The 60,948-nt window shown below is 44.1% G+C and overlaps 1 protein-coding gene and 1 pseudogene across 3 annotated transcripts; both read right to left on the bottom strand.

Moving 5' to 3' along the window:
* Positions 1-2,803, bottom strand: part of LOC115120298 (annexin A4-like) — a 25,692-nt pseudogene extending 22,889 nt beyond the window's left edge.
* Positions 2,804-11,517: 8,714 nt separating this feature from the next.
* Positions 11,518-53,016, bottom strand: LOC115144468 (ribosome-binding protein 1-like). Of its 3 annotated transcripts, XM_029685529.2 has the most exons (28): positions 52,792-53,016; positions 45,894-46,022; positions 45,576-45,674; positions 44,224-44,821; positions 39,223-39,374; positions 38,638-38,760; positions 37,672-37,824; positions 37,296-37,414; positions 36,676-36,829; positions 26,811-26,928; positions 26,375-26,556; positions 25,978-26,012; positions 25,801-25,888; positions 25,080-25,117; positions 24,871-24,982; positions 24,491-24,528; positions 23,754-23,844; positions 23,504-23,544; positions 23,155-23,290; positions 22,850-22,939; positions 22,484-22,576; positions 22,285-22,356; positions 20,848-20,919; positions 20,310-20,405; positions 20,073-20,165; positions 17,255-17,296; positions 16,885-17,100; positions 11,518-11,929 (listed from the first exon to the last, which is right to left on the bottom strand). In XM_029685529.2, the coding sequence occupies exons 2-28, from the start codon at positions 45,993-45,995 to the stop codon at positions 11,891-11,893; spliced, it is 3,192 nt and encodes a 1,063-aa protein (XP_029541389.2). In that variant the 5' UTR covers positions 45,996-46,022; positions 52,792-53,016; the 3' UTR covers positions 11,518-11,890. The 3 variants fall into 3 exon arrangements, with proteins under 3 accessions (XP_029541389.2, XP_029541388.2, XP_029541387.2); XM_029685528.2 differs by lacking the exon at positions 25,978-26,012 and having other exon boundaries at positions 23,504-23,541; positions 25,801-25,935; XM_029685527.2 differs by lacking the exon at positions 25,978-26,012 and having other exon boundaries at positions 25,801-25,935.
* Positions 53,017-60,948: the final 7,932 nt, after the last annotated feature.

Here is a 60,948-nt window from a genome sequence, read left to right on the forward strand (position 1 = left end):
TGTTGCTACCATGCTGTGTTGTCATGCGTTGCTGCCGTGTTATGTTGTCATGTTGTGTTGCTACCATGTGTTGTCATGTTGTGTTGCTACCATGCTGTGTTGTCATGTGTTGCTACCATGTGTTGTCATGTTGTGTTGCTACCATGCTGTGTTGTCATGTTGTGTTGCTACCATGCTGTGTTGTCATGTTGTGTTGCTACCATGCTGTGTTGTCATGCGTTGCTGCCGTGCTGTGTTGTCATGTTGTGTTGCTACCATGTTGTGTTGCTACCATGTGTTGTCATGTTGTGTTGCTTCCATGCTGTGTTGTCATGTTGTGTTGCTACCATGCTGTGTTGTCATGTTGTGTTGCTACCATGCTGTGTTGTCATGTTGTGTTGCTACCATGCTGTGTTGTCATGTTGTGTTGCTACCATGTTGTGTTGCTACCATGTGTTGTCATGTTGTGTTGCTACCATGTGTTGTCATGTTGTGTTGCTACCATGTGTTGTCATGTTGTGTTGCTACCATGTGTTGTCATGTTGTGTTGCTACCATGTGTTGCTACCATGTTGTGTTGCTACCATGTGTTGTCATGTTGTGTTGCTACCATGTTGTGTTGCTACCATGTGTTGTCATGTTGTGTTGCTACCATGTGTTGTCATGTTGTGTTGTGTTGCTACCATGCTGTGTTGTCATGCGTTGCTGCCGTGCTATGTTGTGGTCTTAAGTCTCTCTTTATGTACTGTTGTGTTGTCTATCTTGTTGTGGTGTGTGTTTTGTCCTATATTTTTATTTATTTAATTCATTTGTATTTTTAATCCCAGCCCCCGTCCCCGCAGGAGGCCTTTTGGTAGGCCGTCATTGTAAATAAGAATTTGTTCTTAACTGACTTGCCTAGTTAAATAAAGGTTTAAATAAAAATGACAATAATAACAAATCACACATTGAATATCTCTTTAAGCATGGTCAAGTTAATAATGATGTTGCGGATGATGTATTAAACCACCCAGATGCATCAAAGATGCAGGCGTCCTTCTGAACTGAGCTGCAGGACAGGAAGGAAACTGCTCAGGGATTTCACCATGAGGCCATTGGTCATTGTAAAACAGCTACAGAGTTCAATGTCTGTGATGGGAGAAAACTGAGGATGGATCAACATCGTAGTGACTCCACAAAAAATGAACCTAAATGACAGAGTAAAAAGAAGAAGAAAAATATACAGAAGAAAAATATTCCAAAACACATTTTTTCCCTCCTTTGGTGTGTGTGCTTTATTGCATTTATATTTGGGATATCGCTTTTCAAAAGTAAAAGTTAAATGGCCGGAGGACGTCTTTAACATAATGTTAAAACCTACTCTGAGCTGAGACACTCCTTGGACTGGTTAACCCAGACTGAGCAATTTAACAAGTAACATCCTACAGCACGCCCTCTCGCATCGTCACACATTCCAGCATCTCCATGGAATCTACCCTAAACATCGATTTATCGGAATAAACAGACCAGTACAGCCTAAAGCAAAGATTAAAGGTGCCGTTGCCCTGCTCTGTCATCGACTGACATATTTCTACAACATATGGGGCGTGTTCCTCTGCCCAGGCGTTGCTGATGCCTGACATATTTTACAACGCCTAGATTGGTATTTTACATACCATCTAACCACATTATACGTTAAAACAGTCTGTCGATGACATGGCACACAACAATTGGTTGACGCAAGCAACATCTGAGCAGGGTAACGCAACTACGACATGGTTATGGTGCTTTCACGACAACTGGGAACTTTCGGAGAAAAAAAACGGAAGGAAAGTCAGAGCTCTAGAAATATGCCCAAGTTTTGAATCCCCCCCACCCCAGAGTTCCCAGTTGTTTGAACACACTGAAGTGGGATATTTCCCGAGTTCCCAGTTGTGTTGAACGTGGCATCTGCTAATACCTAAAAATACCTATCCAGGCAGTTGTAAGATCTGTCAGGGTTCAGCAACGCCCCATTAGGACACTCATTGCTCCAGAACTAGTTTCGAACACAAGAAATTGATCCGTCAATAGGCTCATTTGATTTGAACGCTACAAAAGAACACCACAACGCTAGTAATTTCCTACTCCAGTAAAACAACGTAATTAAGGCTACATTATAAGTGCTACAATGTAACCTTCCAGCCAACCAGAATCGGTGGACTCACATGTTTCGTGTGTCCCTTTCACTGCTGAAAAAACATGAATAATAATATAATAATATATATATATATATACTAGGCTACACTGAAGCTGTTACATAATATTACAATCTAGCCTTCCAAGATGTCACATTGTAGCTAATTACACATCCTTGAATTTGAGACAAAATGGCAGTTTGAGATTAAAGTACTTTAGAACGTACTTAAAATCTGGTCGATCTGCCATTAATGCCATTAATGCAGGATAGTAATAATAAGAAAACTATTGTAGACTACTAAATTATAACAATTAAACAGTGACCAATAATAACTAAACCCAGGATCGTTCACAAATAAGAGCGATTTTAAATGGCGATTGTTAGATGTTGTAACGAGATGCGGATATGCGAACGGCTTCGGATACGCTATATAAATAAAGACGTTCAGAAGCTTAAACCTGCACACAATTCTAGGACATGTCGAGTTGGCTTAGATCTGTATAAAACCTAACATTGAAGAATTATAACCCTTTTCAAAGCAAAATAACTTGTGTCTTACTTGTTTCTGACGCTCGGGAATGTTGAAGGGAAGCGATTGAATCAGGAAGAGTTTAAAGATGGTTGCGCAGTGTAGTTGTGGGTGGGTTCTGTTCCTGATTTCAGCCTTGTTTCCACCAGAGGTTTCCACTGTGTTGGCAACAACCTTTGCATAGAACAAACAGTCAAGTCATTCGCTTTGAGTCAAATACAACAACAACAAGAAATGCTTTGAAAGGTTTATAGTCTAATCACAGTCTAGACATGAATCTGTATATAGTCTTCATTTTAATGTATGCCTATAGATGCCTTATGTTTCAGTGTTTTGAAATGTAAATTAATAAGTAGGCCTTGTAGTACAGAAATTGTCAGACACAGTTAGGTCTAATGACCTATGAATTGCATGTATTTTATTTGGGGATTTATAGAAACAAATATGGATATGTCGGTTCACACAGTGACTTAGATAGGTTAATTTAGAAGTAGCCTATTCAAGAAACAGAATACACCATCCTTAGCAAACAACACGTTTTAAGTTGTGATGTTCTACAGTATTGCATTGCAGTGAATGGAGTGGGCGGAGAACGGAGCCACAGGCGCTCCGTATTAAACCAGTTGGCCAGCACAAAATCAATTTAAATTATACAGACTCAGTATGAGTAACTCCAATAACACATGGTATTTATACATTTTATTGGTTAGTATATTTATTTAAATATACACACTAGCTTTTCAACATAACAGTATTTGTTAAAACGTATCATAAATGTACATCCAATTCCCACCGTGGTCAGTCCATGTCAAGCAAAGAGACAGGTGTTCTTAATGTTTTGTCTACTCAGTGTATATTCCCAAAGATTAGCATGTCTTTACAAGTGGAATTATGTTTTGAGGGCGGGAAAAAAATCTGTGATTGTGCTGCCAGCGTAATATCCTCCTGCAAGGAGAATGTTAAATGTCTGGTGTTGTCTTGGTTACCTCTGTACACATAACATTTTATTCGTCAAAAAACGCCAAATACAACAGGTTACACTTTACAGTGAAATGCTTACTTACAAGCCTTTAACCAACAAAGAAGTGTTAACTAAAAAAAAGAAGAAAATAAAAGTAACAAATAATTAAACAGCAGGAGTAACATAACAATAGAGAGGCTATATACAGGTGGTACCGGTACAGAGTCAATGTACAGAGTCAATGTGGAGGCTATATACAGGTGGTACCGGTACAGAGTCAATGTGGAGGTTATATACAGGTGGTACCGGTACAGAGTCAATGTGGAGGCTATATACAGGTGGTACCGGTACAGAGTCAATGTGGAGGCTATATACAGGTGGTACCGGTACAGAGTCAATGTGGAGGTTATATACAGGTGGTACCGGTACAGAGTCAATGTGGAGGCTATATACAGGGGGTACCGGTACAGAGTCAATGTGGAGGTTATATACAGGTGGTACCGGTACAGAGTCAATGTGGAGGCTATATACAGGGGGTACCGGTACAGAGTCAATGTGGAGGCTATATACAGGGGGTACCGGTACAGAGTCAATGTGGAGGCTATATACAGGGGGTACCGGTACAGAGTCAATGTGGAGGCTATATACAGGGGGTACCGGTACAGAGTCAATGTGGAGGTTATATACAGGGGTTACCGGTACAGAGTCAATGTGGAGGCTATATACAGGGGGTACCGGTACAGAGTCAATGTGGAGGCTATATACAGGGGGTACTGGTACAGAGTCAATGTGGAGGCTATATACAGGGGGTACCGGTACAGAGTCAATGTGGAGGCTATATACAGGGGTTACCAGTACAGAGTCAATGTGGAGGCTATATACAGGGGGTACCGGTACAGAGTCAATGTGGAGGCTATATACAGGGGGTACCGGTACAGAGTCAATGTGGAGGCTATATACAGGAGGTACCGGTACCGAGTCAATGTGGGGGATATATACAGGGGGTACCTGTACAGAGTCAATGTGGGGGATATATACAGGGTGTTACGGTACAGAGTCAATGTGGAGGCTATATACAGGGTATTACGGTACAGAGTCAATGTGGAGGCTATATACAGGGGGTACCGGTACAGAGTCAATGTGCGAGGGTACTGGATAGTCGAGGTAATTGAGGTAATATGCACATGTAGGTAGAGTTAAAGTGCCTATGCATAGATAATAAACAGAGAGTAGCAGCAGTGTAAAAAGAGGGGTCTGGGTAGCCCTTTGATAAGTGTGAGGGGAAAAATTATGTATTCACCTTATTTGTTGGATATGTAATAATAATTTACTAAACAACCAGTGAGATATTTCTGTTCTGCTAATGCTGAGTTTTATGGTGTCCACTATAGCTTCCTGCAGCTAGTCTGGATGTCGAGGACATGGATTTTACTAGAGATAAGAAGCTTGAAGCTGACAATAGAATGATTGTCTCGTGATAAAAAAAAATGAAACAGCCACATTCTATGATACATACTGTGCGTCTCCGGTCTGATTGAGCCTGCATTCCATAGACACTATATGGTGTATGTTTAGCCAGGATAGAAGAGTAGAACAAAGGCCTCAATGGTCCTTAGATATCCTGGCATCTGGGAAATTAGGCCAGGGTGGGGGGTTAAGATATAGAGTTCAGTGTGTCAAATCAGAGGGCCTGTTGTCCGGTCCTCTGGCAGTCTCTATGGGGGTGCCACAGGGTTCAATTCTTGGACCAACTCTCTTCTCTGTATACATCAATGATGTCGCTCTTGCTGCTGCTTCTCTGATCCACCTCTACGCAGACGACACCATTCTGTATACTTCTGGCCCTTCTTTGGACTCGGTGTTAACAACCCTCCAGACGAGCTTCAATGCCATACAACTCTCCTTCCATGGCCTCCAATTGCTCTTAAATACAAGTAAAACTAAATGCATGCTCTTCAACCGATCGCTGCCTGCACCTGCCCGCCTGTCCAGCATCACTACTCTGGAAGGTTCTGTCTTAGAATATGTGGACAACTACAAATACCTAGGTGTCTGGTTAGACTGTAAACTCTCCTTCCAGACCCATATCAAACATCTCCAATCCAAAGTTAAATATAGAATTGGCTTCCTATTTCGCAACAAAGCCTCCTTCACTCATGCTGCCAAACATACCCTTGTAAAACTGACCATCCTACCTGTCCTCGACTTCGGCGACGCCATTTACAAAATAGCCTCCAATACCCTACTCAACAAATTGGATACAGTCTATCACAGTGCCATCCGTTTTGTCACCAAAGCCCCATATACTACCCACCCCTGCGACCTGTATGCTCTCGTTGGCTGGCACTCGCTTCATACTCGTCGCCAAACCCACTGGCTCCAGGTCATCTATAAGACCCTGCTAGGTAAAGTCCCCCCTTATCTCACCTCGCTGGTCACCATAGCAGCACCCACCTGTAGCACGCGCTCCAGCAGGTATATCTCTCTGGTCACCCTCAAAACCAATTCTTCCTTTGGCCGCCTCGCCTTCCAGTTCTCTGCTGCCAATGACTGGAACGAACTGCAAAAATCTCTGAAACTGGAAACACTTATCCCCCTCACTAGCTTTAAGCACCAGCTGTCAGAGCAGCTCACAGATTACTGCACATGTACATAGCCCATCTAAAATTTAGCCCAAACAACTACCTCTCCCCCAACTGTATTTAATTATTTAGCTCCTCTGCACCCCCATTATTTCTATCTCTACTTTGCACATTCTTCCACTGCAAATCTACCATTCCAGTGTTTATTTTTTATTTTATTTTTTACTTGCTATATTGTAGGTACTTTGCCACCATGGCCTTTTTTTTGCCTTTACCTCCCTTATCTCACCTCATTTGCTCACATTGTATATAGACTTATTTTTCGACTATATTACTGACTGTATGTTTGTTTTACTCCACGTGTAACTCTGTGTTGTTGTATGTGTCGAACTGCTTTGCTTTATCTTGGCCAGGTCGCAATTGTAAATGAGAACTTGTTCTCAACTTGCCTACCTGGTTAAATAAAGGTGAAATAAAATAAATAAATAAAAGGTAACGCCAGGTGCAGATAGACAGGTTGAGCCCAAAGTGGCTTATAGTACCCCCCAATCTATATGTTAAGGGTGGAATCAAGCATTCTGGGTATTAGCTAAATAAACTGTGCATTGTCTGTAAAGGGAAGGCTCTCATCCTTTACATTAAATGTAAATGTAATCCTAACAGTCAGTCAAGACTGTTGGGCTGACGGTTTCATTATTACAATAATTAATCGATATTAAATAATGATTGTTTGAAGAAATGACCAAGTCCCTCTCAGCACTGAATGTCCACAATATTAGATGTTCGGGAGTCTTATGGCTTGGGGGTAGAAGCTGTTAAGAAGTCCTTTGGACCTAGACTTGGCGCTCCAGTACCGCATGCCATGCGGTAGCAGAGAGAACAATCTATGACTTGGGTGAAGTCTTTGACCATTTTTAGGGCCTTCCTCTGACGTACTGGTCCGTACACGCACTACCCTCTGTAGTGCCTTGCGGTCGGAGGCCGAGCAGTTGCCAGGCAGTGATACAGCCAGGATGCAACCCGTCAGGATGCTCTCGATGGTGCAGCTGTAGAACCTTATGAGGATCTGAGGACCCATGCTAAATGTTTTCAGTCTCCTGAGGGGGAATAGGCTTTGTCGTGCCCTCTTCACGACTGTCTTGGTATGCTTGGACCATGTTAGTTTGTTGATGATGTGGAGTCCAAGAAACTTGAAGCTCTCAACCTGCTCCACTACAGCCCCATCGATGAGAATGGGGGCATGCTCGGTCCTCCTTTTCCTGTAGTCCACAATCATCTACTTTGTCTTGATCACGTTGAGGGAGAGGTTGTTGTCCTTGCACCACACGGTCAGGTCTCTGACCTCCTCCCTATAGGCTGTCTCATCGTTGTTGGTGATCAGTCTGTTCCGATGACACAACAAACTTAATGATGGTGTTAGAGTCATGCCTGGCCATGCAGTCATGAGTGGACAGGGAGTACAAGAGGGGACTGAGCACGCTCCCCTGAGGGGCCACCGTGTTGAGGATCAGCGTAGCAGATGTATTGTTACCTACCCTTACCACCTGGGGGCAGTCCGTCAGGAAGTCCTGGATCCAGTTGCAGAGGGAGGTGTTTAATCCCAGGGACCTTAGCTTAGTGATGAGCTTTGAGGGCACTATGGTGTTGAACTCTGAGCTGTAGTCAATGAATAGCATTCTCACATTGGTGTTCCTTTTGTCCAGGCGGGAAAGGGCAATGTTGAGTGTAATAGAGATTGCATCATCTGTGGATCTGTTGAGGCGGTATGCAAATTGGAGTGGGTCTATGGATTCTGGGATAATGGTGTGGATGTGAGCCATGACCCGCCTTTCCAAGCACTTCATGGCTACAGACGTGAGTGCTACGAGTCAGTAGTCATTTAGCCAGTTTACCTTACGCTTCGATCACACCGACAGTCATTGCATTTTAGTACACCAGAATTACATTAATTTCCAATCAGCATTGTGTTGCAGGGGCAGTTGCAGTGCTTTCAGTTGGATTTTACCGAACATATGCGTCAAACTGTATGGCCAGACGGCAGAAGGTGAATGTTGAACTTTTGTAAAATACATATCCAGATGACGCTGCGTTATATTTTGCGCAGGAGTGCTGTCAATATGATTGAATCGTTAAAGATCTTGGGCGCAGGGACTACGGTGGTCTGCTTGAAACATGTTGGTATTACAGACTCAGTCAGGGACAGGTTGAAAATGTCAGTGACAAGACACTTGCCAGTTGGTCAGCGCATGCTCGGAGTACACGTCCTGGTATGTTGACCTGTTTAAAAGGGCTTACCCACATCGGCTATGGATAGCACCGATGGAGTCGGTGTAGTACGATTCTATCTTAGTCCTGTATTGATGCTATGCCTGTTTGATGGTTCGTTGGAGGGCATAGTGGGATTTCTTATAAGCTGCAGGGTTAGAGACCCGCTCCTTGAATGTGGCAGCTCTAGCCTTTAGCTCAGCCTTTAGCTCAGTGTGGATGTTGCCTGTAATCTATGGTTTCTGGTTGGGGTATGTACGTACGGTCACTGTGGGTACGATGTCATCGATGCACTTATTGATGAAGCCAGTGACTGATGTGGTGTACCCAATGCCATCGGAAGAATCCCGGAACATATTCCACTCTGTGCTCGCTAAACAGTCCTGTAGCTTAGCATCTGCTTCATCTGACCACCTTTTAATTGACCAAGTCACTGGTGCCTCCTGCTTTAATTTTTTACTTGTAAGCAGGAATCAGAAGGATATAATTATGGTCAGATTTGCTAAATGGAGGGTGAGGGAGAGCTTTGTATAGTTGGTCTGGAGTTTTTCCTCCTCAGGTTGCATGTGTAACATGCTGGTAGAAATGAGGTAAAACGGATTTAAGTTTCCCTGCATTAAAGTCCCCGGCCACTAAAGGGAGATTACCCACTCGCCGTCGGATCTTTACAAGGCACCCAGAACTTCGTCTCTGATATCGGTCTCTTTCTTCTGTGAATGAAGAGGGCCTTGTCGGGTGTCTGAAGTAAATCCTTCCAGTCCGACTTGTTAAATAAAAAGTATTCCTCCAGTATGGGGTGAGTAATCGCTGTCCTGATATCTAGAAGCTCTTTTTCGGTCATAAAACAAGGTGGCAGAAACATTATCAAAATCGGTCACATACACATGGTTAGCAGATGATAATGAGAGTGTAGCGAAATGCTTGTAGATGTATAAAATAAGGTACAAATAATGTGGAAAAAACACAATAGCACAATAGGTTAGGGGATCGTAGAACAGCAACCATCTCCTCCGGCACCATTACATATTATATAGCTTAAGTTATTTATTAATATCTAAACTGCATGGGTAGGCAAAGCCAATACTGAAGTGTAATTTCCCATTTTTAGCATCATGTGCTATTTGCTAACTTCAGGTTAGTGCCTCCCATGGAGTATATTATACAGAACACAAATATAAATTCAACAATTCAGCATGCAAATTACAAGCTTCCTCAAACTTGAGACATCTGCGGCATCGTGTTGTGTGATAAAACTGCCCTATAGTCCCAAGCACAAGGTGCACCTGTGTAATGATCATGCTGTTTAAAATCAGCTTCAAATTGAGAGACAAGCTTTTTGTGCCGCTGGAACATTTTGGGGGAACTTTTATTTCAGTTCATGAAACCAACACTATAATTTAGTTCAGTGTATAATAATCGAGGAGGGCGTGAAGCTGGCCCGCATGGCCACCACCCAGATTGGCAGTCTGCCCACACGCGAGCGCCTCACTGCATATCCTGGGTCCTGTTCAATAAGAAAACATTTTGAAACTGAGTGCTACCGGAGTAATCTGTCAAATTAAACATCTGCCCGGCCCTCTGGATTCTTTCGTATGTTTTCTACATTCCCAGTTTGTTACTCATGGGTGGGGGTGGGGTGGGTTGTCGCAGAATGCTTGGTCAACAAGTTAGCCAGCTAACTTTCCAAAACTGCTTTTAGTCTTAAGAAATCTCAACTTTAAAATTGAAAACAACTAATATACAAACTTTTTTTTAACCTGATAAAAACAGCCCACATATCACTTGACTATCAGTTAGCTGGGCCATGTAATAATCCTGCTATCTGGAACACATCCGTGGTTTGTTACATCAATCCTTGGTTTAAAAAAATAATCATCATCAACAACAGGTACAATCACGAGTCATATCACAATAGCTACATTGTAGTTTTATTCTTTATCAAATTCATAGATGTTATGTTGGCAGCCAACTACTGTATAACACAGTACTGAAGGAGGCACTCAACGTATTGCATCCGTCCTGTGTACCATAACTTTTCCCCCCATCATTCATCCAACCAGTTACAAAAGACACAAAGTTGCACCCTATCTTCTCTCTATATAGTACACTTCTTTTGACCAGGGCCCTTAAGGTTTCCCTATAGTGCTCTGGTCAAAAGTAGTGTTCAATATAGGAGAATAGGGTGCACAAAGTAATTGCACAGGTTGATGTACGTTTAACACAAAACAAAAACACGCACAATCGTTCTCCCTTTTAACACTGTGGACTCTGGGGAGGGAGATTTCATTGTGACTGTAAGGTAGCGTAGGTTAGCTCTAGTCCAGGGCGTTAGTGTGGTCAATATCGATACAGGGCATAGTGGAGTAACGCGCACTAATGCCCTGGACCAGAGCTAGTCTTATGTATAACTTCCGACATGGCCAGAATCGTTGATGAATGTATGTTGGTCTTCACTGTTCTGCTTGCAGCGTAGTATCTTTTTCTCCTCATCCGAGATCAACGTTCTGCTTGCAGCCGTAGTATCTTTTTTCTCCTCAATGCAGCAACCGATCAGTCGTTCCACGAAATGAGTGAGTTTTGCATCCCTTTGACATTTTCAGTATGAATCCTACACCCATATTGAATTTTAAAAGCCTGTTATAATGTCAATGAAACACCCTTTAGTAGACCACTTAGTAAATCTTTGTTGTATGAATAAGAATTGCTGAAGTGCTAAAACTCAGCATTTTCCACCACAAAACACCAGAAAATGCTCTTGTTCATACGACAAAAATGTACTCAGTGGTCTACTAAAACGGAGTTGGTTGAGCAAAACCCGTGATCCATATATAGACAGGTTAGGTATGGTTTCACACTTTCATTCTTCCCCCCTCAATTGCCCCTCCCTGTTGCACATAACAAGGTTCCAGTCCCCCGTCACAAAGGTTGATTTAAGATGAAAACAGTCCAAACCCCCGTCACAGTCAACTCTGTCACAGTCAACTCTGTCACAGTCAAACCCAGTTTACTTTATTTGGCACTTTGTTATTTATTTAACACCGAGATGGGAAAACATTTTTATTGTGTTGAACATGTTCTCTTTATGACAGAACGAAAGAAAAAATATCCCCCCCATCAAGTTACACATTTGATAAGGCACCGAATTGGTGGAACGACCCAGAAAGATTCTGAGCCGGTTTTCCCCAGACACATTAAGCCTAGTCCCTGGCTAACACGTTTCTTGAAGGGAGATTCTCCACTGAGCATGTATTTCAGTTCCGGAAGAGGTTTAAATCAGCGTCCGGGAAACTGGCCCTTTGATTTTTTTTAAATATTTTTTTATAGGAGTTGCAGCAATCAACTACTACAGTACAAGAACTAATAGTTTTGGAATGCATAACTATGATAATCATGTTTAAGTGTCACGTCTTCAGTCTCTTACACAGATGTTCCTTCCTTCAGTCCTGAACTCTCTTCCTGAAAGACAGAAACACAAATATTTACAACCACACCCAATCAGTTAATTCATCAAATCAATCATTGATGGACATGACAACAACAACAAAAATGTTTTAAAAAATAATTACATAACTAGGGCTGTGGCGGCCATGAAATTGTCAGACAGTGATTGTCAAACATAATTAACGGTTAATTACCATGAGGCATTTAAACACGTTTAGCATCTCCTGGCTTCCACGCACAGCCTACAAGCCACTGATGCAGACCTTTGGAATGTCTACATTTGAAAAAGTCTAATAAATCCATGTAATATAACCTACACAATACATCATTTATTTTAGACAGGTCTAAAGAAACATGATATGTGTGAGAAATAAATATTCCTAACAGTCTGGGACCGTTGTGGGATGCGATAGATCTCAAATTAATACAACAAATCACATGAAAAAAAAAAAAAACTGTTTAAAAGCAAAATGAGGCTGATGCAACAGATCAGAACGTTGAGCTTAAAATATTAGGCTATTTATTCACATTATAAGCACAGAAATGTGCACCTGACAGTAGGATATAAGCGCGAATGTTCCAGAATGCGATCAACTAGCGGGAAAACATGCCAGTTAGGCTCAACACCGAGTGTAAAGCGGGTTAATGTGCTTAACTTTTTAAAATAAAGTTATTTGGCTACTTTAGTTGTGCTACAAAGGCCTATGGGCTAGGCTACATGAGGTGTGCGACTATGATTTGAATAAGTTGCAAAAGTGATTGGCTAATATTGTCACCCATCAGACTATTCTTAAAGTTGTCTTCATATATACTAAAATCACACAGTGAATTTATTTTTATTTTTATGTGGAATGGACCATTATCATGCACCTGTATTGAAACAGGGGCAGCGGGAACAAAAGACACGTCATCTATGCACTGAAATAGCAACTGGAGGAGGCTTTTCCCCCATGTGTGGTTCATTTTCACCCCAGCCAGATTGCTTCTCTTTACGACAGGAGTATAGCCAATGTGCTTAATATTAGGACATTTGAGAAAGAAAGTATGCCTAGCCTATAGAAAGCTGATGGGATCCTCCTCTTATTAAGAAGCCATCACTTCTGTTCTCTCTCGCAATTTCTCTCGCTATAGAAATGTTACGCAACATGAGCTCTCATGACGAGTTAGATTTTCTAAAACATTTGCATTGATGTCAGAGTGATTAGAGGAACAATAGAGTGCCGACTACCAAGGCAACTATCAAGTTTGGTAGGCTACTAATGACCATCAGCAGCATCAGAGCTTGGAGAAGCCTAGTTACCGTCACGTGGAATTCGACTGCGGTCATGACTCATGACCGCCGTTGTGTAACAGCCCTACAACCACACCCATGCAGCAGTTAAACAGTATTAGGTGTAGTCATTCAAGCGAAGGTATTCCACTAAGCATACACATTCATTCAGAGCGACTTTCAGTACAGCGAGTGCATATTTTTAGTATGTTTCTGTGATCCCTGTGGGAATTGAACCCACAACCTTGGCGTAATAAAGCAGGGACGGATTGGCCTCATTAGAGCAGTCCTGTAGAGTGTTGTGGTTATTCTGCTCCAGAGTGAACTTTAAGAGCTGCTGGAGTTGTGGTGGCTGCTTGGCCCAGGTCTTTGTTTTGGTTTTTTTCACATCATTTGTAATTCATTTTGTACATAATGTTGCAGCTACCGTCTCTTATGAACGAATAGAGCTTCTGAACATCAGAACAGCGATTACACACCTCGAACTGGACAAAGATTTTCTATTTAACGTGTCTGACGCAAAGGGTATACTGCTTTGTCATGACAAGACCAAATCCCTGTCATCGGCGTGAAGAAAAAACAGAGGGCGGGGTGCCTTGTCAGAATTCGCTGACGACTAGCTAAATCACCACTACCCAACGTTCAATCATTGGAAAACAAAATTGGACAATCTATGATGAAGACTATCCAACCAACGTTCAATCATTGGAAAACAAATCGGACGATCTATGATGAAGACTATCCAACCAACGGGACATTGAAAACTGTAATAACTTGTGTTTCACAGAGACGGGGCTGAAAGACGACACGGATAACTTAGAGCTGGACTGGTTTCTCCGTGCATCGGCAGGGCACTTACATCTGGTAAGACGAGGGGATGTGTCCATCTGTCAAAACCTGCGGGTGCGCGATGTCTAATATTAAAGAAGTCTCGAGGTATTGCTTGCCTGAGGTAGAATACCTCATGATAAGCTGTAGACCACACTATCTACCAAGAGAGTTCTCGTCTATAATATTTGTAGCCATCTCTTTACCACCACAAACCGATGCTGCCACTAAGACCGCACTCAACGAGCTGTATAAGGCCATAAGCAAACAAGAAAAATGCTCAACCAGAAGCGGCGCTCCTAGTGGCTGGGGACTTTAATGCAGGCAAACTTAAATCAATTTGACCTCCTTTCTACCAGCATGTCACATGTGCAACCAGAAAAACAATTCCAGACAATTTTACACCACATAAAGAGATGCAAACAAAGCTCTCCCTCCATTTGGCAAATCTGACCATAATTCTATCCTCTTGATTCCGCGCGGCAAAACAGATTAAAGGCAAGCAACACTGATTCATGCACGAGTTCACCAGCTGTTTTGGATGACTGTGTGATAACGCTCTCGGTAGCTGATGTGAACAAAACCTTTAAAACAGGTCAATATTCACAAAGCCGCTGGGCCAGATAGATTACCAGGACGTGTACTCAAAGCATGGACGGACCATCTGGAAAGTGTCTTCACTGACATTTCAACCTCTCCCTGACCGAGTCTAATAGCTACATGTTTCAAACAGACTACCATAGTCCCTGTGCCCAAGAAGTTAACCTGCCTAAATGATTAGTGTCCCGTAGCACTCATATCGGTAGCCTTGAAGTGCTTTGAAACACTGGTCGTGGCTCACAACACCATCATGCTGTAAACCCTAGACCCACTCCAATTTGCATACCGCCCCCAACAGATGCAATCGCACTCCATACTACCCTTTCCCACCTGGACAAAAGGAACACCTATGTGAGAATGCTGTTCTTTGACTACAGCTCAGCGTTCAACACCATAGTGCCCACAAAGCTCATCACTAAGCTAAGGACCCTGGGACTAAACACCTCCCTCTGCAACTGGACCCTGGACTTCCTGACGGGCTGCCCCCAGGTGGTAAGGGTAGGTAACAAACACATCCGCCACACTGATCCTCAACACGGGGGCCTCTCAGGGGTGCGTGCTTAGTCCTCTCCTGTACCTCCTGTCCACTCACGACTACACGGACAGGCACGACTCCAACACCATCATTAAGTTTGCTAACGACAAACGTTGCAGTAGTCCTGATCACCGACAACGATAAGACAGCCTCCAGGGAGGAGGTCAGAGACCTGGCAGTGTGTTGCCAGGACAACAACTTCTCCCTCAATGTGAGAAAGACGAAGGAGATGATGGTGGATTATAGGAAAAGGAGGGCCGAACAGGCGCCCATCAACATCGAAGGGGCTGAGGTGGAGCGGGTCTAGAGTTACTTGGTGTCCACATCACCAAACTATCATAGTCCAAAAACACCAAGACAGTTGTGAAGAGGAGCACGATAACCAAGACAGTTGTGAAGAGGAGCACGTTGCATCACTGCCTGGTATGAAAACTGCTCTGCATTTGGTTAAATGTAAGGCGCTACAGAGGGTAATGCAAACGGCCCAGTACATCACTCGGGCCAAGCATCCTGCCATCCAGGACCTATATACTAGCCGGTGTCAGAGGAAGGACCTAAAAAATGTCAAAGACTCCATCCACCCTAGTCATAGACTGTTCTCTCTGCTACCGCACGGCAAGCGGTACCGGAGCACCAAGTCTAGGACCAAAAGGCTCCGTAACAGCTTCTACCCCCAAGACAAAAGACTGCTGAACAATTAACCAAAATGGCCACCCGGACTATTTACATTGACCCCCCACCCCCTGTTTTTACAAAGCTGCTACCCACTGTTTATTATTTATACATACCGTAATCTCCGGACTATAAGCCACTACTTTATTCCCACGCTTTTAACCTCGCGGTTTATACAATGACGCGGCTAATTTATGGATTTTTCCCGCTTTCACAAGATTCATGCCGCCAAAAAACTGAGCACCGTCACATAATGTGACGTAAGTCGAGCGCGCTCAAACTTCCCATCATTCTGATTACGGTAGTCATTTTGTCACCCTCATCATGGCAAAGACACGGAGAAATGCATATGATGCAGCTTTCAAGTTGAAGGCGATCGATCTGGCTGTTGGAAAAGGAAATAGAGCTGCTGACAGCGTGGAGCTTTGTCAAAAAATCCACTATCATCAACGGGTTTCGAAAGGCTGGACTGCTGCGTGTTGAAGAGGGCAGCGATCCAACATCGGATGAAGCAATTCTGAGGCTATTCAACTCCGACACCGAAGGAGATGACTTCAGTGGTTTCAGGGCACAGGAGGAGGAAGATAGTGACCAATGACTTTCTTGGTAGGCTACCGTTTACTGCTATTTTTTTTTTTTGTTACAAGCCGTGTTTAGTTTAAAAGCCTATTTATTTTTGTTACAAGCCGTGTTTCGTTTAAAGGCTGTGTAAAGTTAATTTGTTTTAATGTACCGGTAGGCACCTGCGGCTTAGACATGTGCAGCTTATTTATGTACAAAATACATATTTTTAAAAATTCAGTGGGTTTATATTCAGGTGCGCTTAATAGTCCAGAAATTACAGTAGTCATTTTCTCTCAACTAACCTGTGCCCCCGCACATCGACTCCCCCTGTATACAGCCTCGTTATTGTTGCCCTTTTATTCAGTAATTATTTTGCTTCAAACTGCATTGTTAAGGGCTTGTAAGTAAGTATTGTAAGGTTAAGGTTGTATTCAGTGCATGTGACAAATAAAATTGTATTTGATTTGAACATTCCGCTGAATGTGGCCCACGGTCATGTACCTTTAGCTGGGCTACGTCCTCTGTGTCAGCCTGTGGGGAGTCTCCTGCCTCTTTCAGAATGTCCAGCTGAGCCTGGAGTTCTACAGTCTTCTGAGCCTGGAGTTCTACAGTCTTCTGAGCCTGGAGTTCTACAGTCTTCTGAGCCTGGAGTTCTACAGTCTTCTGAGCCTGGAGTTCTACAGTCTTCTGAGCCTGGAGTTCTACAGTCTTCTGAGCCTGGGGGGGGGTCAAGATCACGTAAAATAAAAAAACACAAGTCAGTCAAATAACCAGTCACACAGACAGTCATACTGACAAGTCGCTGTCTAACTAAACAGTTTGTAAGCCAATGTCAAAGTTCTGCCGTCTTCCGATTGGCTGTTGCACGTACCTGTTCAAACTCCTCCGTGGTTTTACTCAACTGGGACTGGACCTTGAGACGCACAAAACATTAGGATATAATGCATTACACACAGTGTCAGAAGATGAAGAAGTGGCTGGACACAGATGTGTCCCCCCCTTGCCACAGACACAAATAGATAAAAGCATTAAAGAGCTTGTAATGACTTGCGCACCAGCAGACAGCCACCCACCCACACATGCAGACAGCCACCCACCCACGCAGACAGCCTTCCACGCAGGCAGACACCCACCCACGCAGGCACACACCCACGCAGGCACACACCACTCTGTGCCATGTCAATGCATCACTCCACACCAAGCAATAAGAAGCATCACTTAAAAAAATATAAAAAAATGGCTCTACAGTGGACAACTAAATCCAAGCAGTGAGTGATCATGCTTAGAATAGAGAGTGAGCCAAGCTGTGGTTCGGGCAGCTGATAGTCAACACACTGGGTGGTTAAAACAAACGCAGCTGCTGTGTACGGAGAGAACTGGACAGACTGGACACACCGCCTATAATAATACATTAATAACTACACCGACAAAGTCAAGACACTGGCCTCACAACATTCTTGAACTTGAGAAACAACCCAGGTTGACAGTGACACACCCAAGTCTGAAGCATAGGAATAACCATGTTGCTAGGCCGCTCTCGTGTGTTCGTTAGTTCGGCATATATCACACACACAGTATCAGTTAAAAGTTTGGGCACACCTACTCATGGGTTTCTTTATTTTTTTCTATTTTCTACATTGTAGAATAATAGTGAAGACATCGAAACTATGAAATAACCAATATAGAATCATGTTGTAACACACACACACACAAAAAGAAGAGTTAAAACAAAATACATTTTATATTTGGGATTCTTCAAAGTACCTACCCTTTGCTTTAATGACAGCTTTGCACACTCTTGGAATTCTGTCAACCAGCTTCACGAGGAATGATTTTCCAGTCTTGAAGGAGTTCCCACATATGCTGAGCACTTGTTGGCTGCTTTTCCTTCACTCTGCGGTCCAACTCATCCCAAACCATCTCCATTGGATTAAGATCGGGTGATGGTGGAGGCCAAGTCATCTGATGCAGCACTCAACCACTCTCTTTCTTGGATAAAACCATTTAACAGGATTTTTTTTTTTTTTTTTTTTAACCAAATAGGGCTATCTTCTGTATACCACCCCTACCTTATTCACAACAACTGATTGCCTCAAACGCATTAACATTAAGGAAAGAAAATCCACAAATGAACTAGGCACACCTGTTAATTGAAATGCATTCCAGGTGACTACCTCATGAAGCTGGTTGAGAGAACACCAAGTGTGCAAAAAGTTGTCAAGGCAACGGGTGGCTACTTTGAAGAATCTCAAATATAAAATACATTGAGTTACATATGGAATCATATAGTGTTATTTCATAGTTTTGATGTCTTCACTACTTTTCTACAATGTAGAAAATAGTAAAAATAAAGAAAAACCCTGGAATGAGTAGGTGTCCAAACATTCGACTGGTACTGTACACAAAACAAAAATCACACACACAGCCTTGTTTAGCTCTGTAGCTCCTCTAACAGCCGGTTGCTGCTGCTGGAGTGAAACACGTTTTTATAAGCCCAGCCCATTGCGCAACAAAACAGAGTTTATGGGCCAAAAAATTTTAACATTAAAAACAAATCTTTTTTTTTTAAAGGATCCCATGTTTTCTATTTCTACTATTTGTATTTTTCAAATCCAGATTGAAGTGCTCATCCTCATTTCACCCATTTTAATGGATAGGGAATACAGTAGGCAGGCTATCAGCGCATCACCCACCACCTTGCAATCTAAGCTGGAGACGGTGTGCATTTTGAAATCATATATTTAAATTGTTGGAAACCTGGGAGATTTAAAAAAAAACTTCATATGATGAGAAATGTCTCACCTTTTGCTAAAAAAGTCAAAAATCAAAAAAAAAGCATAGAAACGTGGAGGCAATTATTTGTATTTTATAAAGCCGTTGAAACCAGGATTTGTCTCCTCTTCTACTGGTTTTCATAATTAAGTTGAAGTTTTAAAGGCACCAGCCGGGTCATATTAACGACCCAGCCGGGTCATATTAACGACCCAGCCGGGTCATATTAACGACCCAGCCGGGTCATATTAACGAGGCAAGCCAGTTAAGAACAAATTCTTATTTTCAATGACGGCCTAGAAACAGTGGGTTAACTGTCTGTTCAGGGGCAGAACGACAGATTTTTACCTTGTCAGCTCGAGGTTTTGAACTTGCAACCTTCCGGTTACTAGTCCAACGCTCTAACCACTAGGCTACCCTGCCACCCAGTCTAGTTGTTGCATCTTTAGATTCCCCCTCCATGTTTTTTAACAGAGATGTTTTTTAAAATTATTTTTTATCTCAGTCACATGAAACCGCTAACATCGCAAGTTATTTTTCCCGAACAGTATTTTCCCACAAATGTCCTTTTCTTTGGCTGCTTCATTACAGTAGTTGTTATAGTTGTTATAGCCTTTTAGTTGTGTGGACGATAGGCTTGCTATTGTTTCACATTTCAATTAATCTCTTAATAAACATTTTAAAAGCCCATTCTGTGTATGCATGCATAATCATTTCTATTGGTCACATCATTTTTACAATTTGGAACAAAATGTAGCCGGCAGCAGAATTGACTGAAATGTTCATCCATTTCATAAACCTTCCTAATTAGACTGTTCTGATGACTATATTATTGTGGTGGCGACCAGTTTTCAGGACCCTCCAGCAGAGCAGACCGGCAGTAAAAGAATGCCCCATGACCTCCGATGCATCCTGACCTCGGGCTCCGATTGTCCGTTCTGTGCCCCGGCCTCAGGGACCGCCTTTTGGCTCTGAGCGTGCTCCGTCGCCTCACTCAGCTGACCTCTGACCTGGAACAGGAAGCTCCAGGGGTTAGGGACAAGAGGAAGAGAACTGGGATACACAAACTGATACACACACTAAGTTGACCTCAACAGGCGACCCGCTGATGTTCCGGTCAGGACCACAGGAAACAGGTGCGCACTCACACTTACCGTAGCCAGCTCTTCCCTGTGCGTCTGGGCCTGCGTCTGGGCCTGCGTCTGGGCCGACTCCAGCTGGCTCTGAGACTCTGACAGCAGCTTCTTCAACTGGAGAACAGACACACAGAACAGACAGACTCCGTAATGTATTACATTCTATGGTCACTCACTATCAGCCACACACACAAAACAGCCTTGTCATATCGGATTATGTTTTTCCAGTGTACCGGTGACCGTTTCTACTATATGAATGTTGATGTGTATAACTAGTGTACCCATCTATGGTCTATATAATAATACGTTTGGTGGGTGCCTGTATGTGTCCTATTTCACTCACACACACACACACAGGAAAATGTTTTTTTTTTTGCATATCCCAACACCCTGAGCGACACCATCGGAGAGTGGGGTTAGGGTCTGCCATCATCAACGGTGACCCTGGAGCAATTAGGGTTAAGTGCCTTGCTCAAGTTCACATTGACATAATTTCCACCTGGTCGGCTCGGGGATTTGGACAAGCTGCCGGGCCGTAACGAATGTAGATGTGTACCTGTGCCATTTCCTCCTCCGTCTCAGACTGTTTCTCCAACTGGGCTTCCAGAAGCATCACCTGCTCCTTCAGCTGCAGAGAGAGAGAAAGAGTGAGGAGTCCATTACTAAAAAACAGCATCAGTCACTACACCAGACCTGATAATAAAACATCCAGACAGTCACTACACCAGACCTGATAATAAAACATCCAGACAGTCACTACACCAGACCTGATACTAAAACATCCAGACAGTCATCACACCAGACCTGATAATAAAACATCCAGACAGTCACTACACCAGACCTGATAATAAAACATCCAGACAGTCACTACACCAGACCTGATAATTAAACATCCATCAGACAGTCACTACACCAGACCTGATACTAAAACATCCAGACAGTCACTACACCAGACCTGATAATTAAACATCCATCAGACAGTCACTACACCAGACCTGATACTAAAACATCCAGACAGTCACTACACCAGACCTGATAATTAAACATCCATCAGACAGTCACTACACCAGACCTGATAATTAAACACCCATCAGACAGTCACTACACCAGACCTGATAATTAAACACCCATCAGACAGTCACTACACCAGACCTGATAATTAAACACCCATCAGATAGTCACTACACCAGACCTGATAATTAAACATCCATCAGACAGTCACTACACCAGACCTGATAATTAAACATCCATCAGACAGTCACTACACCAGACCTGATAATTAAACACCCATCAGATAGTCACTACACCAGACCTGATAATTAAACATCCATCAGACAGTCACTACACCAGACCTGATAATTAAACATCCATCAGACAGTCACTACACCAGACCTGATAATTAAACACCCATCAGACAGTCACTACATCAGACCTGATAATTAAAAATCCAGACAGTCACTACACCAGACCTGATAATTAAACATCCAGACAGTCACTACACCAGACCTGATAATTAAACATCCAGACAGTCACTACACCAGACCTGATAATTAAACATCCAGACAGTCACTACACCAGACCTGATACTAAAACATCCAGACAGTCACTACACCAGACCTGATAATTAAACATCCATCAGACAGTCACTACACCAGACCTGATAATAAAACATCCAGACAGTCACTACACCAGACCTGATAATTAAACATCCATCAGACAGTCACTACACCAGACCTGATAATAAAACATCCAGACAGTCGCTACACCAGACCTGATAATTAAACATCCATCAGACAGTCACTACACCAGACCTGATACTAAAACATCCAGACAGTCACTACACCAGACCTGATAATAAAACATCCAGACAGTCACTACACCAGACCTGATAATAAAACATCCAGACAGTCGCTACACCAGACCTGATAATAAACATATCACACCAAGCATTATGATAAACCCCTTCAGGTGAACATGAATTAATTTATTAAACCTGTTCTATGCTTTGGTTTCCTGTCTTCAAGCTCTCTGCAGTCTCCTCCAGAGCATGCACTTGTTCCAGGGCCTAGTGTGAGTAGAAAGGGTGTGGTTTAGAACAGGGCCACAGACGGAGACAATTCTACAGCCATGCCCAATGATTACAGAAGAGAGGAGATATAAAAAATGTTAAAATTTAAACACTGCTACTTCACCTTCTTCAACTGGTCCTCAGAGTCGGCCATCTTGGACTTCCACACCAGCTCCTCCCCCTCAACACACTTCTGAAGGTTCGTCAGCATTCCTTCCTGTGGTTGGAGAAAGATCCATGACTTGGAGACCACAACTCGCTCTCTCACACGTGTGTTTTTATGCAAGGAGGAGGTTTTGTTTCACATCTTTATCGATGCAGGCGTTGGGGGATAAGTTCAGCACATCTATTTCCCATCCACACCTCGGTCTCTCTCAAACACGCTATTGTCTTTATTTGTAAAAAAGGCTGTAGGCCCAATTTCTAGTTTATTTAGAGATGCGGGTGACTGTAGACGAATTGGGCATGTTGTATCATTGTAAGTCCTTACCGTTTCAGCCAGGATTGTCCTGTACTGGTCACACTGTGCCTGCAGTGTCCCGTGGTTGTCCTCTGCCTCCTTCAGTTTCTCCAACAGCTCCTGGAGTCAAAACACCACAGACAGAATCAATAAGAAAGTCAATGGACTTTTGATTAAAAATGTTATATTTGTCTTCGGTGGTCTGGTTTACAGGTAAAGGGTAAAAACCAGACACTACACAGACTGCATTATACATTGTTAACATATTACATAACCATAACGTCTGTCAGACCAGACCAATCAATCAATAATAATTTATTATGGCTCAGTCTTACCGGAAGCTCTGTGCTCGGCTGGGACTCTTGGCTCTGCTGGACCTGAGCGAGGATCTCCTGTACCTTCTGTGATTGGTCCCTGGCTTCCATTAGCTCCTCTCGTAGTGATTTCATCATGGCTTCTCTCTCTGCCAGACTAATGAAGAACCAAAGGGACAGAAACAGTTTAGTTTCCTTTTTCTATAGAAGAGCCAGAAACCCATATTGCTTCATTTGTATTGTTTCACTGTAAAGTGTGTATAGCCATTTTGAAGAGACTTTGAATCGCGTTTGTTTCTGATATTCCATAAAAGGAAAGAAACATTTCAAAATAATAAGTGTGTTTGGTGATGAGCAACGTTCCACGTACCTGGTTTGTAGCGAGGCCAGTTCTGCTGTGTTGTGTGACTGCTGAAACAACAAAACAGATCCTTCACTGATACAGACCACGTTGCTAGACAAGCAAGGAAACTATAGCCTGGTCACCAGATCGGTTTGTGCCGTCTTGCCAAAATCCTAATGGTCATTGTCATACCGAACGCCAATAGGAGTTGGCTATACAGCACAAACAGGCCTGGGACCAGGCTAATGTGACTGTAGGAGAGGAAAGGGGAACGTACAATGGTGCTGCTCTGGGCCTGTTCAGATTGTTCTTTGAGTTGAATCCCTTCCTCTTCTAGTGTTACTTCCTGGCTCTCACTCTTCTCCAGACTGGATGGAAGAGCACATGGTTAACCAGCGTTAGACAATGGAGTGTTTTACTGTAATACAGATGTATGGAATTGATAGTTTTTGTTTTGTAGAGTTGTGCGCAAGACATAGGACTAGAACTACTATAACTGACAGTCCTATTCGAGTCACTGTTCTGTCCCCTGGTCAATGTATTACTGTGAAACAAGGCAATGTTCTGTCCCCTGGTCAATGTATTACTGTGAAACAAGTCAATGTTCTGTCCCCTGGTCAATGTATTACTGTGAAACAAGGCAATGTTCTGTCCCCTGGTCAATGTATTACTGTGAAACAAGGCAATGTTCTGTCCCCTGGTCAATGTATTACTGTGAAACAAGTCAATGTTCTGTCCCCTGGTCAATGTATTACTGTGAAACAAGTCAATGTTCTGTCCCCTGGTCAATGTTCTGTCCCCTGGTCAATGTATTACTGTGAAACAAGGCAATGTTCTGTCCCCTGGTCAATGTTCTGTCCCCTGGTCAATGTTCTGTCCCCTGGTCAATCCATTTCCCTGGAACAAGCCAATGTTCTGTCCCCTGGTGAATCCATTTCCCTGGAACAAGCCAATGTTCTGTCCCCTGGTGAATCTATTAATGTGGAACAAGCCATCAATAAAATGATAACATACCCATTGAGTAGCTGATCAGACTCTCCTGAGACATCAGCCTGGTAAAAAAAAAAAAAATCTATATTAAGATGACTTTATTGGTCTGCTTTATCCCAAACCCTCTGGAAAAAAAAAACACACACACACGTTGGAGCAAGGGACTGCCACACTGGGCGCCATGGATCAGTTGTGGTGGGAAGGTAAAGTGCCTTGCTCAAGGGCATAACGGCAGGCAAAGGCATCTAGGATTTGATATAGGCAACCCGTTGGTTGCCAGATATATATTTTTGTTGCAGACTCACTTCTCTAACCACTAGGCTATATGTCAACCCAAGTTAACCACGAGAACATGTCAATATTCATAATGGAAATAAACTGTTGTGTAAATATAGAAATGGTACCGATTTTAGCGCAAAACTTTGGGGCGCTACGGGAGAGTTTAGTAGTTGTTCCATCTCTTCTTTAAGCCGTTTCAGTTCTTCCTGAAGGGACACCACCAGGCATCTGTCCTCACTAAAATAAAAGAGATACATATGAGAATGTTCCGGTACGTAATCAAACGGATGATTTTAAACAGGTAGAGGGGGGAGGGGACGACTACTAGACGTACCTGTTAGGTGCCTGCTCGGTCTCAGCTGTAATGACCTCCTGTCGCAACAGAGTGAGAAGATCATAAGAAAGACCAAATCTATAGTTTTCTCAATACCCTTCTTTGGAAACAAGAGGGCTCTTTCCAATGGATACAATTCTGCCTAGACATGTCTAAATAAATACATGTAAATATTCTAAACAGCTAGCGACTCGAGAGAAATGTCCGATTCCGCTAGCGACTCGAGAGAAATGTCCGATTCCGCTAGCGACTCGAGAGAAATGTCCGATTCCGCTAGCGACTCGAGAGAAATGTCCGATTCCGCTAGCGACTCGAGAGAAATGTCCGATTCCGCTAGCGACTCGAGAGAAATATCCGATTCCGCTAGCGACTTCGAGAGAAATGTCCGATTCCGCTAGCGACTCAATAGAGAAATAACCGATTCCGCTAGTGACTCGAGAGAAATATCTGATTCCGCTAGCGACTCAATAGAGAAATAACCGATTCCGCTAGCGACTCAATAGAGAAATAACAGATTCCGCTAGTGACTCGAGAGAAATATCCGATTCCGCTAGCGACTCAATAGAGAAATAACCGATTCCGCTAGCGACTCAATAGAGAAATAACCGATTCAGCTAGTGACTCAATAGAGAAATAACCGATTCCGCTAGCCAAAGTTCATGGCCATCCCACTAGCACAGTGACAACAGAACAGAGACGGTCTGAGAGTTGAGATACATACGGTAGTCATCGCTGCCTCCTGTTTCATTTCTTTGAGCTGCTTCAGCTCCTCTTGGAGTGACGCCAGCTGAACGTCTCGGTCTTGAAGACTAGAAGAGAAATGATTGGTGTTGTTGAGAAAAGACCAACTCCACATCTATATAGAGAGAGAATTATGGAGGGACAGATCAGAAAGTACCTGATCTTTAGCCGTTCCAACTCAGTGGAGTTATCCTACAACACATAAACAAACATCTTTAGAAGTGGATCAAGAAGAACAGTGGATAACATGGTTTCCACCTCCACGCCATCTCGGGACAAGATAATGCTTACTAGCCCCAGAGAGGTTTGGAAACAGACACTCCACACTTGGGGATTACTTCCTGCAAATACTTTGAATGAATTTGCCACTCTCCCATTGACGGTGCTCCGAGTCTTCATCGTGGATGTTTACAGGAAGTAAATGCATGTTGAGTCTATGGGTTTTAAAACTCTCTGGCACTACTAAGGACTGGCTCGCGCAGTGTGCAAGTGCTGGTTGGGAGCAGTCTAGGCTCCTACCTAAACGATAATATCATATTAATCTAATAACTCACCTCCAAGTCCTCATTCTCGTCTCTGTTCTGGCTGGCCTCGAGAAGTACATTAATGGATCCCACCTGGTCCTCCAGCTGTCCCTTCTCCAGCTCAGCCTGCTCCAGCTGGGCTGTGAGGGCCTCCAGCTGGGCCCCACGTTCCTTCAGATCATCCTCTACACTGCCCAGATGGACCTGGAGATCTATGAACATTGTTTTTAATCAATAGTCAAAAAATACCTTATTTCACCTGCAATTTTAAAGAATAAAATACATGTAGGCAGTGAAAAATAAACGTGACTATAGGTGCTCTGATTTGTTATTAAGTCATCCCAAATACATTAAGGTCGAACTTGAGGTAAGTTTCAGCACGAGTTTACATGGACTTCAATGGAGCACTTTCGTTTCATGTCCCGTTAGTCCACTGGAATTTGAAGAAACGTGAATAATACTCTACCTGAAAGGGTGGTAGCATCCTGCTGGGCTTTCTCCAGGGTCCTCTGAGAACTCCTCAGCTCCTCACTGACCTCCTCCAGCCTCCTCTGCAGCTCCTGTTCACTCTCGGCATGAGTGGCCTGATCGACATAGATAGTATTCTGTAATACCCTGAGCATGCTGTCACATCCATCCATCTTATGCCATTTAGCTGAACACTAGATCCAAAGCAACTTAGTCACGCGTGAATAAATTTTTACACATGGGTGGTCCCATTGGGAATTGAATCAACGACCCTTGGCGTTGCCGATCTGTACCGACTGGGCCTCTACTTATTATGGTCTCGCTACTGTATCTGCATGGCCTGCCTGATTATGGAAGGAGGGTGCACACCTTACTCACCAACAGAGGGCAGCAGAGGATAAATACAATATCTCTACTACATTGTCCAGCTACAGAGTTAATAGGAACTATAAAACTGACGAGCAAAAGAGAGCGAGCGCAAAACAGATGGATAAGGATACAGGCATGGCGTAAAGGGTATGGAGTGTATAAATTCACTGATAGGCTCTTTAATTACATAACATTCTGATGATAAACTTCAGGGCTGGTACAAGAAGAGATCATAGTTAAAATGATTAAATATTAAGTCTTGACCATCAAGTAAAAGACTCCACACATTATGATAAACAGCATTCCATTAGGATGTAGCTAATGTACCCATGATAAACAGCATTCCATTAGGATGTAGCTAATGTACCCATGATAAACAGCATTCCATTAGGATGTAGCTAATGTACCCATGATAAACAGCATTCCATTAGGATGTAGCTAATGTACCCACGATAAACAGCATTCCACTAGGATGTAGCTAATGTACCCACGATAAACAGCATTCCACTAGGATGTAGCTAATGTACCCATGATAAACAGCATTCCATTAGGATGTAGCTAATGTACCCATGATAAACAGCATTCCATTAGGATGTAGCTAATGTACCCATGATAAACAGCATTCCATTAGGATGTAGCTAATGTACCCATGATAAACAGCATTCCACTAGGATGTAGCTAATGTACCCATGATAAACAGCATTCCATTAGGATGTAGCTAATGTACCCATGATAAACAGCATTCCATTAGGATGTAGCTAATGTACCCATGATAAACAGCATTCCATTAGGATGTAGCTAATGTACCCATGATAAACAGCATTCCATTAGGAAGCTAATGTACCCATGATAAACAGCATTCCACTAGGATGTAGCTAATGTACCCATGATAAACAGCATTCCATTAGGATGTAGCTAATGTACCCATGATAAACAGCATTCCACTAGGATGTAGCTAATGTACCCATGATAAACATCATTCCATTAGGATGTAGCTAATGTACCCATGATAAACAGCATTCCAGCATTACCCATGATAAACAGCATTCCACTAGGATGTAGCTAATGTACCCATGATAAACAATTCCAGCTAATGTACCCATGATAAACAGCATTCCACTAGGATGTAGCTAATGTACCCATGATAAACATCATTCCATTAGGATGTAGCTAATGTACCCATGATAAACAGCATTCCACTAGGATGTAGCTAATGTACCCATGATAAACAGCATTCCATTAGGAAGCTAATGTACCCATGATAAACAGCATTCCACTAGGATGTAGCTAATGTACCCATGATAAACAGCATTCCATTAGGATGTAGCTAATGTACCCATGATAAACAGCATTCCACTAGGATGTAGCTAATGTACCCATGATAAACAACATTCCATTAGGATGTAGCTAATGTACCCATGATAAACAGCATTCCACTAGGATGTAGTTAATGTACCCATGATAAACAACATTCCATTAGGATGTAGCTAATGTACCCATGATAAACAGCATTCCACTAGGATGTAGCTAATGTACCCATGATAAACAGCATTCCATTTGTAGCCATGATAAACAGGATGTAGCTAATGTACCCATGATAAACAGCATTCCATTAGGATGTAGCTAATGTACCCATGATAAACAGCATTCCACTAGGATGTAGCTAATGTACCCATGATAAACATCATTCCATTAGGATGTAGCTAATGTACCCATGATAAACAGCATTCCACTAGGATGTAGCTAATGTACCCATGATAAACAGCATTCCATTAGGATGTAGCTAATGTACCCATGATAAACAGCATTCCACTAGGATGTAGCTAATGTACCCATGATAAACAGCATTCCATTAGGATGTAGCTAATGTACCCATGATAAACAGCATTCCACTAGGATGTAGCTAATGTACCCATGATGATTCCATTAAAGCTAATGTACCCATTAAACAGCATTCCACTAGGATGTAGTTAATGTACCCATGATAAACAACATTCCATTAGGATGTAGCTAATGTACCCATGATAAACAGCATTCCACTAGGATGTAGCTAATGTACCCATGATAAACAGCATTCCATTAGGATGTAGCTAATGTACCCATGATAAACAGCATTCCACTAGGATGTAGCTAATGTACCCATGATAAACAGCATTCCATTAGGATGTAGCTAATGTACCCATGATAAACAGCATTCCACTAGGATGTAGCTAATGTACCCATGATAAACAGCATTCCATTAGGATGTAGCTAATGTACCCATGATAAACAGCATTCCACTAGGATGTAGCTAATGTACCCATGATAAACAGCATTCCACTAGGATGTAGCTAATGTACCCATGATAAACAGCATTCCACTAGGATGTAGCTAATGTACCCATGATAAACAGCATTCCATTAGGATGTAGCTAATATACCCATGATAAACAGCATTCCACTAGGATGTAGCTAATGTACCCATGATAAACAGCATTCCATTAGGATGTAGCTAATGTACCCATGATAAACAGCATTCCACTAGGATGTAGCTAATGTACCCATGATAAACAACATTTCATTAGGATGTAGCTAATGTACCCATGATAAACAGCATTCCATTAGGATGTAGCTAATGTACCCATGATAAACAGCATTCCACTAGGATGTAGCTAATGTACCCATGATAAACAGCATTCCATTAGGATGTAGCTAATGTACCCATGATAAACAGCATTTCATTAGGATGTAGCTAATGTACTAAACACAGTTGGGTTGGATGGATCCCATAATAAACAGCATTTCATTAGGACAGGGGAGGGCAAACCTTTTGGCTTCAAGGCCACATTGGGGGGCTGCATTTTTTTTTAGGGGACCAATTGTTAAAATCAATATGCGGGAGCCTCCAGAGTGGCGCAGCGGTCTACGGACCCAGGCTTGAGGCATCACTACAGACCTAGGTTCGATCCCAGGCTGTGTCACAGCTGGCCATGATTGGGAGACCCATGAGGCGGCGCACAATTGGCCCAGCGTCATCTAGGTTAGGAGAGGGTTTGGCAGGACGGGATTTCCTTGTTCCATTGCGCACTAGCAACTCCTGTTGCTGGCCGGGGGCAGTGACACAGCCTGGGGTCGCCAGGTGCACAGTGTTTCCTCTGACACATTGTTGCGGCTGGCTTCCGGGTTAAGCGGGCATTGTGTCAAGAAGCAGTGCTGCTTGGCTGGGTCGTGTTTGAGGACGCACAGCTCTCGACCGTCGCCTCTGCCGAGTCCATACTGGAGTTGCAGCGATAGGACAAGACTAACTACCAATTGGATACCACAAAATTGGGGAGATTATATATATATATATATTTTTTTATGTATCGGGGGCCGGATACAGCCCGTGGGCTATACTTTTCTCCCCCTTACATTAGGATGTAGCTTATGTACTAAACACAGCTGGGTGTGCTAGCGTTTTAAACTGCTGGTCAGCCTTAATAATAAGGGAGTCAATTTCACGCGATATGTATTTAATTCAAAATAAAATAAATCGTGAACGTGAAATAATGGATGTTGAAATCAAAAAACAAATAATTGAAGGCAAAATGTATAGAATTCTAAACTAAAATAAGACATCAAAAGATTGCGGCGAAGAACATGGCTGACTTCTTACATTCTCCCAAACAATTGTGCAATTTTGTTCGTTTTTTGGGGTAACTTATTATTATAATTTTTTTTACTTATTGTGTACATAATGTTGCTGCTACCGTCTCTTATGACCAAAAGGAACTTCTGGACATCAGAACCACGATTACTCACCACGGACTGGAAGAAACGTTCCTTTAACGAGGCCGACGAGAAGGATATCCTGCTTTCACTGAACAGGCTTAGAGCCACGCCTTTTGAGTGAAGAAAAGACTCAGATCGGGCAGCCTTTGAGAATCCGTAGGCGAGCGAAGAAAATGCAGACCCAGAAGCGCGCTCCTAGTGGCCAGGGACCTTAATTTAAGGGGGGGGGGGGGTCCTAGACCACCTTTACTCCACACACTGGAGGAAAGCAATACTGAAGCAAGCAACACTGAAGCATGCACGAGAGCACCAGCTGTTCTGGATGACTGTGTGATCACTCTCTCCGTAGCCGATGTGAACAAAACCTTTAAAAACAGGTCAACATTCAAAGCCACTGGGCCAGACGGATTACCAGAATGTGTACTCCAAGCATGCGCAGACCAACTGTCAAGTGTCTTCACTGACATTTCAACCTCTCCCTGACCGAGTCTAATACCTACATGTTTCAAACAGACTACCTTAGGCCCTGTATCCAAGAAAGTGTCGGTAACCTTCCTAAATGATTAGTGCCCCGTAGCACTCACGTCGGTAGCCATGAAGTGCTTTGAAAAGGCTGGTCATGGCTCACATCAACAGCATCCTCCCGGACAACCTAGATCCACTCCAATTTGCATCCCACCCCAACAGATCCACAGATGATGCAATCTCAAATCGCACTCCACACTGCCCTTTCTCACCTGGACAAAAGGAACACCGGTGTGAGAATGACGTTCATTGACTACAGCTCAATGATGAGACAGCCTATAGGTGGTCAGAGAACTGGCAGTGTGGTGCCAGGACAACAACCTCTCCCTCAATGTGAGCAAGACAAAGGAGCTGATCGTAGACTACAGGAAAAGGTGGGCCGAACAGGCCCCCGTTAACATCGACATTTGGCATGGGTCCCCAGATCCTCAAAAGGTTCTACAGCTGCACCAGAGAGCATCCTGACCGGTTGCATCACAGCCTGGTATGACAACTGCTCAGCCTCTGACCGTAAGGCGCTACAGAGGGTAGTGCGTACAGCCCAGTACATCACTGTGGCCAGGCTTCCTGCCATCCAGGACCTACAGTTGAGGTCAGAAGATTACAGACACCTTAGCCAAATACATTTAAACTCAGTTTTCCACAATTCCTGACATTTAATCCTAGTAAAAATTCCCTGTCTTGGGTCAGTTAGGATCACCACTTTATTTTGAGAATGTGAAAAGTCAGAATAATAGTAGAGAATTATTTGTTTCAGCTGTTATTTCTTTCATCATATTCCCAGTGGGTCAGAAGTTTACATACACTCAATTAGTATTTAATAGCATTGCCTTTAAATTGTTTAACTTGGGTCAAACATTTCTGGTAGCCTTCAACAAGCTTCCCTCAATAAGTTGGGTGAATTTTGGCCCATTCCTCCTGACAGAGCTGGTGTAACGGAGTCAGGTTTATAGGCCTCCTTGCTTGCACACGCTTTTTCAGTTCTGCCCACAAATTCTCTATAGGATTGAGGTCAGGGCTTTGTGATGGCCACTCCAATACCTGGACTTCGTTCTCCTTAAGCCATTTTGACACAACTTTGGAAGTATGCTTGGGGTCATTGTCCATTTGGATAACCTATTTGCAACCAAGCTTTAACTTCCTGACTGATGTCTTGAGATGTGGATATATTGAAGCAACAATGTTCCTGCCTCATGATGCCATCTATTTTGTGAAGTGCACCAGTCCCTCCCGCAGCAAAGCACCCCCACAATATGATGCGGCCACCCCCGTGCTTCACGGTTGGGATGGTGTACTTCGGCTTGCAAGCCTCCCCCTTTTTCCTCCAAACATAATGGTCATTATGGCCAAACAATTCTATTTTTGTTTCATCAGACAGGACTGCTCTCCAAAAAGTACAATCTTTATCCCCATGTGCAGTTGCAAACTGTAGTCTGGCTTTTTTTTTAATGGCGATTTTGGAGCAGTGGCTTCTTCCTTGCTGAGCGGCCTTTCAGTTTATGTCGATATAGGACTTGTTTTACTGTGGATATAGATACTTTTGTACCGGTTTCCTCCAGCATCTTCACAAGGTCCTTTGCTGTTGTTCTGGGATTGATTTGCACTTTTCTCACCAAAGTACGTTCATCTCTAGGAGACAGAATGAGTCTCCTTCCTGAACGGTATGACGGCTGCGTGGTCCCATGGTGTTTATACTTGCGTATTATTGTTTGTACAGATGAACGTGGTACCTTCAGGCGTTTGGAAATTGCTCCCAAGGATGAACCAGACTTGGAGGTCTACAATTTTTTTTTCCTGAGGTCTTGGATGATTTTTGATTTTCTCATAATGTCAAGCTGAGGCACTAAGTTTGAAGGTAGGCCTTGAAGTACATCCACAGGTACACCTCCAATTGACTCAAATTATGTCAATTAGCCTATCAGAAGCTTCTAAAGCCATGACATCCTTTTCTGGAATTTTCCAAGCTGTTGAAAGGCACAGTCAACTTAGTGTATGTAAACTTCTGACCCACTGGAATCGTGATACATTGAATTATAAGTTAAATAATCTGTCTGTAAACAAATTGTTAGAAAAATGACTTGTGTCATGCAAAGTAGATGTCCTAACCGACTTGCCAAAACTAAAGCTTGTTAACAAGAAATTTGCAGAGTGGTTGAAAAACAAGTTAATGACCCCAACCTAAGTGTATGTAAACTTCCGACTTCAACTGTTTATACTAGGCGGTGCCAGAGGAAAGCCCATAAAATTGTCAGAGACTCCAGTCACCCAAGTTAGACTGTTTTCTCTAATGCACAGCAAGCGGTACCGGAGCGCCAAGTCTAAGACAAAGTCTCAACAGCTTCTACCCCCCCGTACACTGCTGCTACTCTGTTAATCTATGTACACTGACTCGGTACAGGTGTCCCCTGTACACCCCCACACTGACTCGGTACAGGTGTCCCCTGTACACCCCCACACTGGTACAGGTGTCCCCTGTACACCCCCACACTGACTCGGTACAGGTGTCCCTGTACACCCCACACTGTCTCGGTACAGGTGTCCCCTGTACACCCCCACACTGTCTCGGTACAGGTGTCCCTGTACACCCCCACACTGACTCGGTACAGGTGTCCCCTGTACACCCCACACTGACTCGGTACAGGTGTCCCCTGTACACCCCACACTGTCTCGGTACAGGTGTCCCCTGTACACCCCCACACTGACTCGGTACAGGTGTCCCCTGTACACCCCCACACTGACTCGGTACAGGTGTCCCCTGTACACCCCCACTGACTCGGTACAGGTGTCCCCTGTACACCCCCACACTGACTCTGTACAGGTGTCCCCTGTACACCCCCACACTGACTCGGTACAGGTGTCCCCTGTACACCCCCACACTGACTCGGTACAGGTGTCCCCTGTACACCCCCACACTGACTCGGTACAGGTGTCCCCTGTACACCCCCACACTGACTCGGTACAGGTGTCCCCTGTACACCCCCACACTGACTCGGTACAGGTGTCCCCTGTACATAGTCTCGTTATTGTTATTCTGTTACTTTTTATTATATTTAAATATTTGTCTTATTTACCAAGTAGACTATAGAGGAGTTTAGAGGGAGGCGAAGACAATGAGTCTCCATTGGTCCGTTAGTTTAGGAGTGACGGTTTGGCTTAAGCCAATCAATGATTTGATGCGTCACTGGCCCTGACCCTTCTAACTACGTAGGTAAACACATGAATTACCTGTTGCACAGCGGTTGCGGCAGGTGTTGGTAACTGGTTCGCCATGTGGCGCGCAACGGTGACGTCAGACCGTCTACTTAAGTAGGCTATAGAAAGAAAAAAAAACCTGTCTATCATGTTCATTGATTGGGTTAAGACGAACCGTCACTCCAAAACTAGCGGACCAATGGAGACTCATTGTGTACTCCTCCCTCTAAAGCCCGCCCTCCACAGAAAAATTAGGCTAAAACTCTCAATCGAAAGGACTAGCAGTGAAAGCTAAAGGTATTACATGCAGGCAAGAGCGTAGGCAAAATGTATTCAATAGGATTGGTTTTTACATTCGTTTTCAAATGTTTTTAAAAAATAATTTGACAGCAGAGTTTTGCTCTCGCTTGAAAAGACTTGGGGTTTTGCTCTCGCTTGAAAAGACTTGGGGTTTTGCTCTCGCTTGAAAAGACTTGGGGTTTTGCTCTCGCTTGAAAAGACTTGGGGTTTTGCTCTCGCTTGAAAAGACTTGGGGTTTTGCTCTCGCTTGAAAAGACTTGGGGTTTTGCTCTCGCTTGAAAAGACTTGGGGTTTTGCTCTCGCTTAAAAAGACTTGGGGTTTTGCTCTCGCTTGAAAAGACTTGGGGTTTTGCTCTCGCTTGAAAAGACTTGGGGTTTTGCTCTCGCTTAAAAAGACTTGGGGTTTTGCTCTCGCTTAAAAAGACTTGGGGTTTTGCTCTCGCTTAAAAGACTTGGGGTTTTGCTCTCGCTTAAAAAGACTTGGGGTTTTGCTCTCGCTAAAAAGACTTGGGGTTTTGCTCTCGCTTAAAAAAGACTTGGGGTTTTGCTCTCGCCAAAAAAGACTTGGGGTTTTGCTCTTAAAAAGACTTGGGGTTTTGCTCTCGCTTGAAAAGACTTGGGGTTTTGCTCTCGCTTGAAAAGACTTGGGGTTTTGCTCTCGCTTGAAAAGACTTGGGGTTTGCTCTCGCTTGAAAAGACTTGGGGTTTTGCTCTCGCTTAAAAGACTTGGGGTTTTGCTCTCGCTTGAAAAGACTTGGGGTTTTGCTCTCGCTTGAAAAGACTTGGGGTTTTGCTCTCGCTTAAAAAGACTTGGGGTTTTGCTCTCGCTTAAAAAGACTTGGGGTTTTGCTCTCGCTTGAAAAGACTTGGGGTTTTGCTCTCGCTTGAAAAGACTTGGGGTTTTGCTCTCGCTTAAAAAGACTTGGGGTTTTGCTCTCGCTTAAAAAGACTTGGGGTTTTGCTCTCGCTTAAAAAGACTTGGGGTTTTGCTCTCGCTTAAAAAGACTTGGGGTTTTGCTTTTTGAAGTCTTATTTTTTTGTTTACAATTCTCTACATTTTGCTTTCAATCGTTTGGTTTTTGATTTCAACAGCCATTATTTCACCAGTCCTCAAAAAATATACGTTTAGATTCTCAACTATATTTTTTTATGCTCACGATTATTTTTTTTATTTTGAATTCAATACATATGGTGTAAAATTGACCCCATATAGTAACCATAGTAGATTCCATATAGCAGACAGTCTGATGTACAGTATACATAGTTAGACTAGATGGCGGCCATTTTGCAGACAGCATATGCAGAATGGAGTACTGCTTTGCTTGGGCACGTAGCACACATTCCATCTGGTGCCGAGAGAGAAAAGCATTCCCTTACAGCCAGCAGACAGCCCCATTATTGTGTGGTTGCATTCTAGTCCAACACACAGCTCTGTGATTACAAACCCATCTGAGATCCAGCCCCCATCACTGGCGCTTTACAGTGGTGAAGGGGACCAATAGATATGGGTTTAGAGGGAGGAACCAGCCAGTTGATAAGGGTTAAGAGACAGATACCTTTGATGACACTATGATGATAAAATGAGTGTGTGTGGGGGGGGCAGCCAGTACGTAAGGCCAAGCAAGGCTCTCAGCAAACTGGCAGCCTCCAGCCCACTCTCCAGATGTAGTCATCATTCTGACCGTGTGTGTGTGTGTGTGTGTGTGTGTGTGCGCGCTCCAATCTTACCTGTAGTGAAGACAATTGTTTCTCTACAGAAGACACCTTAGCCTCCAGTCCAGTCCTGATGACCTCATCAGTCTGAAGGCTCACACTCTTCTCCCCCAGCTCCTTGGTCAGTTTGGCACAATCCTGTCTCAGCTTGGCCAGCTCTGCATTCTGTCTGAGGAGAGACATTTACATTTGAGTCCTCTAGCAGATGCTCTTATCCAGATCAACTTACAGTTAAATGTATTCATCTAAAATATATCTAGAGGAAACCACCACACAGTTGTAGCAAGTACATTTTCCCTCAACGTAGTTATCACCAAAATCAATGATATTAGGAAAAGACAAGTCCGGGTATTGTTTTGTTTTTCACGCTGTGGGCTTCACAGTAGAACCTCACGCCGCAGTAGAACCTCACGCCACAGTAGAACCTAGACCATAATGTATTTGATCTGCAGTTCCATTTGCACTGTCAAAACACCAGATTATGGTTTATTCTCAAAATGTTTTCTTCTTAGTGGAAAATACTAAAACGTTTAGGGGCTGGGACAAAGAAGAGGAGGAGCCACCTATTTGCTGCCTGGCTGACGGCCTAGTTCAGGGGTTAGGGTTCAGGGGTTAGGGTAGAAGCAGAGACCTACTTGCTCTCTGCCTGGCTTGTGGCCTGGTTCAGGGCATCTCTGAGAATAGAGTTCTCCTGCTGCAGACGAGCCAGCTGGGCCGTGGGACCAGACTCCAACTGCTCCTGAAGACTGAGGACCTGAGAGGGGATTTAACAATTTGACTTCGTTTTTGAATGCTCTGGCAATCTTTGCATAAATCATTTAAATCCAATAAAGCACATTTAATTCAATTGAGAGAAAGTCAAAGGCCGACAGGGACAGAGGCCAGGGACAGGGACAGAGGCCGACAGGGACAGAGGCCGACAGGGACAGAGGCCGACAGGGACAGAGGCCGACAGGGACAGACTGTCTTGGTCGGAGGCCTGTATTCTACTATGCTCATGTACATTAGTACCTTGGCGTTGAGTTTCTGTGTCTGGGCTACGTGGTCCTGGTAGGAGGCCTGCATACGAGCCTGGAGGGCGATCATCTCCTGCTCCCTGGATGAGAGCTGGGAACTCAGCCTGGTCTCCACACTGGCCACCTTGGACTTCTCAGCAGAGAGCTCCTATAGCGAGCAGAGAGCAACACACACACACCACACCATCAGACAGCTCCTAGAGAGACCGGGAGCTCCAATAGCGAGCAGAGAGCGACACACACACCACACCATCAAACAGCTCCTAGAGAGACCGGGAGCTCCAATAGCGAGCAGAGAGCGACACACACACCACACCATCAAACAGCTCCTAGAGAGACCGGGAGCTCCTAGAGCGAGCAGAGAGCGACACACACACACACCACACCATCAGACAGCTCCTAGAGAGACAGGGAGCTCCTAGAGCGACCTAGAGAAAGACCGAGGTAAACAATGGTCCAACACATTCATGTATGTAACACTAATGTATGTGGTTAATAAGTGGTCTTTGAGAGATATTCTCAACGTGTGTTTTACATTTGTGTGCGTCTGTTACCCTGCTGAGTTCTCAGAATCTGTTCTTGGCTATTGTGGTGTCCTCTTGCTCAGTGTGTGTGTATAATATATATATATATATGTGTGTGTGTGTGTAATATATATATATATATATGTGTGTGTGTGTGTAATATATATATATATATATGTGTGTGTGTGTGTAATATATATATATATATATGTGTGTGTGTGTGTAATATATATATATATGTGTGTGTGTGTAATATATATATATATGTGTGTGTGTGTGTGTGTGTGTGTGTGTCTGTATATATGTGTGTGTGTGTGTCTGTATATATGTGTGTGTGTGTGTCTGTATATATGTGTGTGTCTGTATATATGTGTGTGTGTGTGTCTGTATATATACACGTGTGTGTGTGTGTCTGTATATATGTGTGTGTGTGTTACCCTGCTGAGTTCCCGGAGTTTGTTTTTGGCTGCAGAGGCATCCTCCTGCTGAGTAGCGAGCTGTTTCTGATTCTCCTCCAACTGTTTCTTCATCACAGCCACTGGGTCGCCCTTCTGAGTAGCCTGATTACCACACACACACACACCATAAACATCAGCATCTGTAGTGTGTCTGAGTCTGACCCCCCCCCCCCCCCATGCATTTAAACAGTATTTTAGTCATTTAGCAGACGCTCTTATCCAGAGCGACTAACAGGAGCAACTAGGGTTAAATGCCTTACTCAAGGGTACAGACAGATTTTTAATCTAGTCGGCTCATGGATTCGAACCAGCAACCTTTCGGTTATTGTCCCAATGCTCTTAACTGTTAGGCTACCTGCCACCGACAATGTGGGTCTGTCACCACCACTCACAGTGGTTAGTCCCGTCCTAAGCCACCCTCGCTCCAACCCCTTCAAATTACGTCTCCGAGTCCCAATCGGATTGTACCATGTGCCCTGACGAATTCCCTACCCGCCACGCCTGACATTATTCCCCCCCCCTTCAACCCCACAGTGGTATCTCCCACCCCACCCAAGGTCCTACCACGTGCCAGGTGTCTTGTCTGATGCCAGCCTTGTCAGAGAGGATCTCTAGGAGGCGCTGGGCCTCTCCCTGACTGAAGACCATACTGCTAACGGTCGAGACCAGGGCCTTGTAGGGCAGGAACAGGGGGGAATCCAGACCAGAGTCCAACACTACAGAGCGAGAGAGCGCAAAAGAGAGAAAAGGGGGGGGGGGGAGAAAAAGAGAAAAAAGGGGACAAATGTTCTTACAAGTCAGCTGCTATAGCTAAGGAGAGGGAAACATGATCACATACCATTACACCAATGAAAACACACAGTACGTAGTCAAACATCTAAGACAGACCTGACATAAAACACATCATTCCCCATTTCCCTCCTGGGAAAAGCTCTCACCAATGTGTCCGTGGTAAGGTGAGGGGTGAAAGGTCATGTGGAATAATCCTACTGTCTTCGATAGGTCTGCCTTCGTTAAGAGTTTGGGTTCTCACACTGCCGGCAGACTAGAGCTGGGTTAGTAACAGGTGAGGGAACTTCCTGCATGCTAAGTAACAGGGGAGGGAACTTCCTGCACTTCCTGCAGGCTAAGTAACAGGGGAGGGAACTTCCTGCACTTCCTGCAGGCTAAGTAACAGGGGAGAGAACTTCCTGCACTTCCTGCAGGCTAAGTAACAGGGGAGGGAACTTCCTGCACTTCCTGCAGGCTAAGTAACAGGGGAGGGAACTTCCTGCACTTCCTGCAGGCTAAGTAACAGGGGAGGAACTTCCTGCACTTCCTGCAGGCTAAGTAACAGGGGAGGGAACTTCCTGCACTTCCTGCAGGCTAAGTAACAGGGGAGGGAACTTCCTGCACTTCCTGCAGGCTAAGTAACAGGGGAGAGAACTTCCTGCAGACTAAGTAACAGGGGAGAGAACTTCCTGCAGACTAAGTAACAGGGGAGAGAACTTCCTGCAGACTAAGTAACAGGGGAGGGAACTTCCTGCACTGCCTGCAGACTAAGTAACAGGGGAGAGAACTTCCTGCACTGCCTGCAGACTAAGTAACAGGGGAGAGAACTTCCTGCAGACTAAGTAACAGGGGAGAGAACTTCCTGCAGACTAAGTAACAGGGGAGAGAACTTCCTGCAGACTAAGTAAGAGGGGAGAGAACTTCCTGCAGACTAAGTAACAGGGGAGGGAACTGCCTGCAGACTAAGTAACAGGGGAGAGAACTTCCTGCAGACTAAGTAACAGGGGAGGGAACTTCCTGCAGACTAAGTAACAGGGGAGGGAACTTCCTGCAGACTAAGTAACAGGGGAGGGAACTTCCTGCAGACTAAGTAACAGGGGAGGGAACTTCCTGCAGACTAAGTAACAGGGGAGGGAACTTCCTGCAGACTAAGTAACAAGGGAGGGAACTTCCTGCAGACTAAGTAACAAGGGAGGGAACTTCCTGCAGACTAAGTAACAGGGGAGGGAACTTCCTGCAGACTAAGTAACAGGGGAGGGAACTTCCTGCAGACTAAGTAACAAGGGAGGGAACTTCCTGCAGACTAAGTAACAGGGGAGGGAACTTCCTGCAGGCTAGATCTGCGTTAGGCAGTAGACACAATTACTGTATAATCTCGTAATAACAATTATGGATGAAGATCGTCCTTAAAATAAATTAACTATCATAACTGTTTATAAAAAGAAAAGAGCTGGCTGAAGACGGGTCGGCCGTGCATTCAAGCAGTTGACCTGTTTCCGGGGTAACAAGGACTCTTTACAACGTGATGAAACTGACTTTGTTGCTCCTTGCTGACACATGCAAGGTGTTGCAGCAAACGAGTCTTTGGTTACCTAGGCAACACCTCCCTCCCGGCAACAGCACCGTATCCACTCAAGGATTATAAGTTTGATCTATGCCATTTGTCTCATCAATAACCGTCATCCATAATTCCATTGCCTTCACAGCCCTAGGTATTTTATTCAGTTTGACTGATGTTTTACAGAACTAAGTTGTCTCTGTGGAATGTTAAAGATAAAAGGCCATAAATGAAAGGCAAAACATGTGTGATAGTAAATGTCTAATAAGCTTATTATGGTCTGCCTAATCGAAAGCATGGCGCCGAACAATATGGCTGACGTTTCACATTCTCCCAACCAATTGTGAAATAAAAAAATAAAAAATGTTTGCGTTGTGTAACTTGTGCTCAGTGACGCGAGCCTACCAGACGAGCTAGATGCCTTTTATGCTCACTTCGAGGCAAGCAACACTGAAGCATGCATGAGCGCACCAGCTGTTCTGGATGGCTGTGTGATAACGCTCTCAGTAGCCGATGTGAACAAAACCTTTAAAACAGGTCAACATTCAAAGCCGCTGGGCCTGACAGATTACCAGGACGTGTACTCAAAGCACGCGCGGACCAACTGTCAAGTGTCTTCACTGACATTTTCAACCTCTTCCTGACCGAGTCCGTAATACCTACATGTGCCCAAGGAAGCGAAGGTAACCTGCCTAAATGATTACCGTCCCATGGCACTCACGTCGGTAGCCATGAAGTGCTTTGAAAGGCTGGTCAGGGCTCACATCAACAGCATCCCGGACACCCTAGACCCACTCCAATTCGCATACCGCCCCAACAGATGACACAATCTCAATCGCACTGCTACCGCACGGCAAGCGGTACTGGAGTGCCAAGTCTAGGACCAAAAGGCTCCTCAACAGCTTCTACCCCCAAGCCATAAGACTGTTGAACAATTCATAAAAATCGCTACCGGACAATTTACATTGACCCTCCCCCCTCATGCACACTTCTGCTACTCGCTGTATGTTTGTTACCTATGCATAGTCACTTCGCCCCCACCTACATGTACAGATTACCTCAACTAGCCTGTACCCCCGCACACTGCCTCGGTACCGGTTCCCCCTGTATATAACCTCGTTATTCTTATTGTGTTACTTTTTATTATTACTTTCTATTTTAGCCAACTTGGTAAATATTTTCTTCTTCTTGAACTGCACTGTTAAGGGCTTGTTTTTCAGCATTTCACTGTAAAGTCTACAATTGGTATATTCGGCGCGTGTGGCAAATAAAGTTTGATTTGATCTGAAGGATGTGGGTAAACTCCCAAACTCCCATGGCGGGGGTAGGAACTGGGCAGCTGTACCCCAGGCTGAGTGGTCGTTGAGGTAGAGTGGCACCAGACAGATACAGCCCTCTGGAAACCAGAGAAACAGCCTACTATCTGGGTTACTGAGAGGCTGTGTCAACTGACAACGGGGCCAGTGCTGTGCACAAGGGCGCACACACACACACCTCAGACAGTTTGTCATCGTTGCAGTAGTGGCCCATTAACACTGAGGATTTACCCCAGTGCTTTAGCCAAAAGGCTTAAACTTTTCGGTTTCCATCTACATGGGCGATGGCTCCAGCGGACCAGAAGGGTATACTACAAAACAGGATCAATGAGTTAGCCAGCTAACTTTGATGAAGCCAGAAATAAACTGTTGATTTTCAGTTTCATTAAGAAATCTAAACTTAGATGTGTTTTTTTTTTGGTTGTTCAGTCAATTAGACCACGCCCATTTCAAGCTGATATATTTCTACAAAAATAAAAGGTTATTTCAGAATATTTAGAGAAATTGTTCTATAACCCTCTTCTTTTACATAACAATGGCTAACTGAATTGATCCTGCTTTGTTCTAGAACCCTCTGCTTTTACATAACAATGGCTAACTGAATTGATCCTGCTTTGTTCTAGAACCCTCTGCTTTTACATAACAATGGCTAACTGAATTGATCCTGCTTTGTTCTAGAACCCTCTGCTTTTACATAACAATGGCTAATTGAATTGATCCTGCTTTGTTCTAGAACCCTCTGCTTTTACATAACAATGGCTAACTGAATTGATCCTTCTTTGTTCTAGAACCCTCTGCTGTTACATAACAATGGCTAACTGAATTGTAGCGTCTCACAAAGTAACCGCCTTGAATGACAGAGTTGGCTCTGCTCGTCACAAGTCCATTAGTGTCCTGATGGAAAGACAATCCCGCCATAGCTGACGATAACATAAAACACTGATGACACCCTGGTGTGGGGGTAAGTCTAGAAGGAAAAGCCCCATAGGAGGAGTACTAATGTTAATGTTATGTTAAAATGAGTACTACAGTAGTGCTTGTGTTATGGCTAAAGTAGTTCCTGCCTAGACGACCATGCTCATCCGTTCAAACAAAGAGATATTTTGTAACATCCTGGCTAGCAGTTACCTCAATCCCGGTGTCCATCTGACTGACTGTCCGTATGTCACACAACATGACCCAAAGGAAGAATGGTATCTTGAATTGTACAACTTACAGACAGAGCCTGAACAGACAGCGCCTGAACAGACAGCGCCTGAACAGACAGCGCCTGAACAGACAGAGCCTGAACAGACAGAGCCTGAACAGACAGAGCCTGAACAGACAGAGCCTGAACAGACCATTTTTAATTTGTATTTATTTGTATTTTACCCTGATTTTACCAGGTAAGTTGACTGAGAACACATTCTCATTTACAGCAACGACCTGGGGAATAGTTACAGGGGAGAGGAGGGGGATGAATGAGCCAATTGTAAGTTGGGGATGATTAGGTGGTCATGATGGTATGAAGGCCAGGTTGGGAACATAGCCAGGACACCGGGGTTAACACCCCTACTCTTATGATAAGTGCCATGGGATCGTTTAGTGACCAACGAGTCAGGACACCCGTTTAACATCCAATCCGAAAGACATTTGCAACTTTCTCATTTCCAGACTAAACTATATTTTTTTATTTACTATACATGAAGGCTTTAAACAATTATACCGTTCGAACCACCCAGTTTATAATCCAGGATAAACATTAACAATTTAGAGTAAATAAACAATATTTCATTTCCAATCCATTCCAAAAATTCAATAAATATTTATCTTAATCCAATACTAGTTAGAAATGGAACCTACACATGCTGTTGTGCTGCTCTACTTATCGGACATAATAACTAGGATGTAAAATGATTGAAAATAGGCAAACTTCCTTACCAGACTCAGTCTTCTTCTTGGAGGACGCCTTCTTCTTGGAAAGGTCATGTGCTTTGGTCTCCTGAGCCTTGGCTGCAGTCCTCTGGGAGCCCACCGGGGGCACTGCCATCACAGGGACCTCCTTGGTGACAGCCTCCAGGACTGGGGCAGGCTTGGAGGGGGCCATGGGGGCTGCTGCGGCAGGGGCGGGCTTGGAGGGGGCCATGGGGGCTGCTGCGGCAGGGGCGGGCTTGGAGGGGGCCATGGGGGCTGGGGTGGGCTTGGAGGGGGCCATGGGGGCTGGGGCAGGAGCAGCCAGGGCTGGCTCAACCTTAGCCATCGTCTTCTTCTCTTTCTTCTTCTTCTTTGGAGCAGGGGAGGCCTCTACAGCAGGGGGAGCTGGAGCAGGGGTTGGTTCAGAAGCAGGGGTAGAGGTAGGTTCAGGGGCAGGTTTGGGAGCAGGGGTTGGTTCAGGAGCAGGGGTAGGCTTAGGGGCAGGTTTGGGGGCAGAAACTGGTTCTGGAGCTAGTTCAGGCTCGGCCACTGTGATATCCTCTAGGTCTAATTCTGGAAGCTTCCCATTGGGTTCCTTCTTACCCCGGTTCTTCTTTTCAGACGCCTTAATGATAATAAGAATAGATTTCATTTAGAACATGTTTTATACAAATCACAATGTGCTACAGTATGTGTACTCAAACACAGATGTTCATACCGTCATACAGTTTCTGTAGCATACTGGGGTACAAGGTATTACCGAAAGTGCACACAAGAGGCGCTACTTCTTAAAAAAACACATTAAAAAGTAGATCTTCACACACCAGGGGGTTGAATGTCTCTGCTGTAACCAAGAAGATTGATATTGACATCTAGCCACCTTAGCTAGGCAAAGTTAGCAAAACAAGTACACAGTCCTGAGCTGAAGATCATTAATTTGACACATCATTGACTTTTAGTGTTATAAGCAGTGGTGTAGTGTGAACCCCAGCAGCCACAAGGAGGTGCTATTGACACAATTGAGCGGTTGGACTTCAGATCGGTGATCAACAGTAATGAGTCATTTACATTGGAGCTGCCGAACTTGCTTCTACATTATTTATTTATTTTGACCTTTTTTGGAAATATGGACCGGAAGTAAAAGCAGTAAATAAAAATAGACGCTCTGCGAAACTCAATATTTGTGGAGTAAAAAAACCAAACATATTTTGACATTAACACTTGCAGAGCAGTCTAGTGGGAGTTTGAATTTGGCACTTCCTGGGTGTTAGAGCAGGCATGTCATACTCCTCGTCGACGTCTCTAACACACAGATACTGGGGCAACACACACAGAGCTAGAGTAACATTTAGGTAGAGGTTCATTTGATCTCATCTTACCTTCTCCTTCTTCTTGTCCTTCTTGGTCAGCTGTCCCAGCGGCGCAGTCTTACCCTGCTCTCTGCGCTGCTTGGCCAAGGCCTCCTCATAGGAGGTCTCCTTCACGGAGAAGGAGACAACATAACGGTTCACATTTAGACATTATCACCCCAACAACGTGGCTCAGTTGGTAGAGAATGGTGCTTGCAATGTTGTGGGTTCCATTCCCACTGGGACCACCCATAAAAATAAAATGATGCATGCATGAATAAGTCACTTTGGATAAAGCGTAGGCTAAAATGGCATACATTATTACATTAACAACAACAGTTAGGCTACCTTCATGGAGAAGGTGGAGACCAGAACGATACCGAGGGCTGAGATGACCATGAAGCCTCCAAATACCATGATGCCTAGCGTCTGAGGGTCATATAGATCCATGATGACCACTATGACAGGTTAGCTGTCCTGTTGGATGGATGGAGGAGAAAAACACAATTGTATTTAACCTTTATTTAACCAGTGGCCTTGTGGTTAGTGTGTCCACCCTGAGATTGGAAGGTTGGGGGGTTCGATCTCTGGTCGAGTTATACCAAAGACTCTAAAAAGAAATGTTTGCAAATATATTACAAATAGAAAACAGAAATACCTTATGTAATTAAGTATTCAGACCCTTTGCTACGAGACTCTAAATTGAGCTCAGGTGGAGCATCACGCTGTGTTTTTCAGTAGCAGGGACTGGGAGACAAGTCAGGATGGAGGGAAAGATGAACAGAGCAAAGTACAGAGAGATCCTTGATGAAAACCTGCTCCAAGAGCGCTCAGGATCTCAGACTGGGGTGAAGGTTCACCTTCCAACAGGACAACGACCCTAAGCACACAGCCAAGACAACGCAGGAGTGGCTTCGGGACGAGTCTCTGAATGTCCTTGAGTGGCCCAGCCAGAGCCCGGACGAACCTCGAGCGAACATCTCTGGAGAGACCTGAAAATAGCTGTGCAGCGACGTTCCCCATCAAACCTGACAAAGCTTGAGAAGATCTGTAGAGAAGAATGTTATAAACTCCCCAAATACAGGTGTGCCAAGCTTGTAGAGTAATACCCAAGACTCAGGGCTGTAATCACTGCCAAAGGTGCTTAAACAAAGTACTGAGTAAAGGGTCTGAATACCAACAAATCAGCCAGGCTAGACAATCTGGTACAGGTACAACCCCAAATACGTAAGCACGAGCACCATCATAGATATCATCCTAACCAACTTGCCCTCCAAATACACCTCTGCTGTCTTCAACCAAGATCTCAGCGATCACTGCCTCATTGCCTGCATCCATAACGGGTCTGCGGTCAAACGACCACCTCTCATCACTGTCAAACGCTCCCTGAAACACTTCAGCGTGAAGGCCTTTCTAATCAACCTGGCCCGGGTATCCTGGAAGGATATTGACCTCATGCCGTCAGTAGAGGATGCCTGGTTATTCTTTAAAAAGTGCCTTCCTCACCATCTTAATTAGGCATGCCCCATAAAAATAGAAATTTGAACCAGGAACAGATATAGCTCTTGGTTCACTCTAGACCTAACTGCCCTTGAACAGCAAAAAAAAACATCCTGTGGCGTTCTGCAATAGCATCGAATAGACCCCGTGATATGCAACTGTTCAGGGAAGTTGGGAACCAATACACACAAGCAGTTAGGAAAGCTAAGGCTAGCATTTTCAAACAGAACTTTGCATCCTGTAGCACAAACTCAAAAACGTTCTTGGACACAACAGTCCATGGAGAATCAGAACACCTCCTCCCAGCTGCCCACTGCACCGGGGCTAAGAAACACTGTCACCACCGATAAATCCACGATATTTCAGAATTACAATAAGCATTTTTCTAAGGCGGGCCATGCTTTCCACCTGGCTACCGCTACACTGGTCAAATTTCCTGCACCCCCCACAGCAACTCACCCAAGCCTCCCCATTTCTCCTGCACCTAAAACCAAATAGCTGATGTTCTGAAAGAGCTGCAAAATCTGGACCCCTACAAAATCATCCGGGCTAGACAATCTGGACCCTTTCTTTCTAAAATTATCAGCTGCAATTGTTGCAACCCCTATTACTAGCCTGTTCAACCTCTCTTTCGTATCATCTGAGATTCCCATAGATTGGAAATCTGCCACGGTCATCCCCCTCTTCAAAGGGGGAGACACTCTAGACCCAAACTGTTACAGACCAATATCTATCCTACTCTGCCTTTCCAAGGTCTTTGAAAGCCAAGTTAACAGATTACCGACCATTTCGAATCCCACCGTACCTTCTCCGCTATGCAATCTGGTTTCCGAGCTGGTCATGGGTGCACCTCAGCCACGCTCAAGGTTCTAAATGACATCATAACCGCCATCGATAAGAGACAGTACTGTGCAGCTGTATTCACCGACCTGGCCAAGGCTTTCGACCCTGTCAATCACCATTCTTATCGGCAGACTCAACAGCCTTGGTTTCTCAAACGACTGCCTTGCCTGGTTCACCAACTACTTCTCTGATAGAGTTCAGTGTGTCAAATCGGAGGGCCTGTTGTCCGGACCTCTGACAGTCTCTGGGGGTGCCACAGGGTTCAATTCTCAGGCAGACTCTTCTCTGTATACATCAATGATGTCGCTCTTGCTGCTGGTGATTCTCTGATCCACCTCTATGCAGACGACACCATTCTGTATACTTCTGGCCCTTCTTTGGACACTGTGTTAACTAACCACGAGACGAGCTTCAATGCCATAGAACTCTCCTTCCGTGGCCTCCAACTGCTAGTAAACGCAAGTAAAACTAAATGCATGCTTTTCAACCGATCGCTGCCCGCACTTACCCGCCCCTCCAGCACCACTACTCCGGGTGGTTCAGACTTAGAATATGTGGACAACTACAAATACCTAGGTGTCTGGTTAGATTGTAAACTCTCCTTCCAGACTCACATTAAGCATCTCCAATCCAAAATTAAATCTAGAACCGGCTTCCTATTTCGCAACAAAGCCTTCTTCACTCATGCTGCCAAACCAAATATACCCTCGTAAAACGGAGTATCCTACTGATCCTCGACTTAGGCGATGGCATTTCCAAAATAACCAACCCTTTACTCAGCAAATTGGATGCAGTCTATCACAGTGCCAACCATTTTGTCACCTTACCACCCGCCCTGGCTTCATATTCATCGCCAAACCCACTGGCAACAGGTCATCTATAAGACCCTGCTAGGTAAAGCCCCGCCTGATCTCAGCTCACTGGTCACCATAGCAGCACGCGCTCCAGCAGGTATATTTCACTGGTCATCCCCAAAGCCAATTCCTCCTTTGCCCTCATTTCCTTCCAGTTCTCTGCTGCCAATGACTGGAGCTGTCAGAGCAGCTCACTGCACCTGTACATAGCCCATCTGTAAATAGCGCATCCAACTACCTCATCCCCCATACCGTTACTCTTCCCCCTACTCTGCACCCCAGTATCTTGACTTGCACATTCATCTTCTGCACATCTATCGCTCCAGTTTTTAATTGCTAAATTGTAATTATTTCACCATTATGGCCTATTTATTGCCTTACCTCCCTTATCTTACCTAATTTGCACTCACTGTATATACATATTACTATGTTTGTTTATTCCATGTGTAACTCTGTTGTTGTTTGTGTCGCACTGCTTTGCTTTATCTTGGCCAGGTCACAGTTGTAAATGAGAACTTGATCTCAACTGGCCTACCTGGTTAAATAAAGGTGATATAAATGTAATTTAAAAAAAAAATGTGATCCATTCTTTAATGATTTTTTTTAATACATTTGCTAAAATTTCTAAAAACCTGTTTTTGCTTGGTCATTATGGGGTATTGTGTAGATTGATTAAATTCGTTTTTTACCCATCATCAATTTTAGAATAAGGCATGCCCCATAATTTTTATATTTTTAACCAGGAACAGATATAGCTCTTGGTTCACTCCAGACCTAACGCAACAAAATGTGGTAAAAGTCAATGGGTCTGAATACTTTCCGAATTTAATAAAGAGACTGGTAGCAGCAGTTGTAGCATGAATGTATGTGTGTGTGGATGTCTCTGTGGGTGAGTGCTAAAGTGCAGAGAATCAGAGCAGGTGGTCAGTCCAGTTCAAGCGTGATGGCTTGTGAGGGGGGGGCTATTGTCAAGCCACAGTCTGGTCTGCCCGTCAGGAAGTCCAGGATCCAGTGTCAGAGGGTGTTGTCCAGATGTCCAGACCTAGGGCTCAGAGCTTGGTGTCTAGCGTGGAGGGAACAATAGTGTTGAATGCTGAACTGTAGTCAATGAACAGCATTCTCACATAGGTGTTCCTTGTGTGAATAGCGATTGAAATGGCATATTCAGTGGATCTGTTAGAGCGGTAGGCAAATTGAATTGGGTCCAATGTGCCTAGGATACTGGCCTTGATGTGGGCCATGACCAACCTTTTGAGGCACTTCATGATGACGGAGCTGAGTGCGATGGGGTGATTGTCAATCCCCACCTTAAAGCAGGTAGGGGCTACAGCTTAAGACAGGGACAGATTGAAGATGTTCAATAAGACACCCGCCAGTTGGTCAGCAAACACTGAGGACACGGCCAGGGATGGCATCTTGGCTGGCAGCTTTGTGAGTATTCACTAAAGCTTATTCCTAATGTCAACCTCGAAGAGCAAAAGCACCTGGTCGTCCGGAACAGCGAGAGTCCTCCTGGATGGCTCGGTATAGTCTGCCCCCAAAGCGAGCATAGCATGTGTTCAGCTCATCTGGGAGGGAGGCGTCGGTGGGCACTGCACAGCTAGATTTGCCTTTGTAGTCTGTAGTCTTTCCTACAAGTCTGAGTTGTCAAACATCAATTCAAGTTGAGTCTGGTCTTTTTGCATCCCTAATGGGTTTGCGGAGTTTGTACCTGCTTGCCTTGTGTGCGTCACACGCCACCAAGTCATCAGGGTTCATATTTGTACCGATATCTCCATTGCTGCTCGTAGGCGGGGAGTAAGACAAGAGGGATGTGATCTGATTGGCTGAAGTGGGGGAAGGCTTTGTATGTGTCACAGATGTTTGTGATTCCGGGTGAGAATCCTCTCATCATGAATCAGTCTTCATCGTCACGGGTGACTTTAACAAAGCCCATCTAAAACAAATTTTCCCAAAATATCACCAATGTGTATCCTGCCCCACAAGAGAATCCAGCGTGCTGTATCCTGCCCTACCTCTTGTGGGGCAGGATACAGATAGGTGATATTTTGGGAACATTTGTTTTAGATGGGCTTGGTTAAAGTCAACCGTGACCAAAAAAAAAAAGTCTGATTCCGGGTGAGAGGATTCTTGCTGTCTAAATTGGTGTTTGCTTATGGCGGTATGTACACAGCTGTGATAACACTGCATATAGTGGGGTGGGATTCCCTCTGCATATAGTGGGGTGGGTATTTTAGCATTAAAAAAAATTGCCAGGTCGGGTGAACAGGATCTTGCAATGTTTTCATCTTCGGTACACAAGGAATTGTTAAATGTTGGAAACATTAACAACTCTTACCAGAAACCGACGTTGGATCCACTTGGAATATGGAGAAGCCGTCTGATTGAATAGCAGAGTCTAAATGTTATGTCCCAGTATCTGGTATTCCCTACATACGGAGGGCTACACGTCAATGACAAGTCATTACAGACAGCAAAATGATGAATAAACTAAACCCAGCGTGGCAAATTAAATGGATGTAGTATGCTTGAACGTTCTTTATCAACCAAGCTTAACATAGCGTTACTGCTCAATGTTTTTATAGGCTTAAGTTACGGCTTGGTGGAATTAACCAGTTGACAAACTACACAAGGGGAAGAGTGAGTCAAGTTAAGAGCCTCTCCATTTGGATAGGAAGCAAGGTTACAGACAAAGCAAAGAGTGTGGGCCTCTAACGTGCACGTCATCCTTCAAAAACAGGCATGTATAAAGGAAAGGCAACAAAGCTTTTTGGTGCCACCTATATCTGAAGAAAAGTATTTCATGCAGACAGTGCTGGACTTTGAGCAGGCGCTCACTAGAGCGGATTACCAGCGCCATAAAAATGTTCTACTGCTTGAGCTTCTGTTCCTTTTATAAAATATACTGTGTGTTCAAAAGTATTGTGGAGCTCCTGCACCTAAATATAAACAGTACCGGAGCCTATTTCAGTCCATGTCAAGCACTGCATGCAGAGAAAAATGCAAACCTCACGCCTTGATCACACCGATAGAGAATATTACGCAAAATATTACGCAGCATCATCTGGATGTGTGTGCAACAAAAGTTCAACATTCACCTTCTGCTGCCATTTCTGTCAAGCCGTATACGAATACGGTTTAACACATAAATTCGACAAGTCCAACGTACGCACAGAACTGCAACACAATGCTGCGAGGTACACACAGCATTTAATTGGAAATGAATGTACTTCTGGTGTACCAAAATGCAATGACTGTCGGTGTGAACAAAGCGTCGGTCGTTACGGAAAACAAATACATAACTCCACATTCCTTTCCATCCTTCCTACTCTCTCTGCCATTAGGATACTCCATCGGAAACGCTTCCATTCCCTACAGTCCATTGAATATCGCCTATGTAAATAACCATATTCACTAACAAGTGCTTGGCATAATGTCAACAGCCCAACGCTCCGCCCAGGTCTGTCTGGACATTCCAACGGGTTTCTCTCCCTCCCTGGACCGAGCACCGACTGAGGGGGGGCTGGTTACCCCCCACCCTCTGACTCCCAGCTCTAAAGAAAACCATGACGCGGCATTATATCGTGAGAAATACTTCAAATATGATGTATTCAGCAAGTATTTTAAATTGTCGTCATGAAACGCTGTGATCTAATTTCTCAATCTTTTGACATGGCATGTGAAATGGAAAAGAAGAAATGTCATCATTGTGGAAATCGCAAATAAAAAGTTTGCTATTAAAAAAAGAAGAAACTAAGTTAACGTTAACTAGCTAACTAACGTTACATCACATCTCAGGAGTTGAGAATTAACGTTAACTAGGGTTGTTACAACACGCTAGCTGGCTTGCTAGTTAGTCTCATAACTAGTTAAATTAGTTTAGCTACTACAGTATTGTTAAAAAAAATGCTAAACTGTCTGCTGCGGTCTAATAACAAATCACAAGTCAGTTAACTAACTAGGTTTTTAAAAAGCTAACTTTACAGTCATCATTAGTCAGCTAAATTACCAAGTAATTCTGGCTTTCCAGAGGTCTTCAGAATTCCTACCTTTTTTATATATATAATCTGCTGATGTAACTACACCACTTTTGGAGGCGGTTGAAGAAGTTCGGGTTTTTGTTGTGGAGTTTCCTTCAATCTGGCGATAAATATGCTGCTATTTCCGCAAATTTTCTTTCTCAGTCTGGGATTCCTATTTATTTCAATTTGAGTCGTGGCACTTTGAGCTGGCGAGACGCCGGACAACGGGCCAGTTTTATGCGCTGGGCTCATGTCCCACATAGGTATTCCACAAGATTCCTAATTGGCTAGAATGTACTCAATCATGTAACCAAAAATGTCACCGGTATTTTGTTGTGGAATGTGCTTCTGGGAGTTGTAGTTTAAATACCAGTTAAATTGGGATGGTTTATGCAGTCAAAACTCGTTCTTAAAACTACAACAGATGTGGCGGGTGGACCTACCGGCGAGAATGTAGGAATCGTCGTCACTGATTATATTCACCGCCCCTTTGTGGACGCAACTTAAATCGAAAAAAGTCAAGGTAGCTATGCACTTCTGTTTCAAGATCTCCGGAGGTGTAGAATTGCTCTGCGAAAAAATAATATGATGGAGAAATCCAAGTCAGACATTGAATTATATGGAGAATAGGAATATAAAAGTCAGTTATTGAATTATATGGAGAATATGAATATAAAACAGTCCTATGTCTCTTTGAGTAGCCTATGTCTGATCAGAGAAAGTCATTTTGAAGTGGTGAATAGAATTTAAAAACCGTTAATTTCCCATGAGGGACTGGGGTGTGTTGCCAAAGATAACCCCCATCCCTGATTGCAGCAGTGGTGTAAATTATTTAAGTAAAAACCCTTGAAAGTACTACTTAAGTAGTTATTTTGGGTATCTGTACTTCAATATTTATATTTTAGACAACTTTTACTTTTACTCAAATCAAATGTTATTGGTCGCATACACATGGTTAGCAGATGTTAATGTGAGTGTAGCAAAATGCTTGTGCTTCTAGTTCCGACCATTGCAGTAATATCTAACCAGTAATCTAACAATTCTCCAACAACTACCTAATACACACAAATCTAAAGGGGTGAATGAGAATATGTACATATAAATATATGGTTGAGCGATGGCCGAGCAGGATAGGCAAGGTGCAATAGATGGTATAAAATACATACAGTTGAAGTCGGAAGTTTACATACACTTAGGTTGGAGTCATTGAAACTCGTTTTTCAACCACTCCACAAATTTCTTATTAACAAACTTTAGTTTTGGCAAGTCGGTTAGGACATCTACTTTGTGCATGACACAAGTAATTTTTCCAACAATTGTTTACAGACAGATTATTTCACTTATAATTTACTGTATAACAATTCTAGTGGGTCAGAAGTTTACATACACTAAGTTGACTGTGCCTTTAAACAGCTTGGAAAATTCCAGAAAAGTAAGTCACCTACCAGGTAGGCTAGTTGAGAACAAGTTCTCATTTGCAACTGCGACCTGGCCAAGATAAAGCATAGCAGTGTGAACAGACAACACAGAGTTACACATGGAGTAAGCAATTAACAAGTCAATAACACAGTAGAAAAAAAAATGGGCAGTCTATATACAATGTGTGCAAAAGGCATGAGGTAGGCGAATAATACAATTTTGCAGATTAACACTGGGGTGATAAATGATCAGATGGTCATGTACAGGTAGAGATATTGGTGTGCAAAAGAGCAGAAAGGTAAATAAATAAATAAAAAATAAAAAAACAGTATAAAAACAGTATGGGAATGAGGTAGGTGAAAATGGGTGGGCTATTTACCAATAGACTATGTACAGCTGCAGTGATCGGTTAGCTGCTCGGATAGCTGATGTTTGAAGTTGGTGAGGGAGATAAAAGTCTCCAACTTCAGCGATTTTTAAAGTTCATTCCAGTCAGGCAGCAGAGTACTGGAAGAAGGCGGCCAAATGAATTTAGGGATGATCAGTGAGATACACCTGCTGAAGCGTGTGCTACGGATGGGTGTTGCCATCGTCAGTGAACTGAGATAAGGCGGAGCTTTACCTAGCATGGACTTGTAGATGACCTGGAGCCAGTGGGTCTGGCGACGAAAGAAGCGAGGGCCAGCCGACTAGAGCATACAAGTGCAGTGGTGGGTGGTATAAGGTGCTTTTGACAAAACGGATGGCACTATGATAGACTGCATCCAGTTTGCTGAGTAAGTGTTGGAAGCCATTTTGTAGAAAATCGAGGATCGGTAGGATAGTCAGTTTTACTAGGGTAAGCTTGGCGGCGTGAGTCGGAATAGAAAGCCGACTCTTGATTTGAGGATTGGAGATGTTTGATGTGAGTCTGGAAGGAGAGTTTGCAGTCTAGCCAGACACCTAGGTACTTATAGATGTCCACATATTCAAGGTCGGAACCATCCAGGGTGGTGATGCTAGTCGGGCATGCGGGTGCAGGCAGCGATCGGTTGAAAAGCATGCATTTGGTTTTACTCGCGTTTAAGAGCAGTTGGAGGCCACGGAAGGAGTGCTGTATGGCATTGAAGCTCGTTTGGAGGTTAGATAGCACAGTGTCCACGGGCCGAAAGTATATAGAATGGTGTCGTCTGCGTAGAGGTGGATCAGGGAATCGCCCGCAGCAAGAGCAACATCATTGATATATACAGACAAAAGATGAGAATTGAACCCTGTGGCACCCCCATAGAGACTGCCAGAGGACCAATGCCCTCCGATTTGACACACTGAACTCTGTCTGCAAAGTAATTGGTGAACCAGGCAAGGCAGTCATCAGGCTATTGAGTCTGCCGATAAGAATATGGTGATTGACAGAGTTTGACAAGACGGCTGCACAGTACTGTCTTTATCGATGGCGGTTATGATATCGTTTAGTACCTTGAGCGTGGCTGAGGTGCACCCGTGACCGCTCGGAAACCAGATTGCACAGCGGAGAAGGTACGGTGGGATTCGAGATGGTCAGTGACCTGTTTGTTGACAAACCTTAGATAGGCAGGGCAGGTCTATAAGTTTGGGTCCAGGGTGTCTCCCCTTTGAAAGGGGGATGACTGCGGCAGCTTTCCAATCCTTGGGGATCTCAGACGATATGAAAGAGAGGTTGAACAGGCTGGTAATAGGGGTTGCGACAATGGCGGCAGATAGTTTCAGAAATAAGGGTCCAGATTGTCAAGCCCAGCTGAATACGGGTCTAGGTTTTGCAGCTCTTTCAGAACATCTGCTATCTGGATTTGGGTAAAGGAGAACCTGGAGAGGCTTGGGCGAGGAGCTGCGGGGGGGGCGGAGCTGTTGGCCGAGGTTGGAGTAGCCAGGCGGAAGGCATGGCCAGCCGTTGAGAAGTGCTTATTGAAGCTTTCGATAATCGTGGATTTATCGGTGGAGACCGTGTTACCTAGCCTCAGTGCAGTGGGCAGCTGGGAGGAGGTACTCTTGTTCTCCATGGACTTCACAGTGTCCCAGAACTTTTTGGAGTTGGAGCTACAGGATGCAAACTTCTGCCTGAAGAAGCTGGCCTTAGCTTTCCTGACTGACTGCGTGTATTGGATCCTGAACAGTTGCATATCACGGGGCTATTCGATGCTATTGCAGTCCGCCACAGGATGTTTTTGTGCTGGTCGAGGGCAGTCAGGTCTGGAGTGAACCAAATCTGTTCTTGGTTCTGCATTTTTTGAAAGCATGCTTATCTAAAATGGTGAGGAAGTTACTTTTAAAGAATGACCAGGCATCCTCAACTGACGGGATGAGGTCAATGTCCTTCCAGGATACCCGGGCCAGGTCGATTAGAAAGGCCTGCTCACAGAAGTGTTTTAGGGAGCGTTTGACAGTGATGAGGGGTGGTCGTTTGACTGCGGCTCCGTGGCGGATACAGGCAATGAGGCAATGATCGCTGAGATCCTGGTTGAAGACAGCGGAGGTGTATTTGGAGGGCCAGTTGGTCAGGATAGCGTCTATGAGGGTGCCCTTGTTTACAGAGTTAGGGTTGTACCTGGTGGGTTCCTTGATGATTTGAGTGAGATTGAGGGCATCTAGCTTACATTGTAGGACTGCCGGGTGTTAAGCATATCCCAGTTTAGGTCACCTAACAGAACAAACTCTGAAGCTAGATGGGGGCGATCAATTCACAAATGGTGTCCAGGGCACAGCTGGGAGCTGAGGGTGGCCGGTAGCAGGCGGCAACAGTGAGAGACTTATTTCTGGAGAGGGTAATTTTCAAAATTAGTAGTTCGAACTGTTTGGGTATGGACCTGGAAAGTATGACATTACTTTGCAGGCTATCTCTGCAGTAGACTGCAACTCCGCCCCCTTTGGTAGTTCTATCTTGACGGAAGATGTTATAGTTGGGTATGGAAATCTCTGAATTTTTGGTGGCCTTCCTGAGCCAGGATTCAGACACGGCAAGGACATCAGGGTTAGCAGAGTGTGCTAAAGCAGTGAGTAAAACAAACTTAGGGAGGAGGCTTCTGATGTTGACATGCATAAAACCAAGGCTTTTTCGATCACAGAAGTCAACAAATGAGGGTACCTGGGGACATGCAGGGCCTGGGTTTACCTCCCCATCACCCGCGGAACAGAGAAGGAGTAGTATGAGGGTGCGGCTAAAGGCTATCAAAACTGGTCGCCTAGAGCGTTGGGGGCAGAGGATAAGAGGAGCAGGTTTCTGGGCATGGTAGAATATATTCACAGACAGGGGTATGGTGGGGTGCGGGTACAGCGGAGGTAAGCCCAGGCACTGGGTGATGATGAGACAGGTTGTATCTCTGGACATGCTGGTTGTAATGGGTGAGGTCACCGCATGTGGGAGGTGGGACAAAGGAGGTAACAGGGGTATGCAGAGTGGGTCTAGGGGCTCCATTGTGAACTAAAACAATTATAACTAACCTGAACAACAGTATACAAGGCATATTGACATCTGAGAGAGACATACAGCGAGGCATACAGTAATCACAGGTGTTGAATTTGGAAAGCTAGCTAAAAACAGTAGGCGAGGCTAACGCTAGCACAACAAACAGCAGGTAAAATGGCGTTGAGCAACGGGGCCGACAGGTAAGACAAACAAGCAGAAAGGAGTACCGTGATTAATGGACAGTCCAGCGTGCGTCAGCTATGTAGCCAAGAGATCAGTGTCCAGGGGCAGTGTGGATGGGCATGTTATCCAGGTTTTTTTTTTTTTTTTTTTTTTAACTAACAATGACTAACTAGCTTGTAGCTAGTTAGCTGGTTAGCGTCTGGAGGTTCTTGAGTGCTTTAGAAGCTTCTGATAGGCTAATAGACATAATTTGTGTCAATTGGAGGTCGACCTGTGGATGTATTTCAAGGCCTACCTTCAAACTCAGTGCCTCTTTGCTTGACATCATGGGAAAATCAAAAGAAATCATCCAAGACCTCAGGATTTTTTTTTGTAGACCTCCACAAGTCTGGTTCATCATTGGGAGCAATTTCCAAATGCCTGAATGTACCATGTTCATCTGTACAAACAATAGTACGCAAGTATAAACAAAAATGGGACCTGTGTGAGCAAGGAGGCCTACAAAACTGACTCTGTTACACCAGCCCTGTCAGGAGGAATGGGCCAAAATTCACCCAACTTATTGTGGGAAGCTTGTGGAAGGCTACCCAAAACGTTTGACCCAAGGATAAACAATTTAAAGGCAATGCTACCAAATACTAATTGAGTGTATGTAAACTTCAGACCCACTGGAAATGTGATGAAAGAAATAAAAGCTGAAATAAATAATTCTCTCTACTATTATTCTGACATTTCACATTCTTAAGATCAAGTGAATCTAACTGACCTAAAATTGAAATTTTACTAGGATTAAATGTCAGAAAATTGTGAAAAACTGAGATTAAATGTAATTGGCTAAAGTGTATATAAACTTCCAACTTCAACTGAATCTTATCTCAGCTCACTGGTCACGATAACAACAACAGAGTGGTGATCCTAACTGACCTAATACAGGAAATTTTTACTAGGATTAAATGTCAGGAATTGTGAAAAACTGAGTTTAAATGTAATTGGCTAAAGTGTATATAAACTTCCAACTTCAACTGAATCTTATCTCAGCTCACTGGTCACGATAACAACAACAGAGTGGTGATCCTAACTGACCTAATACAGGGAATTTTTACTAGGATTAAATGTCAGGAATTGTGAAAAACTGAGTTTAAATGTAATTGGCTAAGGGCGTATGTAAACTTCCAACTTCAACTGAATCTTATCTCAGCTCACTGGTCACGATAACAACAACAGAGTGGTGATCCTAACTGACCTAATACAGGGAATTTTTACTAGGATTAAATGTCAGGAATTGTGAAAAACTGAGTTTAAATGTAATTGGCTAAGGGCGTATGTAAACTTCCGACTTCAACTGTTTTCATGAGTAATGTAAGATATGTAAATATTATTAAAGTGGCCAGTTATTGAGTCAGTGTGTTGGCAGCAGCCTCTCTGAGTTAGTGATTGCTGTTTAGCTGTCTGATGGCTTTGAGATAGAAGCTGTTTTTCAGTCTCTCAATCCCAGCTATGATACAACTGTATTGACCTCGCCTTCTGGATGGTAGTGGTGTGAACAGGCACTGGCTCGGGTGGATGTTGTCCTTGATGATCTTTTCGGCCTTCCTGTGACATCGGGTGCTGTAGGTGTCATGGAGGGCAGGTAGTTTGCACCCGGTGATGCGTTGTGCGGACCGCACCACCCTCTGGAGAGCATTGGGGTTGAGGGCAGTGCAAGTGCCATACCAGGCAGTGATACAGCCCGACAGGATGCTCTCTATTGTGCATCTGTAAAAGTTTGTCAGGGTTTTGGGTGATAAGCCAAATTTCTTCAGCCTCCTGAGGTTGAAGAGGCACTGTTGTGCCTTCTTCACCACACTGTCTGTGTGGGTGGACCATTTCAGTTTGTCTGTGATGTGTATGACAAGGAACTTAAAACTTTCCACCTTCTCCACTGCTGTCCCTTCGATGTGGATAGGGGGGGGATGCTCCCTCTGCTGTTTCCTGAAGTCCACAATCGTCTCCTTTGCTTTGTTGACATTGAGTGAGAGGTTATTTTCCTGACACCACACTCCTATTGCCCTCACCTCCTCCTGCAGGCTGTCTCGTTGTTGTTGGTAGTCCCTTCCCACTACTGTTGTGTCGTCTGCAAACTTGAGGATTGAGTTGGAGACGTGCACGGCCACGCAGTTGTGGGTGAACAGGGAGTATGGGAGGGGGCTGAGCGCGCACCCTTGTGGGGCCCCAGTGTTGAGGGTCAGCAAAGTGGAGATGTTGTTCCTTCGCCACCTGGGGTCGGTCCGTCAGAAAGTCCAGGACCCAATTGCACAGGGCGGGGTTGAGACCCAGGGCCTCCAGCTTGATGATGAGCTTGGAGGGTACTATGGTGTTGAATGCTGAGCTTTAGTCAATGACAGCATTCTTACATAGGTATTCCTCTTGTCCAGATTGGATAGGGAAGTGTGCAGTGTGATGGCAATTGCATCCTCTGTGGACCTGTTGGGGCGGTATGCAAACTGAGGTGGGTCTTGGGTGGCCGATAAGGTGGAGGTGATATGACCCTTAGACAGTCTCTCATAGCACTTCATGATGACATAAGTGAGAGCTACGGGGGTGGTAGTAATTTAGTTCAGTTATCTTTGCCTTCTTGTACACAGGAACAATGGTGGCCATCTTGAAGCATGCTGAAACAGCAGACTGGGATATGGAGCGATTGAATGTCTGTAAATACACCAGCCTGCTGATCTACGCATGCTCTGAGGACGCGGCTAGGGATGCCGTCTGGGCCAGCAGCCTTGCAAGGGTTAACACGTTTAAATGTTTTACTCACGTCGGCCACAGAGAGGGTGGGGCGCAGGCGTTGTTAGTGGGTCGCGACAATGGCACTGTATTATCCTCAAAGCAGGCAAAGAAGGTGTTTAGTTTGTCTGGAATCGTGATGTCGGTGTCCGTGACGTGGCTGGTTTTCTTTTTGTAGTCCATGATTTCCTGTTGACCCTGCTACATACGTCTCGTGTCTGAGCCGTTGAATTGCAACTCAACTTTGTCCCTGTACCGGCATTTCACTTGTTTGATTGCCTTGCAGAGGGAATAACTACACTGTTTATATTAAGCCATATTTCCAGACCTCTTTCCATGGTTAAATACGGTGGTTTGCTCTTTCAGTTTTGCGTGAATGCCGCCATCCATCCCAGGTT

This window comes from Oncorhynchus nerka, linkage group LG16 (assembly GCF_034236695.1).
Source record: "Oncorhynchus nerka isolate Pitt River linkage group LG16, Oner_Uvic_2.0, whole genome shotgun sequence".
NCBI lineage: Eukaryota > Metazoa > Chordata > Actinopteri > Salmoniformes > Salmonidae > Oncorhynchus > Oncorhynchus nerka.

Excerpts from the sequence above, each read along its gene's own strand:
- LOC115144468 (XM_029685527.2), bottom strand. The coding sequence starts at position 45,995 with ATGGATCTATATGACCCTCAGACGCTAGGCATCATGGTATTTGGAGGC. Across the intron at positions 37,415-37,671 it reads CACAGAAACTCAACGCCAAG|GTCCTCAGTCTTCAGGAGCA; the intron begins GTACTAATGTAC and ends ATCCCCTCTCAG. Across the intron at positions 20,406-20,847 it reads CGGAGGAGGAAATGGCACAG|TTGAAGAAGCTGCTGTCAGA; the intron begins GTACACATCTAC and ends TCTGTTCTCCAG.